The sequence below is a fragment of the Coptis chinensis genome, chromosome 3, assembly GCF_015680905.1.
Source record: "Coptis chinensis isolate HL-2020 chromosome 3, ASM1568090v1, whole genome shotgun sequence".
NCBI lineage: Eukaryota > Viridiplantae > Streptophyta > Magnoliopsida > Ranunculales > Ranunculaceae > Coptis > Coptis chinensis.
The window spans coordinates 53,341,978-53,414,066 of record NC_141458.1 but is presented as its reverse complement, the minus strand read 5'-3'; the positions used below and the strand labels follow the sequence as shown (position 1 = coordinate 53,414,066).

Sequence of the window (72,089 nt, the reverse complement as noted above, 5' to 3'; positions counted from 1 at the left end):
ATAGACCAATCCGCTAATTGCAACATCATTTTAGTAGGTTGCATCTCCTACAGACCTATTTGTTTATATAAATAATATGGGAATAACATTACACCATAACAGGCTATTTGCAACGACAAAAAAGCGTTGCTAATAATTTTCGCAACTCTTTTTAAGTGTTGCAAATATGGTGTGGGTCAAGTGTTGGAAATTTTTGCAATGGTTAATAAGCGTTGCAAACAAAAATTTCCAACGCTTATTAACTGTTGCAATAATGATTTGTAATGCTTTTTATAACTATTTTGTACACAAATTTAAAACCTTTGCAACGGTTTTTAAGCGTTAGTAATTTGTTAAAAAATTACCAACGGTTCTTAAGCGTTGCAAAGTTAGTTAATTTAAAAGAAAATAATTTAAAAGTCGTTTGTAACGGTTATAAACTGTTGCTAATGGGTTGCTGCTGATAAAAAAAATTAATTTATCATATTTTGTTTGTCCTCTACTAACAACCATTGCCTACAGAACTATCAGAGACCACACAACAACAGTAACAATGTTTCAATTTTTTAACACAAGTGATAGTAAAGAACATATGTTTCAGGAACTCCGAATGCTAAAGAAAACAAATAAACAAACAAAAGTCTCAACTTAAGAATTCAACAAGTTTTCCTTTTTTCCTTGTCGCACAAGGATTCACTCAGACGGACATTGCACACTTTTTCTTCTTGTCCTAAACCAAGAGATTTCTGAGCATTTGCAATGCCTTTCTCATCTGCAAAACAACTCACTTATGTTATACAAAACAAAAATGGAAGAGCCTAAAGTAATGTGCTTTCACATGCATTTGTCTGCATCAGCCAGCAAAAATTTATTTGTAACCAAGTTACCTGTTTGTCAGGACGAGTGCCTTTGATAGATAGCTGCGAAATTGAGTAACAACGAGAGATACCACCTAAAGAGAACAAAAGAATAAATACAAAAAAATACGTTGATCCCAAAAAAATATAAAATTTGAATCATTGAAATACTGATTATAACAAGACAAAGCCAACTATTGAATACCAAAAATGAAAAACAAAATAATTCAACCTTAGAAATATAATCTTATCGTATCAACAATCAAGTGCAGTCTCATTAATCAATTAATTACAGGCATTTGAAATGATTGAACACTCTATAGCAATCAATAAGAAAAGATTGGTTTACATTAGATAACAGTCGTGACCAATTTTTTTAATTCCTCTTAGTAAAAGGGTGGATTGACACCAATCGGTTTTACATTCTGAAGCAAGTGATTTTCAAGTCGGCATCAATTCATGGTTCTAGTAACGCTACATGACACACTTTCCCGAGGATCAAATTAATTCAAGATGTTACTGAAGTTGATCTTAGAAGTTGACCAACCAATAGTTTCTAAATAGCGAATGCTTATTAATCTAATTCTAGACATGCGTAGAAGTTTCTAGAAGTTTCCAATCTAATTCTAGACATGAGTTGAAATTATATTATTACCCTATAAACAAGAAATTTTATTCATATTCACTATTCAAGAGTTGGATTCGACCCACTATATCCATGTCATACAACCTTTTCTCTGTGAGGAATATAAGTAAAGTGAACGCTATTCTAAACATAGCAATTGTTTTGTTGTGCTATGAACCAGAAATTTACTCAGAGTCACTATTCAAGAGTTAGATTCGACTCATACTTTATATCTATGTCATACAACAACCTTTTCTCCATGAAGAGTATGTAACACAAGTTGAGTAAACTCTATGCTTCTAATCATATATCAGAAGTATATGGTTCCGTACAATGATTAATAGATTATGCATGATAGACACAAGACTAAATGGTCAATGTACAGTTAATATCAAGGACAAGAGAATCTGTCTACAATATCAAGAAGTTGAACCTCCAGTTGGTTAAATGTCAAATCTAAAACTAAGATTCCAACAAATAATTCCATATATAGTTAGTGAAAGCACACCTTGGAATCATCCGGAGATGGAATAATCACACCAGGCATTGCCATTGGAGTTGGGTTAAGCTGAAACCTAATAACAAACGGATCCATGTAGAATACAACTCCTCACAGACCGAGGTTTCCATTTGTTTCCAAGGCATTTTTATGGTAGAGAGACCAAGAATGAAACGGATTGAGTAGCTACAGATCAGAAGGTTTCCTTGGACTAGGTCTCTATTTAGACCACTGGAGTCTTGACATTCACCCAAGTAAATGTTGTTCACGCCTGTTGTTTCATTGCTCAAAGCATGAGTGGCAGCAACCAGAGTGTACATTGCATAGTACAAAATATCCCGATATATTGTGATATTTGGGGATATCTATCCTTATTTCAGAAAAAGATATATAAATATCACGATATGTTTAGAGATATATACGACTGCAAATATCAGTGATATTTTGATAATATTTGCGATATTTGTGATATTTGGAGATATTTTGTGATATTTAGAGATATTTGGCGATATTTTGTATATATAACAATTTTATTTAATATTTACCATTATATTTCAAGTAAATATAAATAATGTATCATGATATATCAAGAAATATCTACAATATCCACGATATTTGTCGATATTTTGGATATATCTACGATATTTACATGTGAAACAATGTCAAATATCTCCAAAGAGGAGGATATATCCACGATACATATCCAGAAATTGAATATCGATAAATATCCATATCCTGATATTTTGTACTATGGTACATTGTACCATTATCTGTCCCAGCTGCAATTGAGAAAAAATAAGAATCTTCGAATTACCTAAATATATAAACTATCTATGACAACAATTTTACTTTTCTATAGGAAAAAGTTGCAACTTTCTGTGGGCATCAGGTTGAAATGCATAAATGCGGGAGCTATAACCCAAACTGAAGGTACCACATAGAGGCTCTGCCACACAAAAACAGCCAACTTTGATGGCACTGGTGACGTAATCAGATATTTCAAACTTTCCTGAATAAAAAAATAGTCCCCAAGGATGACCATGACCACAAACTTTGTGACCTTTCTCTAGTTTTTCTACTATGTTTTTCATTACCACCAAATTTTCTGACATCTAATTAAAAAGGCCACTGACCCAAACAAAAAAATTAATAACCAAAAGAATGAAATAATATCAAGGATGTTGAATGAATGAGATTTTTGGAATGTCTGCAGGTGCCATGGAACCAAATAGTACACACAACAGCGGAGTCTTACATCTAGGTCTTAGTCACGAGAGCATAACTATATTCTCTCTCCCTCTCTTTTATATTCTTAATTTAAGTTTTCTCATTTAGCGCATTTGCACCCACAATAAGTTAGACATAAGAATAGTCTGGCTTATATCCATGAACAAATTGAAAGATTCAGAGAATTTCAGGGTTTGGCAATCTTCTGGGCTTTTGACGATGAATCATTTGATTCCTCACGTAATCAACAAAGCAACAGACTAGCAGAGTAATCATCTCATTTATAATGCCTTCTTAAATTGTATGAAACTAGAATTAATAAGCTGGTTCCAAACTTACGTGCTAGTCCAGTTCCCAGAATGGTTATATTGTTGCCAAGGATTAAAGAATTACTATAGACTCTGTCATGAGCAGCAGCGCCAACAGTAAAGATCCACGGGCTGAAGGATGACACTCTTGGGTGAGGGGTCAATATTTCCTGCTACTTGTATGACGAAAATGCCAGCTTTTACAGCCGAAAGTAAGTCCATATCAATGGGATTGAAAAATGTCGCAAAACTAGGAGGGCGTCTATTAGGAGTAGGGTTGTCAATGGGTTTCGATAACCTGATAACCGATCCCAACCAAACTGATAAAAAACGTTTTGGATTTGGATAATTTAATTTATTATTTACCGACCCGAAACCGAACCGAACTGATAAGATATTGGTTTGGTTTCGGGTTTGCCCTCCACCAAACCGATATGAACCCGAACCGATAAGATGACATTTTAGTAATATTTATGATTAATTTTGTATATGTTTATCAATTATGTGATTGAAATTAATTGATTTAATTTAAGATTTAATTGATTTTATAGTTTTCGGTTTGGATTGGTTCGGGTTCGGTTTGTAATATTTCTTATCGGTTCGGTTCGGTTTCGAATTCTCAATTTTCTTATCGGTTCGGTTTGGTTTCGGGTTCCTAACTTTCTTATCGGTTCGGGTTCGGATTTTCTAAAACCCGACCCAAACCGATCTATTGACAACTCTAATTAGGAGTAATTGACAAGCTTACTATGTCCACCCTATCTTGGGCAGCCTGGGAATATAATAATGGCAATGAAGAAAAATATAAGATTTTACAAAATGCATATTTATAATATCTAGTTGTGCATGCATGTGTGTCTGTGGGCGTGGAGTATAAGGATTAATTTGCATCGTAGAGAGATGCTACCATTAGGTGATCTCCATATTTATTTATTTATTTATCTTTTTTTTTATACGTAAAAAGGTGGGTCTCCATAGTTATATGTAGATAAAGTTAAGAAAAATTGGACAGCCAGTAATCATTTGCATCTTGGAATGTTGCAGATCATCGTTAGAAACGTGAGTTTATCCCAAGTAATGACAGAGCTACATACAGCGTGTTAGACACCAATATGAGGTGTCCAACATGAAGACTTTACCCAAAACGTTAATGAGGTGCATTGATTTTTTTTTTTTTTTTTGGTGCAAAGGTGCATTGATGTTAAAAGTGATTTCTTATCTGTACTTGGGAAAAAAAGGAAATGCATCAGATGCACTTGCAGAGAAACTGCACCTAGTGATTATAGCTGACCGATAGTACTCACTCAATAGTCTTTGGTGAATGTACAACTCGGACACAAATAGAAGCATCAACATGTTATTGAAATTTGAAAGTACTCAGAACAGCTATAAACAATTAATATCTAAATAGGATAAGCAAACTACTAGCAGGTAACTAAGTTGTCTTTATGTTTCTCTTGTTGATAAGGAACGAGATAACTTCATGTTGATAACTAGAAATAATAACAAATGAACTAGTTTTCCCACATGAAATAGAACCATTTAATGAACACATAAAACGACAAAATGATATTAACTAATTAGAAGTCCTTGGGACATATTTTCATATGAAGAACTAAAAATCGATTTACAAAAGAAAGAATTACACAAGCACCTAGGCAACAACAGAAAGTCATTTTCAGTGTTGTATTTTATAGAGCAAGGTATGCGCAACAGCCCCATGACACTACTCATGTGTAAGTCAAAGCCAATCCACGCTAAATTATTGTCAACATAAGTTCAACAAAGAGTCTCAATGTAAACAAGTTGACGTAAGCTCTATCGCAAAGACAACTACTAAATCATCATATGCAAGACAAATACAACTCTCACTCTCACTACAACATCACAAGCAAAACACATAGCACATGAACTATAAACTACACATCATTTGCATTACTCATAAACAACATCGAACCTTTTTAAAAAGCAGAATATATTGTTTTTCAAAATTACCGCGATGATATTTGCACCAACACTATATATCCGGTGATACAAACCTGCGCCGACAAACACATCTAACTCTCAATAATCAATCACCATCATCATTCCCAAAACAAAAAAAAAAAAAAAAAAAAATATATATATATATATATATATATATATATATATATATATATATATATATATATTTATTTACTCTAACAAATCCATATCCACACGAGAAATGAAATAAAACCGAAAGCAAATAAGTTTAAAAAACGGTAAAAATGAAAGATTATACCTAGGCATGATACCATTGGGTTGGATTCCATGTTCGAGACAATAGAGTTCCCAACATGAGTTACCAACTTGAATCCCTGCCTGACCAATATGAATACTAATTATTTCTCTCATTTTCTGCTTTTCAGATCTACATTCTTTTTTGCAAAGAAGGAAACTAGATCTGGAAAAATAAGTAGAAAATAAAACCCTAAAAAATCGATTTTCTAGTTATAAACAAATTTGAAGGCAAAGGAAAAAAAATGACCTGGGTACTTTGTTCCTTTGGTTTCCAACAAGATCCACCGAAAATTAGTTTTGTACGGATTCAAGGATTTGAAGAGACAGAAGTAAAAATTTGAGGAGTGCGAGATCTATTTTAGGGATCTTGAAATGCGGCGGTGAGAGAGAGAGAGGAGAGAAGGAAAGTTATGTTTTATACTTAGACCGAAATAATAGAGCGCGATTTTTTTTTGTTTCCCTCTTTCACGAAATTTTAATTTGTAACACTTATCGAACGATTTTTAAGCGTTAGCAATTAATTTATGAAATTCACCCAAATAAACCAATGGTTTACAACATTGCCAACGCTTATTTAACGTTGACAACTTGCTAACGGTAAATAACCGGTGCAAAGCAAAAAAAGTGCATGTTGCAAATATCTTATTATGGTGTAGTGTAAGTTAACACTTGCCCCCAGGTCTAATAAAGCGGTCGTCGTGTGGGAATCTCCTAAGGTGCATTGTACAGTAGGACAACCAGGGTCCTTATACTTAACGATTCCGTTATGTTCTGATAAAGTTGGAAACTGTTCAGTTAAAAAGACGTTTTTGGGAATATTTGTCTCACGCCTAGTAGTTAAAAAGACATGGTGAGATAACTTTTTAATCGCTTCAAGAAAGAGTAGGTTTATCATTAGATTTTTGAAAACTTCCCTCATCTCGTCAAAGTTTGTATCCTTGTTTAACATTGCTAATCTCTGGGGAAATAGTGGTTTCTCTCTATATTTAGCATATGGATCAATAGGATGTCTAACCTTGGCTTTCTATTTCTTAGGTTGTGGTTTAACTAGTACCTCTACAGGGGTAGGATCTTTAGTTTCTATTTCGATATCTAGTTCAATATATGGTGTAGGGACTACTGGTGGGGTAACTACAGGCATAGTTATGGCGTTATCAACCACTCTGCCAAAATAGAGAGTGGTGGTGTCATTTAGTTCACCTACGTTTCCATTTTCATTACTACTGTTATAGTTTAGCTCAAAGGCTGTGTTTGTTATTTTAGGATTAGGTATTGCTTGACCTGGAAACACACCTTTGGGTTGTACTTTCTCTTGGGCTAACTTCTGTAAGGAAAGTTGGATGGACTGTAAAATTTGTTGCTGGATGGACTATAAAATCTGTGGAGGAGTGTTTGTTACAGGTTGTGTGACAGAAACTATGTCATGTTGATTATTAACATGTGGGTTGTTATAGTTATGATTAACCAGAACGATACCTCTATTAGCATTATAATTATTATTGTTATAATTATTATAATTCCCTTGTCCTTGTCCTTGTCGTGGTGGAGCGTGGTTGTAATTGTTTGCTGGCCTAACATTTTGATTATTAAACCCTAAAGGTGTAACTTGTTGATTATTTTTCCAACTGAAGTTGGGATGTTGTCTCCAAGGGGCATTAGGAATAGGATAGCTATTAATAGAGCAAACATTATCTTGTTGTGATGTTTGTTGTTCATATGCGAGAGGACAATAGGAGTCGGGATGCTCAGGACTCAAACAGAAATTACATGGATTAGAGTTGACATTTATAACGGGGATAGACTTTTGTTGAACAAAAATAACTTCTACCTTTCTAGTGAGAGATTCGATTAAAGTTTTAAGCTCAGGATCGGGTTTAATCTCAAACATACCGGCATCCTTAACTGTTGAAGAAGAACTAGGGGAGCGGGGAATATCGTCACTACCCCCCCAGTTATTATTACGCTTTGTTTGATCTTCTAAAAACTTATAAGCCTTTGAGGCTCCTTTACTGAGGAAACTACCCTCATTCATTATATCTAGGACCTCTTTATGGTGGTGTAAAAGTCCCTTGAAAAAGGCACGAACTAACGTGTCTTTCGCAAAGTTATGATGTGGACACTCTATAAGAAGGTCAGTGAAATGATTCCAAGCCTCTGAAAAGGATTCATGAGGATTCTGTCAAAAAAATGGAATCTTGGAAAGCATTTCATCTGTCTTCAGTGGTGGGTAAAAATGTTCCATAAATAGTTGAACAAGTTTGGCCTATGAGTCGATAGAATTAGGCGCTTGGGCAGTTAACCAAGACACCGCCTTGTCGGCTAGGGTGAAAGAAAACACCCTTAGTTTAATTTGTTCCGCACCAACCGTAGGATGATGGAATGTGGTAAGACTTGTTCAATCCTACGCATATGCTGATAAGGTTTTTCATGGTCTAACCCATGAAAAACGGGTAACAAATTAAATATATTTGGGGGGATTCGGAAATCCCCCACTGGGTCTGCAAGAACGATGCAAGATTTTGGGCTATCGTTCAAGGGTTTGTAAAAGTCAGAGAGAGAAGATTATCTTTCTTTAGCCATTATTTCAGGTGTAGTGTGTGGTATACTAGATAGGTTTGTGTGTTGACGGTCACGATAGATTACATTAATCATTTTTTCTCTACCTGACCTTAATCTCATGCAAGGCTAAGTCCAATATTAAATAAACACGACAACAATCAAAACAACCCTGATATGCTAGTATAAATCCTCTAACAGGAGATGCGAGGAGTGGAAGAAAGAAGTACCTGAATGCCTCCTTGGTTCACTTATGAATAACGTCTTGTATACGCGAGCTCAGTGTATTTAACAAGTTAGAAACATTGAATAACTTGAAGAAATGGAAATTTGAACTGACCTGTGAAAATTGGGCTGCTCCAGAAGAGTGCATGGGTTGAGCTAAAAAATAGCCTAGATAGGGTGCAAGTCGCGCTCCTTGTGTAACTCGAGTTCCAGGCGCTTCAGTGCTAGGCGCGCTTAAAATTTGCTATGGTAAGGCGCGGGTCACGCTCGTGTCGTAGACTGGGTTCCAGGTGCTTCAGCGCTAGGTGCACTCTGAAGTAGCCTATATAGGGCGCGGGGTGCGCTCAGTCTATTTCTGTGAAATCTTTTTAGTTTATGAACCAAACGATCACAGTTAGAACCAAACAAGGGTGGGTGGGTTTAATGGGACTTTGGGAAGACTAATAATACAAACGAAAACAAATCTAAATATAACTAAGATGGCAGCAGCGCCATTTGATAAAAGGTAAAAATGATAGTTTTACCTACGAATACAATTACGACAACGTAAGTAAAACTAAAACTGATTCCTATTATATATATCAAAGTTCTACACTTTCGATGCTATTGCAATAAGTGGAGTAGAGAATTCGTTCCACTCCTAGTTCTTTAGAATTTAATGTTAACTACGATAATCAGTCTATCAAAGTCAATGACAATAACGATGAAAATTATACTACGATGGTAATTCAACTAATCAAAATACGATAATTCAACTACGGAAATACTAAATTTACTATATGATAATGAATTAGGGGAATTTGATTCCACCTTGATTCGACATAATAAACTAACAAAGAAATGTTGTAATCTGAATTGAAATGCTTTCGCATAATGATAAACGTAAAAATGATAGTTTACCTACGAAATGAACGATAAAACTCAAAACGTAAGTAAAACTAAACGAGATTACGAGCCTAATTTATCAAAATTGTTCTACTCTCTATCTATTGAACATATATAGAGGAGTAGATGATTCGTTCCACTCTTAGTTCTTTCACATAGTAATGTTCTCTAAGTATAAATAATCTTAACTAAAGTCTAATGAGAGATTTACGAATTATAAACTACGATGCAACTACCCACAAGATACGACTAATTAACTACGGAATGCTGCGATGATTGTATGATAAGGAATTAGGGGGATTGATTCCACCTTAACTCAACTTAACTTACTATCGACGAATCGTCGCAATCCGAATTGAACTACTACGCTGAACAATTGGTTCTTCCTAATCCCTAATTACACATGACACTTCTACCAATTCATAACTAGCATGTGAATGATTAAACCCATTCTCATGGTGAATTAATCGTTTCTAGAGTGGAATAGAAATTACGACGACTCTACGATAATCGGAATCAAGCTTTCATCAAGGCTTCTCAACCCCTTCTAATGGAGGTTTAGCCGAGAATCATTCCGCAATCATTTCCATATGAATCTAGACTAAATATAATATCGAGATTCCAACTATACTAATTTGACAAACAATAATTGAAATCTAATTAATAATTAAGAAATGATATCAACAAGAATTTAAACTAGATCTATAAATGTAATGACAAAAAACGAATTGAATAATAATAAACTATTTTATTAATCTAATCAAATGAATAACAATACTTTTAAAGGTTTAATCTAAAACAAGAAATGAAAATGAACTAAACTTAATTAAAAAACAATTAAAAACTAGATCTAGAAGCTATTCTAATGGCTACTTTCTATCCTAAGCTACTAGATATCTTAAGAGTTAAGTCTTCTTTGTTGATAAGGAGGAAATCAGATCCAAAATCGTGCATGGGCTTGGAGCCATGTTTTGGGCGAAAAATCGAGCCCAAAACCCAATTTCTTCACTCCAAAAAAGGCTCTTCAGCTAGATTCACTTTCAACAGACTTTTAGTCTACTTTTGCTCCTCTGATTGGGCCTAGGCTTAGACCATTGGAAAGCTCTTTCCGAGCCGGTCATTTTGACATAAGGTAGGCCCAAATCCAAGGTCTAAGTCCAAATATACGGTCTTCAGAAGTTCTGCTAACTTTGTGCACTATTTCTGCCCGCACGGACTTTGACTTTTCACCTTTTGACCGGGCTTTACAAAGGCTTTGTCTTCTTGAATCTTGGCCTTTAATCACATAACTCCTTAGCAACCAACCATTGCTCCTTTATATCATCAAAGTGGCACATTTCTACACATAATTGACTTTGAAGCCTGAAACGCATAAAAACACGTAATCAGTATTAACTCTTAATTATTACTCACATAATTGGTCTAAAAGTATGATTATTAAGGGGTTAAAACTACAGTTTTGGGCTCTTATCAAACCACCCCCAAACAGCATTTTGCTTGTCCTCAAGCAAATATGAGAAATTAGAATAAGTGACCAAAAATGGAGTTCTAACTACTCTCGTTTCGTTGAGTGCGATTGCATTGACCATATGCAACAAGGCCTTAAACTACTAGGAATTCCCTAGTGGACGAGTTATAGCCTCATGGAAGTTTTCCAGTGAAGGTACTCACAAACTTCATCTATACTACAACGACTAAGAAATAAAATTATTGTTTCCTTATTCATGCTCTAAATTAACTATACATCTCACTAGCAATGAATATAGAATAATCAAGTCGAAACCTAAGTTAATATATACATAATAATCGATCATCTACGAATAAACATATATACAATAAGTAATACTATGAAATGCATTAACAGGTCCGTTTCTGAAACTCAAAATAGCGTCCTTAAGTAGGTTCTCACAATAATAGTTAAGATACAACACTCTAATTTTTCCTCTCAAGTTTCGCTACTCCAGTGCGCAGTGGGCACACTTTACCTTACAATCTCAATGACACACAAGGAAGCTGGAGTCGATCAACACATCTGCCACTTACTATCACACTAACCTATTCCTAATTGAGCTAGATGTCTTTATTAGGTGTTGCAGGGATTAGGAGATGGTTTAAGAAGGAAGGAAATGGATATTCAAAAGGACAAGTCTGAGATAATAGAGTCTTCATATTATGTAACTTAGAGAAAACCTTGTTATTTTCTTTTTCTTCTATACTTTGTTTCCATCCTTAGCCATATTTTTCTTTTTATTTTCTTTGGCTTTTGACTCCCTTTTATTCTATTTTTGGAGTTTTTATTTATTTCTATTTTTCTTTTTCTTTTCCTTGGATGGAAACTTCTTTTCTTTTTTCAAGCAACTAACTAATTTTTGTTTACACGTGTTTTTTCTCTTTTTTTCTTCTTCATTCTATTCAGAGACTTATTCTAGATTGGGGGTAGGTTTTTTTTTTTTTTTTATTATTTTGTTTTGTTTTTTGTAACAGGGTAAAGGATTTGTGGTTTATGAAAGGCTAAAGAAAGGCTCAGAGGGGCGACTAGCGGAAAATAATTCATAAGTTTGAATTTTTGGCTATATCGATCCAAAGAGGGCCTAAATTCTCGCTTATGATATGGTTTAGTGATCAAGCAAGTGGACGTGTGATTTCTCTATCCGGATTTTACTTCTCCCTTGTGTCATTTCTCAAATGTTTATCTTATATAAGGCTTTAGGCTATATTCTTACAGGATTTGTAGAATAAGTACTCTAGCCTAGATTTCAGAAACTTACTGCTAACAATCATAGATACTGATGTAATATATTTATAGATAGATGCAAAGATTATTACCTACATATTAACCTAAGTTTCTAACAATTATTAAAATGCAAAAGCTACATGAGACTTCTAGATTGTTAAAAGCGTAGAGAAAGAAAACAATACCAATATTCCTAAGTGTATAGCATAAACTTATTTATATATATTTTTGAAATTTTTAACTTGAAAACAAATGCATATTATACATATCTATATCCTAACAGATGTCTTAATTACACGTGTTTCTATACCCCCCCCCCCCCCCAAACAAGAAGCATGCTTTGTCCTCAAAGCATTTAAATAAATAGGGTAGGAAAAATACCATGGAAACGCGTGAAATTTTGGAACATCTGCAAAACAAGGTTAGAACATACTAATATAGAAAATAAAAAAGACTGACGCAACTCTATAAAAACCTAACGCAACATTATAGGGTAGTAAGAAATTACTTGCTTGGGACATAAACAGACACTAACTGGAAATAAATAAATAAATAAATAAAAAACTTACATGCACTCTCGCTTATTCGGTATTCTCTTCATCATCTTCTTCTATAAAGAAGTATGGTTCCTTCGCATCCTGCCATGCCATGATAATTTGCCAGGCTTCCCGCCATTTATCATCTATTATTGCTAACCTATTAAGCGCCACTCGGTCTGACGGGGTGTAGGGTGCAACCTGATGAGGTTGTATCCTCCACCCTTGCCAAGTCATTGCATGGAAAGATCGAATAATACTATTGGTGGGTCGCACAGTGTCGACCGTAATCCAATCCGTGAAACGTGTACAAAAAATAGGAAAGAAACATAGCATAATACGGGAAATTAGAACAGGCATAAGAAGGTACTTATGCCTCATGCTCTGGGCTCGAGCTAAACTAGACATCAAGGTTCTGGGAAGGTCATGGCACATACGTCCCGTGGCTAAAGCAAGGAAGATGCTACAAGTGTCATCATTCACAGAAGAAAAACGACATTCTCCTAAAATGTTTAGCATGATCCAAAACATAACAGTTCCTATGTTCATAGACAGGCTACCAAAGGCGACGTTATATTCCCCTTGGTCCTCGATACGGAAAATGCCTGCCCCATACGACTCATGCAAAAACTCATAAGTGTAGACATGCATATTATCTACCCAATAACACCATGGGTCTTGTATTTCAGCGGGCATAGCAAGTCCAAGAACAAATGGTAGCAAGAACCTGGTAATTTCCATTGGTTCATCATTAATGTTGATGGAGAACTCTCCATCCGGTCTCTCAAAGAAAATACAGTTATCATAAAAATAAGATGCAAGTCTTTGGAGAATAAAGTTCATCGTCTTACCATAAGCGGTTCCCAAAATTTACGTATGTGATCGCCTCATAAAACCAAGCACCATAAGTAGTGCTTTGGAACAAATCTTCGAAAGACTATTCCGGTATTATTGTAGGAGATGCCATCTCAAAACGACCCTCTGGAGCAGTTGCAACTGATCCGGGAACAACCCGCAGAAAACTGGAAATTTATGGTCTACGGAGGTCAGGGCGCAGGTGCGCTCAGTGTAAAATTTCTGAAAATGGCTTAGGGTGCAGGTGCGCTCCACTGGGGCGCAGGTGCGCTCCGAGGTGCTGATTTATGAAAATGGTGAAGAACAGCGGGAAACGTGGGAGTGAAAGGTGAGAGATGGAAGTTAGGTGTAGTGTGGGTTGTGAGTGTAGAATGAATGAAGTTTTTATAGGTTTTAAGTTGCTAAAATGAATCGGGAAGTTGCCAAAAAGATTTTACGGCAATTTCCGGAAATACTAAAATTTTCAAACACGAAACGGAAACAACTCATATTCTTGATTCTAAAACAACCCTAGTATATTTTAGGTTGAATTTAGGATAAAACTACCTAACTTATCGAGATTTCATCCTAACCAATATTTATTCATAGATATGCCCATATCGGCAATATTCTCACCCTAACTCCGAAATAACTTCGAAAAATGAGGGTCATATATAAAAATCATGCTGGAATAAATAATACCATCCCCAAACAATTTGGGAAGGTGGGATCAATATTAAGCAACCACGCACAATGAACATAACCACATTATATTAAATTTTTATTCAAAGTACATTTCACTACAAAATTCAAATTACCGAATTAAAACTTATATTAAAATAACTAATGATAATAAAACTACAAATAAAAATCATCCAGCTATACTATCCCTAACCACGTCGGTACTGGTAGCGGAGGGCACACGCTCAGGAGATGGCTCCCTGAGCTCCCGATGGGCCAGCACCATTCGTCTTTCGGCGACGACACTCGTGCCTCGATGATGTATCCTCAGAAGGAGAATCCCCGTGAGGTGGAAAGCGTGCAAGCATATCGGCCCGAAACTGGCGCTGAGCTTCTAGGTCAGCCCTCATATGTTCCCACCACTCATCCCTCGCTGAGTGCTTAATCTCGGTTATGGTGGATAGTAGCCCTGCCGAGTCCGAGAGGTCTTCGCAGATAGTATTGAGTGAACGCGATGCCATGATGAATCACAGCCATGGGGTTACGCATCGACCAACACCTCTCCAAGGCATCGATCAAAACATGTCAAGTCCTCCCTCATCCTCCGAGTCATTCTCATTTCCGACGTCCTCCTCGTCGACTACCCTATCCTCTGGCAACCTCCAAACTCGTTGGATACACTCGGTATAAATACGAGGATTTCGGTGTCGGGTGAGGCAAATCCTATCAGACATCGGAGTCGCTCTCAACTTCAGCATGATCTTGGTTATTAAAACAGGGAGAGGTGCAATAGATTTCCCCACTCCCCTAATCATGTTAAGCAAAAACTCCAAAATACATAACTCATACTTCTGCTCCTGGAGTATCCATAGAACGTGAATGGAGTTCAGACCGATGTCGCTTACCTTCTCCTTCCCTATGACATTCCTACCAATCCACTGAGCTACAGCCAGCTGGTTGGTTCTGAGGGATGCCTGGCAAACACAATGCGAACTCGCATTGTAGTTCCCTTCAGTAACGGTCGCGTTCATCAACGGCTCGACCCCAGTATATTGGGACTCCTGTAACGTGGCATCAAGATGGATTCTAGGCGGAATGCCTAGAATCTCAGCCAACAACCCAACAGATACTTCTTTCCTCCTATTTGCCACCGTAACAAAAATTTGATTCTCCTCCAACTCCCTCGTGTTGTAAAACCGTCGGACTAACTCTTCATGGTAAAAGTCATCATTCGAGTACCACGAGCTATTCCAATCTCTACTAACCATTTCGTCACCGTAAAACGGCACGAAGTGGTCGCCAGTAAATGCTTGCTCTGACAAAATTCGGCATTGTTGAGCCATTGGAAGTTTTGATAAGATTTGGGGGTTTGAATAAGGTAGGGGGAATCAATGAGAAACAACCTCACTAGAAAAACGATGGTGGTGGTGGTGTGGTGGCACGGCAGCTCCAATGTATTGGTTTTTGGGTGGTTTTTGGTGATTGAACTTGATTTAAATTGGTGTGGGAAGGGTTTGGAGAAGATTTTAACTTGATTTGAACTGTGGGCGTAGGTGTATTTAGCTTTCTTTTTATTTTTATTTTTTATTTTAGGGTTTAAGCTGTGTTTGTTTGTTAATAGCGGTGGTGAAGATGAAAAACGTGAACTGATGGTTTGAAGGTAAAGTCTTGAAGTTGAAGCCCAATCCCAAATTTAATTTTTCGACTTTTGTCGATTTTTAGTGCGACTTCAAACTAACATTGCCGTTTCGTTACCGGTCCGATTTTTTCGAATGAGATATGGAAATGATCAGGAGAGAATTTCCAATCCAATGATCTATAAAACACTCTATTCCAACCGTAGATGACATATAAGATAGTGGAAAATACCACAAAGTGCGTGCATGATGTAAGTTATGCAAACGAATGAACTCTAAATTCATAGATTATGTCAACCCGAATCGAAATACAATTAAATGGCCTAAGCAACTCTAATGGGACATAAAACATTCTAGGACGGAAACACGAACACCCCACCCCCAAACAAAAATTTTTACAACAGAGTTTAGAAAATTTGTTTTTTAAAAGTGGGTCTTTTAAAGTCAGATTCCCAAGACTTCCTAGATTACTATGTTTATTATTTAATATTTTTTTACTTTTATAAGGAAAAAAATAAGCAATAAGGACATAATTCACCCCTTAGAGAAACATGACTCAAAAAATCTGAGAAAACATGCAAGAGTGGAAAACGTGAATTATGTTAAACGTGGACTTAGGATCCGGTACTTACAGCCACACACTCCATAGGGAGGGGCCGGTTACTTGAATGGTGCACTCACCAATATATGGAAATGAAAGGAAATGCACCAAACAAAAAAATTGAGTCGTTTATAGTCAGATACTCGAGACTTTATCTAAACAAATGTATGAAAATATAGTTTATTATATATCAACAACCAAAATAGTTGTGGATCATTCCATAAATAAAAATCACAAAAAACATACCCAAACACAATCAAGCACCAAGATTTCCTATGACGCAACCTAGTGAAATGAAAGCGAAGTCGGATAGACCTATAACGTAACCTAGCATGCACCTTCTTTTTCATCTTTGAACGAGAGGGTGTCCTAGTGAATAAGTGTGGAAAAGTGAATGGTTGTGGAAGATATGGTGGATATGGATAAGTTGTAGAAGGAAAGCATGGAAAAAATGAGGATGTGGGTTTAGCACAAAACTCATTCATTGTGTAGGTAGGGACTGTCTCAATTCTGAAAATGAAGGTGTCAAATGGTTTGTCCTTCTGAAGTATTTGTTTGCTAGGAGGATTTAAAAAATTATGAAACACAGGAGAAACAAAAGGATTGAGTGCAAACTCGAGATTCCTTTGAAAGGGTGGAAGGAGGGGAGTTGAGGCGGATGTTGTGCAAAGTAGTTCTTGATAGGGTGACTCATCACCTGCTCTAAGAAACTCATCGAATTCCTCATCTAGCTTGGTCATATCCACATTACTATGGTATTCTTCTATATCTTTGAGAAAGTCATCTATCTCGTCCACATCCATAATATGTGTATCGACTAGTGTAGGGATGAAAATGTTGGAGTCTGAACTTTCAAAGGAAAGAAATTTGGGCATCTGATTATCAGGGAACGTGTTATTGAAATAATCTCGAGCGCAACTCTCGATCATGCTAACCTCTCCATCCATAGACGAATCGGGTAACTGTGTCTTTGTTTTAAAAACATTTACTTCAACAGAAAGATGGCCAAAAGACGTGGACATTGAACCATCGCGACAATTTATGAGCGCATTGGCAGTTGCCAGGAAAAGACGCCCTAAGATGATCGGGACAGAGTCGTTAGCGACTTTTGTATCAAGGATGACGAAATCAGTCGGATAGTAGAAATCCTGAACCTTTACCAGAACGTTTTTAACCACACCTTTAGGATACTTAATAGACCGATCAGCTAATTGCAATGTCATTTTAGTGGGTTGCATCTCCTCTAGACCTATTTGTCTATACAAATAAAATGGGAGTAAGTTAACACTAGTCCCCAGGTCTAATAACGCGGTCGTCGTATAGGAATCTCCTAAGGTGCATTAGACAAAGATGATATGACCGGGGTCCTTGTACTTAACAATTCCGTTATGTTAGGATAGAGTTGGGAATTGTTCGTTAAAAAGGCGTCTTTTGGTATATTGGTCTTACGCCTAGTAGTACACAACTCCTTAAGAAACTTAGCATGGTGTGGTAGCTTTTTAATAGTTTCGAGGAAGGGAAGGTTTATAGTTAGATTCTTGAAAACGTCCCTAATCTCCCCATAATTTGTATCCCTAGTTAACATGGCTAATTTTTGTGGAAACGGTGGTTTCTCTATATATTTAGCATATGTATCACCTGGATGTTTAACCTTGGCTTTCTGTTTCTTAGGTTGTGTTATAACTGGTACCTCTACAGTGGTAGGCTCTTCAGTTTCTATTTCGGTATCAAGTAAAGTAGCAGGTGTAGGGGCTACTAGTGGGGTAACTATAGGCATAGTTACTTTGTTATCAACCACTCTGCCAGAACGGAGAGTGGTGATGGCATTTTGCTCACCTACGTTTTCATTTTCATTACTAGTATTACCGATTACCTCAAAGGCTGCGTTTGTTGTTTTAGGATTAGGTATCGCGTGACCTGGAAAGACACCTTTGGGTTGGGCTATATTTTAGCCTAACTGTTGGCTTAAATTATTAACGGATTGTAGAATCTGTTGGTTAGATTGAGCCATGGTTTGAAAGAGTTGTTGGCTCACCTGTATGAAGGCGTCAAGACGATCCGGTTGTTTGGGTGTAGTGGTCACGGGTGGTGTGACTGGAAATATCTCGCGTTGATTATTTATGGGCGGATTGTGATAGGTATTATTTACCGGAACGATACCTCTATTAGCATTATAATTATTATAACTACCTTGACCTTGTGCTTGACCTTGTCAAGGTTGCGCTTGGTTGTTATAATTATTATAATTACCCTGACCCTGTCCTTGTCGTGGTGGAGCTTGGTTATAATTGTGCGTTGGCCTAACATATTGATTATTGTACCCTGGAGGTGTGACTTGTTGGTTATTTCTCCAACCGAAGTTGGGATTTTGTCTCCAAGGGGTGTTAGGTTCACTATTAATGGAACAAGCATGTTCATAGGATATAGGACAGTGGGAGTCGGGATGCTCAGGACTCCAACAGAAACTACATGGATTGGAATTTACATTCATGATGGGGATAGGCTTTTGTTGTACAGAAATGGCCTCTACCTTTTTAGTGAGTGATTCGATTAGAGTTTTAAGCTTGGGATCGTGTTTTATCTCAAAGATACCGGGCGGCCTTACCCCCCCGGTTGTTATTAGAAGAACTAAAAATTTATAAGCCTCCGGTGGATTTACTTAGGAAACTACCCCCCCAAAGACTTCTTTATGGTGGTGTAGAAGTCCTTTGAAAAGGCAAGAACTAACGTGTCTTTTCGTTAGGTTATGATGTGGACACTCTATAAGGAAATCGGTGAAACGATTCCAAGCCTCTGAAAATGATTCATGAGGATTTTGTCGAAAGAAATGAATCTTGGAAAGCATCTCATCCATCTTTAGGGGTGGGTAAAAATGCTCCATAAACAGCTGAACAAGTTTAGCCCACGAGTCCACAGAATTAGGCGCTTGGGCAGTTAACCAAGACGCCGCCTTATTGGCCAAAGTGAAGGGAAATACCCTGAGTTTAATTTGTTCAGCACCCACCGTAGGATGGTGGAATGTTGTAAGAACTTGTTCAATCCTACGCATGTGCTGATAAGGTTTTTCATGGTCTAAACCATGAAAAACGGGTAACAAATTAAAAATATTTGGGGGGATTCGGAAATCCCCCACTGGGTCTGCTAGAACGATGCAAGATTTGGGGTTATCGCTCAAGGCTTTATAAAAGTCAGAGAGAGGAGTCTCTCCTTCTTCGGGCATTATGTCAGGTAGAGTATGTGGAATAGTAGCTAGAGGTGCAATGAGTGGTATACTAGATAGGCGTGCTTGTTGACGTTGCCGTGTAATTACGTTAGGTGTTTTTGTTCGACCAGACCTTAATCTCATACAAGGCTAAGACCAAACTTAACTAAACACGACAACACTCCAAACAATCCTGATATACTAGTATAAACCTCTAACAAAATATGCGAGGTGTGGAATACTTGATTGCGTCCTTGCTTCGCTTATGATTAGCATCTTGTTTACGCGTGTTCAGTGTATATAACAAGTTAGAACACTGAAAAACTTGAAAAATAGAAGTTCGAAACAAACCTGTGGAAATCCGGAAAAATTCAGCTGAGGGCGTGGGCGCGCTCTCCTTGGGCGTAGGTGCGCTCAATGTAAATTTCGAGTTCCAGTGATTTGAGCGCGGTCGCGCTCGGTTTGGGCGCGGGTTGCGCTCCTTTTGGGCGCAAGTGCGCTCCGTGTATTTTTTCTGAGGAACTTTCAATTGCTAAAACGGACGACCACAGTTAGAATCAAACAAGGGTGGGTGGGTGAAATGGGACTTTAAGAAGAGTACTTATACTACAAAAACAATGCAAAAGTAAACTAAGATGGCAGCGGCGCCATTTGATAAATGTAAAAATGATAGTTTACCTACAAAATGAACGATAAAACTCAAAACGTAAGTAAAACTAAATGAGATTACGAGCCTAATTTATCAAAGATTGTTCTACTATCTATCTATTGAACAGATATAGTGGAGTAGATGATTCGTTCCACTCCTAGTTCTGTCACATAGTAATGTTCTCTAAGTATAAATAATTTTAACTAAAGTCTAATGAGAGATTTACGAATTATAAACTACGATGCAACTACCCACAAGATACGACTAATTAACTACGGAATGCTGCGATGATTGTATGATAAGGAATTAGGGGGGATTGATTCCACCTTAACTCAACTTAACTTACTAATGGCGAATCGTCGTAATCCGAATTGAACTGCTATGCAGAACAATTGGTTCTTCCTAATCCCTAATTACACATGACACTTCTACCAATTCATAACTAGCATGTGAACGATTAAACCTATTCTCATGATGAATTAATCGTTTCTAGAGTGGAATAGAAATTATGACGACTCTACGATAATCAGAATCAAGCTTTCATCAAGGCTTCTCAACCCCCTTTAATAGAGGTTTAGTCGAGAATCATTCCGCAATCATTTCCATATGAATCTAGACTAAACATAATATCAAGATTCCAACTTTACTAATTTAACAAACAATAATTGAAATCTAATTAATAATTAAGAAATGATATCAACAAGAATTTAAACTAGATCTATAAATGTAATGACAGAAAACGAATTGAATAACAATAAACTATTTTATTAATCTAATCAAATGAATAACAATACTTTTAAAGTTTTAATCTAAAACAAGAAATGAAAATGAACTAAACTTAATTAAAAAACAATTAAAAACTAGATCTAGAAGCTATTCTAATGGCTACTTTCTATCCTAAGGTACTAGATATCTTAAGAGTTAACTCTTCTTTGTTGATAAGGAGGAAATCAGATCCAAAATTGTGCATGGGCTTGGAGCCATGTTTTGGGCCGGAAAATCGGGCCCAAAACCCAATTTCTTCAGTCCAAAAATGGCTCTTCAGCTAGATTCGGCTTCAATAGACTTTTGTCCACTTTTGGTCCTCTGATTGGGCCTAGGCTTGGACCATTGGAAAGCTCTTTCCGAGCCAGTCGTTTTGACATAAGGTAGGCCCAAATCCGAGGTCTGAGTCCAAATATACGGTCTTCAGAAGTTCTGCTGACTTTGTGCACTATTTCTGCCCGCGCGGACTTTGACTTTTCACCTTTTGACCGGGCTTTACAAAGGCTTTGTCTTCTTGAATCTTGGCCTTTAATCACAGAACTCCTTAGCAACCAACCATTGCTCCTTTATATCATCAAAGTGGCACATTTCTGCACATAATTGACTTTGAAGCCTGGAACGCATAAAAACACGTAATCAGTATTAACTCTTAATTATTACTCACATAATTGGTCTAAAAGTATGATTATTAAGGGGTTAAAACTACAGTTTTGGGCTCTTATCATATAACAATTGGGTGTTTCTAATCCCTAATTGTTCATGGTAATCTCTACCAACTAACAACTAGCATGTGAAGCAATCAAACCCATTCTCATGGTGAACTAATTACTTTCTAGAATATAATAGATTTTTACAACCAATTTCTACGCTAACAACAATCAAGTTTCATCAAAGCTTCCTCAAACCCCTATAATGGAGGTTTTAACCTTGAATCATCATACTATCATTTCTAAAACAAGAACAATCAAAACAAGTCATTATTGAATAACTAATTAACTTTCTTAATCTAATTTATCAATAGTCTAAGATTCAAAATGGATTACAACTGAAATTCAAACTAATCTAGAACTAAAATTATGAATACTAATTATCAATTTAAAACAACTAAATCTATGAATGCAAGACTGAATTTGAAATTAAAGATTGAAATATAAACTAAATATTTTATTCTAAGATTCAAAACTTGTTCTAACAACTAATAGAATTGACAACTAATTAGATTAAACATATATAAACTAATTTAATAAATTAAAACTAAGTATTTGGATCATTCACTAATTCAAAGCTAACTAAAAAACTAATTGACTAAGTAAAAACTAAGTTTAAAACCCCCTTTTTTTTTTATCTAGATCTCACTATCCTTAAGAGCTAAGTCTTTGTTTGTTAAATGGAGACCAGATCCACAAAATCGTGCATGGGCTGAGGAGCCTATTTTGGGTAAGAAAATCGAGCCCAAAACCTAAGTACTTCAGTCTACAAAGGGCTTTTCAGCTGGATTTGACTTCAACAACCTTTTTGTTCACTTTTACTCCTTCGATTGGGTCAAGGCAGGGACCATTGGAAAGATCATTCCAAGTCGGTGGTTTTGACATAAGGTAGGCCCAATTCGTGGTCTGAGTCCAAAGATACGACCTTCGGAAGTTCTACTGATTTTTAGGTGTTGTTTCTGCCCGCGTTGACTTTGACTTTTCAGCTTTGACCGAACTTTAAAAAGGCTTTTTCTCCTTGAATCTTGGCCTTTTATCATAGAACTTCTTAGCAACCAACCCTTGCTATTTTATCTCACAAAAGGGGTGCATTTATGCACATATTCGACTCCAATGCCTGAAATGCATAAGAACACGATAACAGTACTAACTCTTACTTATTAATCACATAATTGGTCAAAAGCGATATTGTTAAAGGGGTTAAAATTACATTTTTGGGCTTTTATCATTCATCACTCAATTAATCATTCAGATGAGGTTTTTGGCTAGATTCTCACAGGATATGGAACTTAATTGTTCAAATATTGACTTCGGAAACTCACTGCTATATACAAACAATTGCTGATGCATACCATTTATGAAAATTTGAAGAAACTATAATACGTATATTAATCTAAGTATGAAGAATGAATCATTACTCTATTGCTATAATGAGACTTCTAAACTTTTTATTCATCATAGAAAAATGAAACAAGACTTTTTAATACTAAATGGAAAAATATTTTTTGTCTTTTTAGTTTTTTTTTTAGAAAGGAAGAAATATACTATTATATCTACTATATAGAAAATGCCTAGTTTTTGCAAAATGTTACTATACCACCCCCAAATAGAACTATGCTTTGTCCTCAAAGTCTGAAGAGATAAGAAAAGAGATTACCATAGAAACATGAGCAAAAACGGCGATACACCCATATTCTGTTCTTCATGATGAAAATACACGACCCCAAAATAAGTTTGGGGCATGGGTTGTTTGATATAGAATGAGAAATACATGGTTTATTATACTAGGGATATTTATTATATTATGAAATCTTTTTGGATTTTTGTATTTTTTTGAAAACATATATGGAATGCATAAAAGAAAAATGAAAAATTTTGGCATGATGTATTTGTTTTACCTTCTACTCATATACCAAATTCCACAAGAAAAGCTAAATAAAACAAGAAGATAATTTTAAGCATATAATTAAACTTATACTACATCATACACATAAGAAAGAAAAAGAGAAAAATAAATGTATCCAATTATATGGACACTAGGGAAATGCCTAGTCAGATCCATGCGTGACTCGTCTCGACATTGAGATGATCCTTCTCCTTGATGACGTCAGGTCCTAGCATGTCTATCACTATGCGAAAGCGCGTCTTTGATGCTTTGCAATGTTCTAGTGACACTGTGCTAAAAACGTGGCTGCTCCTGCTGGAAGGACCGCTGCTCCTCTCTGAGGGTGATCTGTTCTTCTATAATGTTCCCCTGAGTTTCCCTGAGTTGGTGGAGATACGAATGTAGAATCCTATGACCACCATAGAGGAAGTGAATTCCATCCATGGGCTGAGTGAACTGTCGAGTGGCATATTCAGCGAAGTAATCCACTTTCTTAATCGAGCATGCTTGATCAGCGGCTTTGGCTTCAGGTGGAAGCCATAACTTCTGGACGTAGTGGGCATATATAGGACATGTGGTAGCGTCCTTGACCTCCACTAAAGCATATGTGGCCTAGAACCCCCAGTGCTGCATGATCATGGTGACCAGCACTAGTAAAGGAGCGGTGGACTTCTTTGGTTTGTAGAGTTGCTTAAAGATAAAGGAGACAATGCAGAAGCTATTTTTCTGTTCTTGAAGAATCCATAAAAGATAAAATATCGCCTTACCTATATTCAAAGGCTTGGCTGAGCCTAGTAGGTTGTAGGCTATCCACTGAGATACTACCAACTAGTTCTTTCGTAGTGAACTCTGAAAAGCGCAGTGAGACTTGGGGTTTTCACCCCCTCGAGAAGTGCCTCTACCATCATCACGTCGATGGTCTTACCGTCTGGGGACTATTCCGTCTGAACATAAGCCTTTAGAGGAATCTCCAGAACTCCACTCACCACCTCCTTGGTGAGCTCCAGCGAGCGTCCATCATTGACAACCATGATGCGGTCATCCTCCCCTCTAAGCATGCAGTTATCAAATGAAAGAGTAAGAGAGGGAGAATACGGTGCACCTTCCAACAAAACCAAGGGTTCCCATCTTCTTCTTCTAATCTTAGCCTTGAAGTGCAGTTCAAATATATCAGAATTGAAAAGGTTTTGAAAATTTTACTCCAGCACAATTTTAAGAACTCGAGCCATTTAAAGTAAGGATTGGTAAAATTGAGGTTTTGAGTTGGAATGAGGGTTTAAATTGGAGCAGGCAATAAAAATTTGGAGTGGTGGTGTTTTGAGGTGAGGTCGAGGTCGCGAGTGTATGAGGGGCGGTCACGAGTTGGTGCGGGCGGCTAGAGTTGGGGTAAAAACAAATGATGGAAATAACTGTAAAGGAACTATAGGAAAACAAATAACAGAAGGAAAATTTAATTAATTTTTTTGGGTTTTTCATAAGTTCGACCAATTTTAAAAAGGTGGGTCATTTTAAGTAAGATCCCCAAGATTCGAAAGTTTTTGAAAATTTGAGTCAATCCCAACCAGATGGTTGGATTACTCTTTTAGACCGAGCATAATGCATTGGAGGATAACACGTGTAAACTTTATAAACAAAATTATTATGAGGTTGAAGACTAGGGCAAGTTGGTGTTTGGCAGTTCAAGTACCAACCGTCTCTCATAGCTCGTCTCTTACGTGCGTATGAACTCTAACCTAAACCAGGAATGATTTTTGCTATATTTGTCCATATCTTAAGCTGCAGTTCTCTAGGAAGTGCTTGCACACGATCATTGAAACTGATCCATCTAGTCATACTAGGTGGAGGGTTTTTGTTTGTTACAGAAGACGTTTTTGAAAAGTTTTTCGGAAAAGATAGGATTGAGAAGGGGAAAAGATTTTTAAGAAAGGAAAATTTTAAAAGTTTTGTACAAGTTTGAGTATTTTAATGTTAGATTCTCAAGACAAAATATAGAGGTGGAGGCAAAAGATAGAATTAAACAGAGGATAATATTACTTTGGGTTACTCTATTTGTTTAATTCTCATTTGGAGACTCTTCAATGGCGGGGATGAGAGAATTGTGAAGTCTTTGTAGAGCGATTTCAGAGCGATTTTTGAGAGTGTAAGGGCATAACCATCTTTGCATGTTTTTTTACTTGTTTTAGAAATATTTTTCCTCTTGTAGTTAAAAATTGAGGATAAGGTGTTGTCTGTGGAGGGAAAACTTTCCATTTCAAATGGGTTGACCGGCGGTTAACCCCAATCCCTTTGATATCTGGGCAATATGGAATCCATGGGAGAGCCTTCTGTAACAATTCTAGAACCCATTTTAACTAACGCTCCAATCTTTTGTCAGTGGGGCTTTATGAATGTTGGTGCAACCCAAAATCAGCATTCTTATCCTATGATGGTAGAGGAACCTACAACGAACAAAGTTGTGAGTGATGAGATGCGTGTCATGAAAAACCAAAAAAAGAAAAAAATCTTATGCTAGAGTAAATAAGATCACTTATGGGAGGGATGTCGATACCACAACTCTCCGAGTACCTGGAAGACAAGGTGAGTACCCCACTATTACAATAGAAGCTGAAGAAGTAGACAAAGGCCTAGACTTTTGCAAATTAGCGTTAGTGGGAAGATTGGACATGCCCAAACTCACTATGACTTTTGTCAACGAGAAAGTGAAACAACTGTGGAAACCTAGCCATGAATGGCAAGCAACACCCTTGGGTAAAGGGTACATTATGTTGATTCAGATTCACAGATGAGACGGACTACCAAAGAATCTATGGTCAGGGAACTTGGGTTTTTGATGACCAAGTCTTGCGATTGCATAAGTGGACTCCAAACTTCTCCACAAGAAAAGAAAATCATTATAATGCTTTAGTATGGCTTCGTTTCCCAGGATTGAGTTTGGAATATTGGGAAATCAAAACTTTGTTTTCTCTGGCAAGAGCTATTGGTAGACCAATCCGTACTGATGAAAACACTGCGAAGATAACTTTAGGGTACTATGCAAGTGTGCTGGTGGATTTGGATCTAAATGAAAAAATTCCTGACAAGATTTGGGTGGAGGTCGCAGGAAAAGATATCAAGTTTTGGCAGAATGTAGAACCTGGTCATCTGCCAAAACTTTGTAATCATTGCAAGAGAGTTGGGCACTTAGTTACTTAATGTCGGATACTCAAGGTAGATCTGAACACAAATAAGGAGAAGGAAAACATAAGCACAACTGATCAAGCCACAACTGGTTTGACTCAGAATCAGAAGAAACGAAATAGACGAAAGAAAAGGCAGGCTGAGAAGGCAAACACAATCACTGGGGATGCTAACCTAGACAAGGATACTCATCAGGAAAATAATGATAGTGCGCCAGTACCACCAACTGGGGCAATACCTGAGCCTACAGTGGAACACCATCAGGATGATAATGATGAAGGGGATGAATATGAGAGTGCAGATGAACCCGAAGCCTTACAAGAAGTGCAAGGTGAAACTGAGGACTTACAAATCGAGGCTGATTTAAGTGAAACTCCAACAGAGGTTCAAACAAAGACTCAAACAGATGGAGTTGTGCAGCAGCAAGAGCAAGAAAGGCATAGACCAATAGAACAAGTAGAAGTTAACCATGCAGTTGAAGTGTCTTATAATGGACTTCCATTACATACTACAATGCCACCACAATCTCCCAAGGATGGTAGGGGTGTTGAACAGGTATTAAAGGATAACTGGAGCCAACCTCTAGAACATGATCAGGTTATTGGGACTGTTACTGAAGCCAATCCCTCCAATATGCCAGCTAGTCCCTTACAGACATGTAACAATTTTACTTTATTGGAGACAGTGGAAGATGTTCCAATGGAGGCACAAAGTAAGATAATGCCAAAGGTAACTAGGAAGAATGGGAGGAAAGATGAAAAGAAAAGGAATACCGAACAGGTGGAAACTTCTGCAGCTCACCGGCCTGGGACTAGAGCTCAAGCTAAGGTGCATGGCAAATATCTCCCTATTTCCAAATGAGGACATTATTTTGGAACATTAGAGGAGTGATGAAGAATAAATCTAGAGATAGACTTGGAGAATTTATCATTTCTTATCATCCTGATCTTGTTTGTTTGGCTGAACCTTTAGTTAGACCACAAGTAACTATGTTGGACTCTTTTGGTATGAATTATTTTGAGAATACTTTGCTTCATAATGACTCTCATAATAGAATTGGAAACCTATTGGTCTTTTGGAAGAAAGGCATCTCTGCCTTAGTGGTTGCGGCTTCTGACCAACAATTAACTATTCTAGTTAATGGATGTGTTGTGTCCTTTGTACATGTAAATTGTTGGCTTGGCAATAGAATAGAGTTATGGAGACATCTGAGCGGGCTGAATCCCACTATGCCATGGCTGGTGATGGGTAACTTTAATGCTGTTTTGAGATATGATGAAAAGAAAGGCGGTAGACAGCCTAACAGACTCGCTATGCTGGAGTTTAATGACTTTGTCAATACAACAGACCTAATAGAAAGTAATTGGGAGGGAAATAAATACACATGGTGCAACAACCAAAGAGGTAATAAAAGGGTTATTTGTAGGTTGGATAGGGCTTTCTTTAATGAAGCTTGGAATCTCAAGTTTGCTGGGTGGAAATGTAAGGTAGGCTCACGACAAGCATCTGATCACTCTCCTTTGTTGGGCATGCACCATAATATTCCTAAGCCTAGGAATATCCCATTTAGGTTCAATAAGATGTGGCATTTACACCCCACTTTTTTGGAAATAATTAATGCAAGTTGGACGCAAGAATTTGAAGGCAGGCCTCTCCCTCCTATACTTAAGGTAATGAGAAAGCTCCAACGCCTTAAAATGGTTATAAAGAAATGGAATTTAGAGGTATTTGGCCACACAAATGCCTCCATTAGGAAAGCTGAAGATGAACTTCTTAGAATGCAACATCATGTTGATCTGGCAGTAGAGGATGAACTCCTCGTGGTAGAAGTGATACAGAAAGAATTTGAACTGGATACAGCTAGAGGAAACAGATCTTCCTACTGAGATAGAAAAGTAGAACCTGTTTTGAAGATGAGGGTGACAGAAACACTTCATATTTTCATAACATATGCAAGATTAGGTATGGAGCCTCCATGTTCACAGAATTGATGACGGAGAGTGGCACTATTCTAGAGGATCAAGAGCAGATTAAAGAGTATGTAACAAGCTATTATGCAAAGAAATACAAGGAGGTTCAGGTGTAAGAAGATCCAGAGCTATTGAGCATTATACCCAGGTTGATCAATGAGAAAGCAAATTATAGTATGACAAGGGTGCCTTCTTATGAGGAAATCTAGAAGACTATCTTCAGCATGAATATTGATAGTTCACCTGGACCCGATGGATTCCAAGGACACTTTTACTTCAAATGTTGGAATATTATACAAAAAGATGTGTGCCGGGGCTATGTCTTTTTTTCATCCAGGGGGTTTGAGGGATTGAACTTAAACTTTATTGCTTTGATCCCGAAGGATAAAAATGCCAAGAAACTCAATCAGTATAGACTCATATGCATGGGTAATTTTCTTTTTAAGATCATTACTAAACTTCTGTAGCTGCGGCTTAATGAGTTGGCTGATGATATTATTACACAGGAGAAAACTAGTTTTGTCCCTACAAGATGTTCTCAAACTAGCATCTCCATGGCATCTGAAATGATGAATGAGTTGAAAGAGGATCGGTTTGGTGGATCTCTAGCTATCAAGTTGGATATAAGTCAGGCATATGATACAATGAGTTAGAGCTTTCTTTTCCAAGTTATGCAGTGATTGGGATTTGTAGACACCTGGATTAAATGGATAAGGACAATTGTGAGCTTAACACAGATTTCAGTGCTAATTAATGGTAGACATGTGGATTTCTTTGGCATGAAGAGAGGACTCAAGCAAGGAGACCCTCTTTCTCCTTTATTATTTGCCTTGGTTGAAGACACATTGAGTAGAGCTTTGCATTTTCTCAGGGAAAAAAACCATCTCAAGCCACTAACTATCATTAAGAAAGTGGCAGCACCTAGCCATCTCATATTTGCAGATGATATTATTATATTTGCAAATGGCGAGATAAGAGGTATTAGAAAGCTCAACCATATCCTTCAAAGGTACCAAAAGGCAGCTGGACAACTCATTAGTCAAGCCAAAAGTAAAGTGTTCTTTAGTACCTTTACTCATCTCAAAAAATAGGATGTATTGATGGAACTGAGTATAGTTGAAGGCTATCTGCTGGAGAAGTATTTGGGGGTCAGTTTACACCAAGGTAGAGTTACCAGGGCATGTGTAACACCAATATTAGACAAGATTAAGAAGAAAATCACAGGGTGGAAGGGAAAGAGGTTGTCTTTTCAAGGGAGAATCACTCTGATAAAATCTGTTCTTTGTAGCATATCAATCTACAACATGTCCATATACAAATGGCCAATATCTATGGTCAAAGAAACTGAGACTATTATGAAGAATTTTCTATGGTCGGGAGATCCTAATATAAGAAAAGGTGTGACTGTAAGCTAGGATAGAGTGTGCAAGCCTACTTGTGAGGTGGACTTGGGATTAGAAGGCTCAAACATGTGAACACTGCTGTTTTGATGAAAATGGCTTGGGAAATTCTAAATGGTGAAACTGTTTTTGCTTTGTTCATGAAAGCAAAATATTTTAACTCAAATGGAGAGATTATTAAATCATGCAAGCCAACCTCTATATGGCCTAGGATCATGAAAGCTATAGAGGAAGTTACACACAGAACTCAATGGGTGATAGCCAATGGGGAAAAGGCAGACATCTAGAGGGATAACTGGTTAGGGACTCAATCTCGAAAACACATGCTCAATGTCAGCTCAATAGATTTGAAGAGATGTAGAGCTCGGGTATGTGACCTGCTTGAATGGGATAGTTGGTGTATTCCTGATGTGCTGCAAAATGTCATGCAACGGGCCCAAAAAAGCATATCATATGTCCTTAAGTGTAGCTCCTTCGAAGACTATGTTATCTAGTGCCCTGATCTGAAGGTCAACTTCTCGACTAGGTCAGCATATGAAGAAATTAGAAAGAGAAAGTCGGTGGTTGAATGGATGAAAAATATATGGAGGAGTTTGATCCACCCTCAGGTATCAGCTTTGGCATGGAAGATCATACAAAGAGGAGTGCCAACTGATGAGAGAGTATGAAAGACAGGCATTTATCTATCCTCTTGCTGTAGATTGTGTGAAAATGATGTTGAATCCAACCATCATCTGTATTGGCAGTGTGAGTTCACTTAGAAGCTTTGGAGATGGATAACACATATTTTTAACATCACCAATGACATTAATAGCTTCCAAGACATAATGAAGATCAACAAGAATTGGAGCCCCCTGATATGAGATATGTGGAAATCGTGTGTTGTCTCATGCCTGGTGAGCATTTGGAAGGAAATGAATAAGGTGTACTTTGATAACAGAAAGCTCAAGCTCTGGGAGTGCAAGTACTACGTGAGATTGCAGCTCAAGATCACGGGTAAACTCTCGAAGGATCACTGTTACAACAACCCATCAGAGTTTGACATTCTCAAATTCTGGAATATTAGTACAAGACTGAAAAAAGTGCCGCAGGTTAAACAATGTACATGGATACCACCTAAACCTGACATAGTGAAGCTTAACACTGATGGTTCAGCAATGGGAAATCCTGGACCTTCTGGGATTGGCATATCTTTTCGAAGGAATATGGGTCAATTCCTGCTCACACTGAGCATGAATATTAGGTTGGGTGACAACTATAGAGCAGAGTGTATAACTATCCTTATCGGAGTTGAGACTGCAATTACTAAAGGATGGCTGAATTTGTGGATTGAAACTGACTCCGACGCAGCTACACGAGCCTTTGAAACTACGAATGTCCCATGGATGATGCAACCACGGTGGTTAACATGTATAGAGAGGTTGACTAGATGGAAAATCTCTACTATATGGAGGGAAGACAATACCACCGTGGACTTGTTGGCTAAATGAGAAATAACATTAGCTGAAGGCGAAGTGAGCACCACGATTGGGTGACCAAACTGGCTGCATAAATGGGAGGCTCCATTTCAAAGCTTTTATAAATTTTTTGTGAGAATTTGCTTTAGCATACTTGTTTAGAATTACAAGCATGTTTTGAATAGTCATGAAATAGGGGGACAACATGTTGCCCACCCTATACCAAAATCTTTTTGTAATCCATTAAAGTTTTAATATATTCAAACTTACCAAGCCAAATAAAAATGGAGACACCCGTCTATTTTTTTTAAGTTGGTTTTATCTCTAACCATATAGAGGTTTTGTCAAGAAGATAAAAGTATACGTTAGTCCGGGGCATATAACTTTCATTTTTATATCCTTCGGTTTTGAAAACTATGGAAAGATATTTTAAGAAACTCGTACTCAAAAGTTGTGATTCTAGGTACTACTATTGAAAACAAACCATAACAAATAATCTTAGGCAACTTTCGTGTCGGCTCTGTGGAGAACCCAATATAGACAGACAGAGCTTCAGCTATGCGAGTTGGGGGATTTACTGTGCAAGACATGGAATCTCCTAACCCGGGAGAATAGCTCGGTGATATAGGCGACCTTTAGTAAGGAAAGCTGATCTCAAACCGCCCCTAGATTGTGTTGTTTTAGGGGTTGGTCTGTGTAAAATCTATTGCCCATTTTGAAAAATCACTTAACTATTGATGTATCGAGAATCTTATCATTAATAGAACAAATAAAACAAACAATTTTATTAAAGAAAGAAAAACATTTGTTTTTGTCTTTTTGGTTTTTATGTTCCTAAATTACAATGACAGAAAAATAAAAACTATAAAACTACTAAAAAAAATCACTATGATGAAAGTGATCCTCCCAATAGAAGGTGCTTGAAATTAAGTGATTCTAATTGTGAACCATCCCATGGTTTGGCCTCCCTAAATCTTTCACCTGTTGTTTTGCAAGTAAGCAAATCTAATGAAGAGGACCAGCTCTATTTTTTGATAATCTAGTCTCTCCTCTCCTACTCTCTAGTTAGCCCTAGTTAAAGCCATTCCAACCAGAGAGAAAGACAAAGCTCGAAACAATTAGAAATCACCCATAGAAAGAAAAAAAAAATTCGAAATCAAGGGCTTCAGCTGCTAACCATCCCACGGTATGGCATGCCTATGGAAGACAAGACATGCTAAACAACCATGAGAGACAACCGTAAGACACCTTCACTCAATCCCTATTGCCCTCTGTTTTGTTTCACATCTCTTTTTTATAGAGGAAAGACTACTCAGTGTCAAAGGTGAGATTGAAAGAAAAATGTTTATGTAAAAATAGAAAACAGGGAAATGAAAATAAAGACATGAATTGTAAATGAAAGGAATAGAAAAGTTATTATAAAAATAAGTGTAAAATAAAGAAAAGAAAATTTGTATACTGCTCCATAGGGGTACATTAATCAAACAACGAGTAAAAGTGCGAACATAGAATGCGCAAGATATAATGTGGGCTCAAGGCTTTGGCACTTACAACCACACTCTCTAAGTGGAGAGGTCCGGTTACCTTATTGATGTATCCCCTTAAAGCAAAAGATGAAATGGAATGGGAAAGGAATACATCGGAAAAGAGAATTCAATCCTCGTAGATGGGATCTTGGAGAAGGGTTTCTTCGACATCCATAGATAGTAACTCATGAAAATGTTTACCTAGCAAAAAAAAGTCATGAAAATGTTTGAGGCACTCACCATTTACTTGAAATGTGTTGTTATCCTTATGGTTTTTTAAAGTAATAACCCCATAAGGGGTGACTTTAGTTATTTTTTAAAGGACTAGTCCATAGAGTATTCAGTTTTCCTGGAAAAAGATGTAATATAGAGTTATATAGCAAAACTTTTTGACCAACTTCGAAATGTTTTCGTAAAATATGCTTGTCACGAATCATTTTCATGTTAGTTTTGTAATCTTTTGAAAGGTCATAAGCATCATTTCGAATCTCTTCGAGCTCGTTTATTTGTAGTTTACACTTTTCACCTTCCGCATTGATCAATCCCCAATTGTGCATTTTATTACCTTTACAATATTTCATATATGCCCTTCTTATGCTTAATGAACAGTCAACTTATAGTTTTTGCTACTGTTTGCAGGATACAGGTCATTTAAGACACATATTCCTAATATGTGCAGTTTAGCACAAAAAGGATGGCTATTTACGCTGCTTGGGAAGATTCCAATTTTGGAGTAAAGTTACCGAAAAGTCAATGTCAAAAGTCAAGGTCAAAAGTCAAGTCAATTGTCAAAGTCAAAGACTCAAGGACTCAAAGTTGAAAGCTACAGACTCAGGGACTTAAAGCTAAAATCAAGACTTTTAATATGTGGGCTTAGGTCAAAAGCCCATAAGCTTGTTTCTAGAAGGAAGGGTATAATTGTAAATGATGTCCTATATAAACCAAAGAGATGTAGAGAATTTCTTATCTAAATTTTAGGGTCCAAACCATTTGGTTTGTTAGGAGTATAAACCCTATATCTAAATCTTTGGCCATTAGGAGTAGATTAAATGTTTTTAAATTAAATTGTTATTTACTTATTTTCCATTTTCATGTTCTTTAAGCTTTAGTGTAAACCAAGTTTTCTTAATCATTTCAATACAAGTTTCTTAATCATTTCAATACAAGTTTAAGATTGAGAGTAATTCCAAATAGCCAAAAGAAACTAGGAGAGAAGACTTACAAAGTTTAGTGTTTCATCCATCAAAAATCTTCCTCTAAACAAAGAATCTAAGATGAACAACAAAACCCTTTCCACCACTACCAATACATATTCTTCATGCATCGAGATTATAATTAAGGGTTTTTATTGCCCATAGGGCACAATGCTCTAATTCAACTGGCAGGTGACAAGGTTTTCCAAAGACAAGCTTATAGGGGGACATCCCTATAGGTGTTTTAAAAGTGGTTATGTATGCCCATAGTGCATCGTTCAGATGGAGAGACCAGTCTTTATTATTTGGATTAAATATTTTCTCCAAGATTCGTTTAATCTCTCGATTAGAAACTTATAATTGACCACTTGTTTGAGGATTGTATGGAGTTGCAACATTGTGGGTTACTAAAGTTTTAGATAGTGGTGATAACTTCAAAAGATTTTGTTTAAGAAGTGAGGTTCATCCTAAATTGTTTAGAGTTTGAGTGTGGGTGTTGTGAAGAAGAAAAGTAGACTCTTGTATAGATTAGATTGGTTTTAAGCTAATGAAAACATGAAAGCTTTAGTTGTTGATATTGAAATGACTTGAAAACATTAAAAGAAAGATTGCTTGAAGATTGAAATAAGAACAAGTAAAATAACAAGTTTTGATTGAAAGGAAATAAAACAAACAATAAAGTAAAAACTTGAATTGAAAAACTAGACAAGAAATTAAACAAACCAAATGGTTTGGATTCTAAGACAATGGATGGTTTCTCTCTCCCTTACTTTTGGGTTATATACCCCTACTTTTGCCTTTTACAGATTTTCCCTTCTCCATTACAAATTAGACACCTCACACTTCACTTTTGCTTTTTGATTTCTTTTTTACCAAGGTAGGTTTTGGGAGAATGTCATATTTTGAGATAAAGGCCTCCATCTCTGGCCTTCTAAATTGAGGGCTTTGACTTTTGACCTTGACCTTTGACTTTAACCGTTGACTTTGATAGTTGACTTTGACTTTTTCAACACTTTTCCATTGTAGCTTATGGTCTTCATAATAAGCGTGATTAAGGTTCCTTTTGGTGTTAAGACATAGCTTTTATGATAAGTAGTCTGAAATACTCCATAACCTGAAAAAGGTAATAAAAGCTATGAGTTGTCTTTTCGTTAAGCGTAAGAAGGATAGTAATGTAGCAATATACGGGTAATAAAATGCATATTTGGGAGTTGATCACTGCCCCCAAATAGCATCTTGCTTGTCCTTAAGCAAGGATGAGAGAAAAAACTAAGCTCACAAATGAGTGATTTACTATAAGTTATACTAATCTCATTTTGCAGAGTGCAATTGCATTGACTATATGTAACAAGGCCTTAAACCACTAGGAATTTCCTAGTGGACGAGCTTTAATCCTTGTGAGAGTTTTCCAGTGAAGGTACTCACAAACTTCTTCTCTTTAGTACAAAGGGTCATAGTTTGTTTCCTTATTTATTCTCAGAAGTTCATACATCTCATTAGCGGTGAATAAGGACAAGCTCCTTTGAACTTAGAATAACATATATACAGTAATTTAATCATCTAAAGATAAATGCGCAAAACATGAGCAATGAAATGTAAAAGCAGAGTCGTTTCTGAGGCTTTTGGAGAGCTTCCTTAAGGTGGGTTCTCACAGGGGTGTGTTGCAATCACAACTCTCTGATAGATTAACTTAAGGTTCATTCTCTCAATTACAGTGGGCACTTATATTCCTCGCATACTCAAATGACGTCCAAAGAAATTGGGGTCAATTGATCACGCTTGCCACTTACTATCACACCATCTTATTCCTAATCGAGCTAGAGGTATTTTATTAGGAGTTACGGGGCTAGGGTGATTGTATAGAAAGAAAAAAGAAAGGAAAAACAAAATATGATAAGTCGAGAAACTGGGACTTCATGATATACTTGTAACCAGAGAAGAACCTCGTTTTGTTCTTTTACTTCCAAATTGTGATACATTTTTTTAGCCCTTTGGCTTTATGACTCCATATGATTTTGACTTTTGGGAGTTCTAACTTTGCTTTTGTTTGTTTGTTTGTTTGTTTGTTTGTTTGTTTTTGTTTTTTTTGTTTTTGTGTTTTTTTTCTTGATATCATCTCCTTTTGATTTTGAACTTTTGGGAGATTCAATTTTTTTGACTCATTTGATTTTTTTGGAGTTTTGGTTTTTGATGGGTCTTTCTTTTCTTCTCTTTCTTTTCTTTTATTTTTGAAGAAAATAACTATTCTGTTTTTGTACAAGGTCTTCTCTTCTTTTTTTTCTGATATCCATCCAGTTCTTAACACATCAGCTGGGTAAGCTTTTTATTGTGTGTTGTAACGGGTTAGGAATTTTTTGTGAAGAATAAAAAAGCTTTTAGAAAGGGTGAAGGCTCAAGAGGGGTAACTAAAGGAAAACTTTTTTTTTTGGGTTTTAACGTTTATTTGACTATATCGATCCAAAATGGGCCTAAATTCTTTCTTAGGATATAGCGTGGTGATCATGCAAGTGGACGTGTGGTCTTTCTATCTAGACATCCTTTGTGTCATCACTTAATTAATCATTCAAATGAGGCTTTTGGCTAGATTCTCACAGGATATGGAACTTAATTGTTCTAACATTGGCTTCGGAGACTCACTATTATATACAAGTAAATGCTGATGCATGCCATTTATGAAAATATGCAGAAACTATTGTACGTATATTTATCTAAGTATGAAGAACAAGTCCTTACTCTATTGCTATAATGAGACTTCTAAACTTTTTATTCATCCTAGAAAAAGGAAACAAGATTTTTTAATATACTACACGGAAAAATATTTTTGGTCTTTTTCGATAAAGTTTTAGAAAGGAAGAAATATACTATTATATCTACTATATAGAAAATGCCTAGTTTTTGTAAAATGTTACTATACCACCCCCAAATAGAACTATGCTTTGTCCTCAAAGTATGAAGAGATAAGGAAAGAGATTACCATAGAAATATGAGCAAAAATAGCAATACACTTGTATTATGTTCTTCATGATGAATATACGCTATCCCCAAATAAGTTTGGGGCGTGGGTTGTTTGATATAGAACGAGAAATACATGGTTTATTATACTAGGGATATTTATTATACTAAAAAAATCTTTTTGGGTTTTTGTATTTTGAAAACATATGAAATGCAGACAATCTAACATGCATGCATGATTATTATTACACTAAAAAGTTCGAAACATAAAGTATGTAAACAACTATCTATACAGACACATATGAAATGTATGTGTGTGTGGTTTTTTTTTGAATAGTAAATGTTTTTCTCAATATAAAGGTATCTCTAACCATATAGAGATTTTAACAAGAAGATAAAATTATACGTTGATCCGGTATCATTTTGGTTACTTCGGGGCATATAATTTTCATTTTACATCCTCTAGTTTTGAAAACTATGGAGAGATATTTTAAAGAGATTCGTACTCAAAAGTAGTGATTGAAAAGAAATCGTAACAGGTATCTTAGGCAACTTTCGTGTCAGCTTTTTACTGAACCCAATCTAGTCAGATTGTGGCTTCAGTTATGTGTATTGGAGGGTTTACTACGCAAGATATAATGGAAGGGTTTAGCTGATTGGACACTAGTGGGTGGTGAAACTAGATCTCTTTGGTGGATTTTGGTAGATCTGGTTAAAATGGGATGGGAACCAATGCTCTGTTCTGATTGTTGTAGGTACACTGTCCTTGTCTGAATGTATTTGATGGTTGATGTGATGATATGTTGGTGAGCAAGGGACAATTGGTATCTATATGGTTTAAGCTGAGACAGAAAGTGCATGATGATATGGGTGACCCTTATTAACACATAACTGATCCTCAAACCGCCCTTAGAAGAATGGAGATTACATACTTCTAAAGGTTGGTCTATGTGGAATCCATTGCCCATTTTGTTTGTTTGAAAAAATCACATAACTATTGATGTATCAAAAACCTTGCATAATAAGAATAGAGAAAAATAACTATTTCAAAAAAGAAATGTAAAATAAAGAAAAAGAAAATTGTATACTCGCTCCACAAGTTCACACTTACTCAAACGATGAGTAAAAAGTGTTTTACAAAGAATATGCGAGATATACATGGACTAAGGCTCCGGCACTTGCAACCACACTCTCCAAGAGGAAGGCCCGATTACCTTAATGATGCACTCCCATGGAATGCATCGAGAAAACATAACATGAATTTTTTATAGTCATATATGTAAGACTATATGTGGGGTTGTTTTAAGTCGGATTCCCCAAGACTATGCATAAGATGGATGATATGTTTGTTAACTATATACTAATAATCTAAACAGTTGGGGATCTTTATAGAAAAACATATGAAAGCATAAACCCCCAAACAGAATGAGATTATGCATGAGTGTAATATGTAGAATGATAAGATGATGTTTGTGTAACACATCATGGAATTTATGCAATAACTCGTCATAGTTGAATTATCCAAAAGAGTGAGAGGTTGGTAGTAGATGTCCTTCATGAGGCTCAGATGATGGGGAATAGGACACACCAGGTTTCTCAACTTTGAGATCATTCATAATTTTCTAAATCTTCCTAGTAAAGAGACTTTGCCCAATATACAAACACAAGAGTCCATCATTGAAATGGTTTCTTTGAAATGGTTTCTGGGTGCCGTCCTCAGAAATAGGTGGAATTTTTATGAATGGAGGTTGGATTTCAAGCGGTGTTAAATTGGGATGGTGATGGTTGGGTGGTGGTTTTTCACATGATCTTAAGGGCTCAAAGACTTCTTCATTTAGTTTTGGCGCTTCCACAAGATTGTGGTTTATATCTGCAATAGTAAGGATGTCACAAATTTGTTCCATCAATAAGTCTTTAACGGCCAAACTAAATTGGAATCCACTTTCCATTATAGATTTTACTCCCTCTTTTTCAAGCACTTCAATTTCTTTGTCCTCACTGCCTAGATCTTCATAAATTTTTTCAATGCCATTTTCCAAATGTGTCGAGTCTAATACATGTTCTTGAGTTTTTTCTACCGAAGTTTTCTCATTTATGGGTGATGATGCGTTAAGACAAGTGAGAGAAACTGTGACTTCGGACATATAGTCATTGTCATAAAATCTGGAATTCTCACGATAGTCAGGTGGATGGTGATGAAATTTTAATTGGTCATTAATATCAGGATGGGCTTTAACAATGGGCTTTGTTATAGTAACACCTTGTTTCTCTTGTTGGTTGGGTTCTGGACTGGTGGGAAGAATATTAGTCTCAGATGTGGCATCTTTTGGATCGAATTGAAGACAATATAAGGTAGTTGCTATTTGTTGAGTTAGTATTGTTTGCTTGGCCATTTCCTGGTAGAGTTGGTCTGTGATAGATGGTAGAGTGGGATATAAATTTGATATGGATGGTAATGGGCTTTGGGTGAAATCGCAATCTAACTGACCATATGGATAGATGAATGGTGGTTGACTATTTATGATGGAACTCCATGAATTATCGGCATGACTGGAAAACTCTTGAGTGTATGGAATATTAGGGAAGTTTGAAAATTAAGGTTCATAATAGTAGGGATTTCTCATAGTAGACTCGAATTCAGTATATGATGGACAATGAGATAACCAGCAGTGGTAAGGACTACCGCAAAAAGAACAAGGTTCTGAGTTTACATTGTAATTCCATGACGGTTGCGATGCATATTGATTAGACATGAATGCTCAATCAATAATGATGCACAAATAGTAGAAATTCATTTTTTTGGCATTTTGAAAACTTTGCTTTGGTCTATAATTTATTATGCCCTGTTCAGAGGAACAATTGGGCGCGAGACTAGGATGGCTCTACTGCACGTCTTAGAAGAGTACGTAGTCACTTCACCAAGTGGTGTGTTACCAAGAATCTCACTCACGATGAATCTGGGGGGAGGGGAGTGAGGAAGGTAGTTGGTCCACTGGAATCTGGTAATTGATTACTCTAAATCCTCATGGCTATATTTTTTTTCTTTTCTGGAGGAGCGTGACAATTTTGGGCTCTAGTTGATTGATTTTAATTCATTTTTTTTGGTCTAGGGCTTCAAGAATAAAGCAATGTCCAATTTACCTACATTGGATAATGACTTCCTAATGGTTGTTATGTGGCTCGAGTTCAGCCTTATGCGTGAATGTAAATTGTAGTGCAAAAAGTAAATTTCAAACAATCATGTAAGTATGCTTGAACACACAAGTTATCGTCTTACTTAGGCTTCGAGGAGGTCTATAATTTACCTCTCAAGCCATGCTTACATGCCGCTTGAGGAGAAGGCGACATCGGTTGGCGCATGATCTGAGAATCAGACCAAACCTTTTGAGTTTTAGCCTGGTTTAAGTTACAATAAAGGACCACTTAAAAGGCCCACAAATTGGGTTTTTGATAATTTATACAACTTTGCCTTCAAGGGACCAAACTTAAAACTAAACTAATATTATGCTAATCTAATAGATTAACTAGTTTTATATTAATAACCTAGATTAACTAGAGTCAAATGGACTTAGAGTGTTGATTACCAAGTTGATTCATAGTATGTGAGCTATAATCCACAACTTGGCTCACACACTTGAACTTCCCAAGGCAATTAAAACTTTAATCCCTTGATAAGTATATAACTTAAACCAAGTTTAACTCATGTTCATCATAAGGAATCAATCAAAAAACTAATTTTTCATAATTTTTTTTCGTTTTTTTTTTATCTCTAACTATTACAAACAAGTTCCACTGACTTCTCCTACTCTATTACAAAATTCATGCTCAGAGTATAACTATTCATTCAAAACCAACTGAGCTACCAAAAAAATGGACCCACGTCTCTAGAGGTGACTAGGCGGTCGCCCGCCGACACCGGTGAAGATCGGTCATCTTTTGGCTATGTCTTCAGCTCCTCTTCAGCTTTGTTGTCTCGCAACCTAATTTGTAAGAAAGTAGATCAGTATTGAAAAACAATAAAATAAAATGACAAAAAATTGAAAAAAATTGAAATGGAAAAATGAGAATGATGCTCCCTTCTTAGATTCTTAACCAAGCACTCTCACTCCTTCAATCCATGACGGCGACACCATTTGAAGCTTTAGATAGTGGTAGTAACTTCAAAAGAGTTTGTTTTAGAAGTAAGGTTCATCCTAAATTGTTTAGATTTTGAGTGTAGGAGTTGTGAAGAAGAAATGTAGACACTTGTATAGATTAGATTGATTTTAAGCTAATGAAAACATGAAAGATTTAGTTGTTGATATTGTAATGACTTGAAAACGTTGAAAGAAAGATTGCTTGAAGATTGAAATAAGAACAAGTAAAATAACAAGTTTTGATTGAAAGGAAATAAAACAAGTAATAAAGTAAAAACTTGAATTCAAAAACTAGACAAGAAATTAAATAAACCAAATGGTTTGGATCCTAAGACAATGGATGGTTTCTCTCTCCTTTACTTTTGGGTTAAATATCCTTACTTTTGGCTTTTATAGATTTGCCTTTCTCCATTACAAATTAGACACCTCACACTTCACTTTTGCTTTTGCCTTTTGATTTCTTCTTGACCAAGGTAGGTTTTGAGAGAATGTCATATTTTGAGATAAGGGCCTCCATCTCTGGTCTTCTGAATTGAGGGCTTTGACCATTGACTATGACTTTTTCAGCACTTTTCTATAGCAGCTTCTGGTCTTCATAATAAGCGTGATTAAGGCTCCTTTTGGTGTTAAGACTCAACTTTTATGATAAGTGGTCTGAAATACTCTATAACCTAAAAAAACAATAAAAACTATGAGTTGTCTTTTCGTTAAGCGTAAGAAGAGTTGTAATGCTGTAATATACTGGTAATAAAACACACATTTGGGAGCTTATCAATTACTCCATAATTTTTCATGATATGTTCAAAATCTAGGTTGCAAAAATGTGATCCATCATCACTGATGATGGCTTTTGGAACACCAAATCTTGAAAAAATGTTTTCTTTTATAAACCCGATGACTATTTTGTTATCATTGTTACAACATGGTATGGCCTCAATCCATTTAGATACATAGTCTACGGCTACTAGGATATAGATGAAACCATTAAAAGTTGGGAAAGGTCCCATGAAATCGATGCCCCAAACGTCAAAAATCTCAACTATAAGAATGGGATTTAAGGGCATCATGTTACGTGCAAAAATACGACCGAGATATTGGCAACGAGCACATACTTTGCAATGAAGAAATGCATCATGAAAGAGTGTTGATTAGCAGAATCCACATTGTAAGACCTTAGCAGCAGTTTTATTTGCACTAAAATGACCTCCGCAAGCCTGCTCGTGGCAAAAGGAAAGGACTGCAAACTGTTCCTATTATGGAATGCAACGTCGGATGACCTTATCGGGGCAGTATTTGAAAAGATATAGGTCATCCCAATGGTAGTACTTTACTTGAGCTAGGAACTTCTTCCTCTAATTTCTATTCCATAACGGCGGAGTCTCTTCAGTCACCAGATAATTCATAATATCAGCATACCAGGGTACAGAAAGGATCGTGTTAAGGTGCTCATTAGGAAAAGAATCTAAAATGGGTTTGGAATTACTGTCACTATCATTAGTTAACCTAGACAGGTGGTCAGCCACTGCATTTTCAACTCATTTTTTTTTTATCTTTTATCTCCAAGGTGAATTCTTGCAGGAGGAGAATCCATTGGATCAACCTCTGCTTAGCATCCTTATTTGCAAGAAGGTACCTAAGTGCTGGATGATCAGTGTAGATTAAGGTTTTTGAACTTATTAAATAAGGATGAAATTTGTCTAAGGCATTGACAATGGCTAATAATTCCTTTTCAGTGGTCGTATTATTCTTAGAGCCTCATTTAGTGTCTTACTTGCATAGTAAACAACTGTAGGTCCCTTATCATGTTTTTGACCTAGAACAGTGCCAACAGCGTAGTCATTGGCGTCACACATGAGCTCAAACAGTTTTGACTAATTAGGAGGTTGAATTATAGGTGCAATTATTAAGGCAGCTTTCAACTTTTCAAAAGCCTGCATGCATTCCGAGTTAAACTCAAAGGGTGCATCTTTTATAAGATGATTAGTTAATGGCTTAGCAATTTTTGAGAAATCTTGGATGAATCTTCGATAAAATCCAGCATGGCCTAGGAAGGCTCATATGTCACAGATGTTTCATGGAATAGGTAGAGTATAAATTTTGTCTATTTTAGCTTTGTCTACTTCTATACCATTTTTAGACACAATGTGACCTAACACTATTCTTTTTTTTACAATGAAGTAACACTTTTCCTAATTAAGGACCAGATTCTTTTCCTGACAATGCGCCTTTTTTTTTTCTAAGTTAGCAAAATTGTATTAGAATGGGAAAAAGGGGTACAAATTACATTGTAGTAGATGATTTGGGTTTGTACAATCCCTAACCACCTTTAAACAAACTTATAGTAGGTCACCGAGGGAGATTCCCATCTAGAAAGCCAGTCGGGTTTTCCCTCATACAAAACTTGACCTGTGTGATTGAGTGAAAGCGCATGGTTTGTGGCTAAATCAGCTGCAAAGTTTGCTTCCTGCCAAATGTTTGTAATATGACAATGAGACAGACTGCTTTGAACTCTCTTCCACCTTTGTTTTAAGCACCATGGGAGTTGGTCCTCTCCAAAGGCCATGACCGCTGCTATAGAGTCTGATTCCACCCATACTTTATTCCACCCCTTACTTACTGCCTCCTCAATGCCCTCAAGAATACCCGGATTTCAGCTATGTAGCAAGGGATAGAACCAATATTTCTGCACAGTACTTGTAAGATTTCACAATTCGAATTCCTAAAGATTGCACCATAACTTGCTTCGCCGGGATTTCCTTTGGACGCACTATCTGTGTTGATCTTAATGATGTCGAGATCAGGTGGGTACCACTTACAGTTTCTGATTTTTTGGGGTCTCGGATGTCTTGCCTATAAACCCCATTTTTCCAAAATCCTCATATCTGCCGCACCATGCATATTTCCTTTAGAGAGGAAGTAGGCATTATATATAAGGGTTTGGAGCTTTATTTTGCACTACATCAGGTGTGGGCATTTGTTGTCAAAGACTACCATGTTCCTATGCTTCCAAAGGAGAACCATTCCCTCCATTATGGTTGCAGTTCACAAATGTACAATGATTGTACTTCTGTGATTACATCTCAATATTGCCTCCTTTAAATTTGTAAAGCATCGGAATCCAAACTTCCCTGCCACTCCCATATTTCCTTTGCGAAACTGTAGTCACATATGATGTGCTGAAGATTTTCTTCTGCTTGACAACCCAAGTAGCATTTGGACACCATCTGAAGTCCTCTGCGTTGCATGGCAACGTCTGTTGTCGCAAACTTTCGGCAAAGTTTCCAAGCAGTCCCTGCAGTTCGAGGATGCACATACTCATTCAACACTTGTTGTTACCAATCCACTGTCGTGTTTTTTCTTCGGATGACTTGAAATGCTGAAGAGACTGAAAAGTTTCCCTTAAGGTCCTCCTTCCAAACACTACAATCCCTTTCATCTTGCCTTATGATCAGAAGGTTCTTTGTGTCCACTCCCATATGTTGCAACAACACCAAAAGTGGAGGAGGTATGTTCCATACACCATTATGAATTATCGAACTGAATTTTGCCCTGCAATTCTTCAGCTGGGTTGTGGAAAGCGGTAATGCTTGTTGGATAGATTGCTCACCAACCCAGGCATCTCTCCATAGGTCCACTTTGTTCCCATCACCTATAAGCCACTGAGATCTTGAAGTAACTTCGTGTAGAGCCCATCTGATGCTTGGCCATAGAGATGACTTTGTATAGTATTCGATGGGTTCATTGTCTCTAGTAAAGTATTTACTCCGCATAAACACAGCAAAATCATCTTCTTTGTATTTGACATGCCAAGCCAACTTCATCAACAATGCCAGATTGAGCTCCAGTAACCTTCTAATGCCCAGCCCCCCTTCCTCCTTCGGTTTGCAAACTTTATCCCAAGAGACTGTTAGACATTTCTTGATCGCAGGATTGCTCGACCATAGAAAGTTTCTGAGTATTGACTCTGCTTCTTTAATGATGCTAGATGGCCACTTGTAAACACCCATATTGTATACTGGGATGCTAGAAAGAACCGACTGTATAAGCACGCATCTCCCTTAAAAGGAGAGAAGCTTGCCTTTCCACGCGGTAATCTTTTTCCTGATTTTGTCCAGTAAAGGAGTCACTACTGCCCTAGTGATTCTACCTGCTATCAAAGGCACACCCAAGTACTTTTAAGGTAAAGCACCTATTTGAATGTTCAGCATTTAATGGAGATGATCTTGCCTTTCTTGAGTCATACCACCTAGAAACATCTTGCTTTTTGTCTTGTTGATTATCTGTCCTGAAGATACTTGATACCTTTCCAGTAATTCCACTATGTTCGCCACACTTCTGTAATCCCCTCTTGAAAAAATAATGATATCATCTGCATATAGTAAGTGAGTTGGTGCACTCACTCCTTTTGCACTAGTTAGAGGCATAGTTTTCCTTATCTCTTTGAGTTTGTTCAAACCCCGACTTAGTGTATCCTCCGCTAACGCAAACAGGAGTGGGGATAGGGGATCCCCTTGTCTCAATCCCTTACCAACTGGTATATACCCAACTGGCCCACCATTTAGAAGAACGAATAATTTAGCAGTTTTCAACAAAGCCATCACCATCTTTATCCATTTTTCTGAAATCCAAATCTCTCAAGCACGACAACTAAGAACTCCCAGCTCAGAGTATCATAGGCTTGGGATATGTCGACTTTCAAGGCTAAACTCCCACCATAGACTTTCTTGTCTAACACATTCATCATCTCAGAAGCAAAACCAATATTGGATTGTGGCTCTCTCCAATTGATGAAACCACTTTGCTCCTTTGAAACCAAAACCTCAATGAAGTTGTTTAGCCTAATCTGCATAATCTTTGAAAAAAAATTTATGAGGAAGTTACTCATGCATATAGGCCGATATTGGGACAACTTACTTGCATTTTTATCTTTTGAGATGAGGGCAATGAAACTTGCATTCGTGCCCTTTGGTATGATGGCCTCTCTGAAGAAAGACTTGACTGCCATACAAACATCCTTTCTTATGATATCCCAGCAGTGCACATAAAAACAGCCTTGGTAACCATCTGGGCTTGGGGAGCTGTCTACATTACTACTCTTAATGGCTTCGAAGATATCTATCTCGCAAGGGATTGAACATATCATCTCGTTCATATCAGAAGTGACTCTCATAGGAATGAGATTTATTAAGGCATCATCGATCATTACTTCTTTGTATTGGAACTTCTCTGTGTAGTATTGAACAATGTGCTGGGCTATATCCTGCTGGGTGAACAAGACATTTCCATCTTCTATTTTCATCTTTGTTATCATAGATTTAGCTTGCTTGATGTTGCATACCCTATGAAAATAAGTCGAGTCCTTTCACTATCAGAGAGCCAGGAAACTTTACTTTTCAACTTCCAATGAATACTCTTTGTCTTGTAGGCCTGATCTAAAGCTTGTTCCTTACTTCCCATATCATTCAGTATATTCAAATCCATAAGATTATTATCAGTTGCTTCTTGGGCTAGCGCAAAGTTTTCTTTAGCTTTCTTGATGTTATCCTCTATATTCCCAAAAATGGAAGTATTCCAGCCTTAAAAACCTCTTTAAGCATCTTAAGTTTCTTACCTACCCTGAAGATAGGTGTACCTTCTATAAACTCATCTTCATTAGATCCAAAAAAATTTCATGAGTGATCCAAGCCTTGTTAAATCTGAAGGGCACATTACTCGGTCTTGGAATCTTTACCATATCTCCAATTAATGGTGAGTGATCTGACCCTAACCTACTATCCACCCTGTATCTCCACTCTGGGAACTTGTGTATCCATGCTTGGTTAAAGAAAATTTTCTCCAACTTAGACACGATTCTTCCCTGTCCATGCTGATTGTTACACCATGTATACCTCGAACCCACAAAAGAACTTTCCTGAAGGTTTCAAACATTGTACCAATCATAAAATTCCGACATTGCAACTCTTCTTGGAATCAATCCCCCTTTCTTTTCCGCATATTGTAGGACCACATTAAAGTCGCCTACCACAACCCAAGGAGCGGAGGGGTTTAGAGATGATAGTTCCTGCCATAAAGCTCTTCTATTAACCATCAAACAATTGGCGTGAACAGCTGAAATAACACACTCATTTACCATAACTGTGATGTGCTGAGAGGATGCCTGAATCAGAGTTGCATTGATGCCTCTTCTCCATAAGAACCAAATATTTCCTATTCTACTATCAGAGTTGCATTGATGCCTCTTCTCCATAAGAACCAAATATTTCCTGACAATGCGCCAATACTTTGGACAGGTTGGATAAGAAATTGTTGAAAGAATCTCCATAGAGGGAAAAATCATCCATAAAAACTTCCATGAATCTCCACTATATCACTGAAAATGTGTAACATGCAGCGTTGAAATGTGGCATGTGCATTACAGAGACCGAAGGGCATACGTGCATAAGCATATGTTCCAAAAGGGCAAGTGAAGGTAGTTTTTTCTTGATCTGCTTCATCAATTAAAATCTGAAAGTACCCTAAATACCCATCCAAGAAACAGTAATAAGCATGTCCTGCTAAACGTTTAAGCATCTGATTTACAAATGGCAGGGGAAAATGATCTTTCCTTGTGATGGCATTCAGCTTCCGATAATTAATACAAATCCTCCACATGATGGGAACAAGTGCTGGAATTAACTCTCCTTCCTCATTACGGACCATTGTCATCCCAGATTTCTTTGGCACCACATGAATAGGGCTGACCTATACACTGTCAGATATGGGGTAAATGATTCCAACATCCAGTAATCTTAGGATCTCCGCCCTTACTACCGCTTTCATAGCTGGGTTTAACCGGCGCTGTGGCTCTCTAGAAGTCTTAGCATTCTCTACCAGGTCAATTCGGTGGGTGCAAATCTTTGGATCAATTCCTTTTATATCATCAAGAGACCAACCAATGGCAGAATAGTGTTCTTGAATCACTCTAATTAAGCGTTCTTTTTCCTCTTTTGACAACTGGGCTGAAATGATGATGGGATGTGTACCATTGGTATCAAGGTAGATATATTTCAGGTCAAGAGGGAGAGGTTTAAGGGCAGAAGTAGGTGTTATGGGTAACAATGTCTCTACAGGATTTTGTTCTTCCATTGAAAACACTTGGGATGGTGATGTCTCTTCATGCTCAAGTAACTCATCATTTGAAGTGCATAAAGAAACTGATTCCAAAGTTATTAAAGTATCTTCTTTATACTGTATCTCTGAAGGATAAGAACTGATGCACCTCATTTTCTGGGAAAGTCTGATCACAGTACTCTTGCACTACACTGTCTAGCATACTAACTTTGTCATCCAACTCTTCTTCCATCTGCTGATGCATCATCTTGAAGACATTGATTTCTACTAAGAGATTCCTGAAATACATGGTCATAGATCCATTATGGCAATTTATGAGAGCGGTGGCAGTTGCCAAGAATGGGCGCCCTAGAATGATGGGTATAACATCATTAGCTACTTCGGTGTCGAGGATGACAAAATCAACAAGGTAATAAAAATCTTTAACCTTGACAAGCACAATTTTGACCACTCCTTTTTTGTATATGATGGATCGTTCAGCTAATTGAAATGTCATGGTGGTAAGTGTAAGCTCGTGGAAACCGAGTTGTTTAAATAGGTAGTATGGAAGGAGGTTAACACTTGCTCCAAGATCGAGTAAGGCAGTGGTAGTGTACTTGTCTCCTATAGTGCAAGGAATGGTAGGACGACCAGGATCTTTATATTTGACTATTCCGTTGGTCTCTGTGAGGGATGGAAATTGTTCTGTAAGGAAGGCATCTTTTGGAATGTGAGTTTTCCTTTTATTGGTGCACATATCCTTAAGAAACTTGGTATGCTTGGGTAAATGTTTGATGGCATCGAGAAATGGAAGGTTTATGGTTAGACTCTTAAATGTTCTCTGATTTCATCAAAATTTTCATCCTCCTTGGGTGTCATTAGGCGAGTTGGAAAAGGTACCTTTGGTTTGTATTGTCTAACTGGGTTAGGTGGAGGAATTGATGATTTAGGGACTGGAACATTGCTAGGGATATATTGAGGTATTTGGTTTTCAATTTCTAATTCTTGTACGGTTACTTCTACAGGTGTAGGGTCTTCTGGTAAGACTACTTTGTTGTCAACAATTTTGCTAGATTGCAAGGTTGTGACTACCTTAATCTCTTGGGTTTTAAGGTTTTGAACTTTTTGGCTTGGTAATGAAATTTTATGGGGTTTATCTTAGGCTAACAAATTCAGAGATTGTTGCATGGATGCTAGGATTTGGGTTTGTTGTTGTATCATAGATAGCATTATTTTGGTGGGCTTATCTATTTGGATACTAGTTGATGGTGTAATGGGAACTAGGTCTCTTTGGTTGTTGACAGGTGGGTTTTGATAGTTCTGGTTAAACTAGAATGGAACCAATGCTCTGTTCTGATTGTTATAGGTACCTTGCCCTTGTCTTTGTCTGAATGTATTTGTTGGTTTGTTGAAACCTAGAGGTGGTTGGTTTTGTGGAATGTTGGTCCATGAAAAGTTTGGATGTTGTCTCCATGGTGCATTTGGTACATTGAAAGCACATACTTCTTCTAGCTGAAGTGATGATAGGTTTGTGATCAGGGGACAGGTGGCATCTATATTGTAGGGGGGATTTCCCGTCATTGAACAGATGACACGTGTATTGGAAATAACCTAAGACTATTGATGTCCAGAATGAGACGAGGACCATCAGATTAGTTCCGTGAATAAGTGATCTCGTGCTTAGCACGAATGTTTAGTGGACATGTGCTAGGCACGTGGCTGACCGCCTCTAAGTATGTCAATTCTCCAAGTTGTTAGGAACTGATATAGACAGTTCCTGAATAGAAGGAAACTGAAGATGGCGATCTCTGATGATAAGGAAGGAATCGTGATGACATATCTTAGGAGTTACCTTTTAGATATAATCTTCTCATACACGATAGGACATTATGATCAACAAGGAAACTTACCTCTCATAAGATATGGTCTAGATTCAGACTTCCATAAGAAGAGGAATCCTAATAGGAAGGTAGAGTCCAACGATGGAAGGGAACTCACAAGCGGTGAGGACAACCCTAACCCTATGACTCTCGTAGCTCTTCCTTTATAAACCATAAGGATTCGCTCTTAGGAACAATGCAAAAGAGGGTTTGATTCTCCTTAATAGCAAATGAGATATGTAGGCAGCCGTTAGAAGGTTCAACCCTGAACTCACCATCATCTCATACCTTCTCTATTCAGTAAAGGCTTCTAGATCACAAGGCACAGAGGAAGATCATAGGATACTCGGAATCTCCTTTACATCTAGGGTTTGATTCTCTTTAATAACAAAGGAGATACGTAGGCAGCCGTCAGATGGTTCAACCCTGAACTCACCATCATCTAATCCCTTCTCTATTCAGTAAAGGCTTCTAGATCACAAAGCATAGGGGAATATCAAGGGAAACTCGGAATCTCCCCTACATCTTTTGGCGCCGTCTCTTGGGACGAAAGCAGGTAAATATTCATTTCAAACGATTGATTTAGTCTAAAAACTCTTACTGTTGTGATGGCAGGAGCAAAGAAAGCAAAGAATGACGCTACCACGCGTAGTGTTGCCATCAGAGAAGAAGAACACAAGATGCCTGAAAGGGTTGAGAATGTCGGTCACCAAGATGCGAATGATCCCCCAAGGACCTGTGACTAGCCCCGGTGGACCAGTTGTTCCTGGAGTAGGTCCCAGGAATAACACTCAGGAGGAACGTCAAAATGGTGAGAATGCTGTCCTCACCAACCCAGAGTATGTGCAGGCTAGTCAGGCGGTACAGGCTCTGGAACAACAAAGAAGCAACCTTGAGCGAGAATTACAACTGCTAAGGCACTTATATCAGTCTGACACAGGGAAGGAGCCACTCATCGATCTCAATGATGACGACTTTCTGGAAGGTGGTCGTGCTAGGAACCCAACGCGTGGGGATCCAGTGCGATGCGAGCCATATGAGTCATAATACAACAACTCAGATGAGGACTCAGGAACAGCCTCAGAACTGGATTCCACTGACCAGGATCATGATGTCGACCCTCAACACCGAAAAAAACTCAGAACAGGAAACTTTCTACCAAAGAAAGTACATGGGAAACTGAGAAGAATAACCTGATCCGTCAGATGCATCGGATGACCGACAAGGGGAGAAAAATATAAGACTCCCTTATTCAATCTGCCATAATGGGGGCAGGGAGATCTCCTTTTGCATCACGGGTGATGAGGAAGCTGATAAGAGCCCAAAACTGTAGTTTTAACCCTTTAATAGTCATACTTTTGGACCAATTATGTGAGTAATAATTAAGAGTTAACACTGATTACGTGTTTTTATGCATTTCAGGCTTCAAAGTCCATTATGTGCAGAAATGTGCCACTTTAGTGAGATAAAGGAGAAAAGGTCGGTTACTAAGGAGTTCCATGATTAAAGGCCAAGATTCAAGAAGATAAAGCCTTCCTAAAGCCCGGTGAAAAGCTGAAAAGTCGACACGGGCTGAAACAACACACAAGTTAGCAGAACTTCCGAAAGCCGTATCTTTGGATTCAGACCTCGGAATTGGGCCTACCTTATGTCAAAACGACCGTCTCGGAAAGAGCTTTCCAATAGTCTAAGCCTTGACCCAATCAAAGGAGCAGAAGTGGACGAAAAGTCTGTGGAAGCCAACTGCAGCTGAAGAGGCCTTTTTGGACTGAAAGAATTGGGTTTTGGGCCTGATTCTCTGGCCCAAAACATGGCTCCAAGCCCATGCACGATTTTTGGATCTGAAAGTATAAAAACAAAAGTTTAGCTCTTTGTTAATGGTAGCTAGTTAGACCTAAAATATTATAGATAATTCTAGATCTGTTTTCATTAATTAAATTAAGCTTTAGTTCCATTTTCAATTCTTGTTTTAGATTAAGTCTTTGAATCATTGTTCTTGATTGATTAGATAAATAAAATAGTTGTTTTCTCAATTTCGAATTGTGTTATTTCAATTTATAGATCTGATTTTTATTCTTGTTGATTATCATTCCGTAGTTTAAATAGATTGAACCATTGTTAGTTAATTTAGTTAAGTTAGAATTTTAATATGATGTGTAGTTATAATGAAATGGGAAATGATGGTTTGATGACTCAAGGCTAAAACCTCCATTAGAGGGGTTGATGAAGCCTTGATGAAAACTTAGTGGTATAGTGTAGACACATTGTAGAATCTATTCCAATCTAGAAGGTCGTGATTAAGCCATGAGAATGGGTGGACGACCTCACATGCTAGTTAGTACTTTCGGTAGAAATGCCATGAACACTAGGGATTAGAACTCAAATTTCTTGCCGTAAAGAACGTAAGAATCGAGATACAAGAATCTATGTTAGGCTATTAAGTTGGATTCGAGGTGGATTCAATTCCCCTCTAATCATTTATCTAGATTCAAAACAATCATATTTCCATAGCATTAGTAGTTTAAAAGTCAAGTAATCGAATTCAGTAAGTATCGTAGTAATCACCTTCATAAAGCTCTCATTGACTTAAGACCGACTAATTAGATTAGAAAACAATCCATGCTAGAGCACTAGAAGTGGAACGAACTTCTTACTCCACTATATCTCGATAGAATTGAGAGTAGGAAACTTTGATAAATATGAGCATCATAAGATTAGTTTAGTTTACTTACGTTTTGAGTTCATCGTTCATTTCGTAGGTAGACTATTCAATTTTATCTTTTATCAAATGGCGCCGCTCCCATCTTAGTTGCACTTTAGCATTGTTTTCATAGTAGAATTAGTCATTTTTAAGTCCCATTAAACCCACCCACCCTTGTTTGATTCATACTGTGGTTATTCATTTCAGCGTTGAAAAAAAAAAAAATTCCAGAAAAAATTACGGGCGCGATCGCGGCTTATAAGGAGCCAGCGCTGCACTCTATAGTCTGGACTTTGAGCGCGACCCGCCCTCTTCCCCGGCGACCACCCCTAACTTCTTGGACTTCGAGCATGACCAGCCCTCTTACCAAAGCGGCGACCAGCTCCACTTTTTGGACTAAGAGCGACCGCGCCTTCTCTCCGAAAGACTTGCCCTAAGCAAAATTTTGAGGATTTCTACAGGTTTGTTTCGAACTTTGATTTTTTAAGTTTTTCAGTGTTCTAACTTGTTATTTACACTGAACACGCGTAAACAAGACGATATTCATAAGCGAAGCAAGGACGCTTTCAGGTATTCCTTTCTTCCATACCTCGCATCTCCAGTTAGAGGTTCATACTAATATATCAAGATTGTTTGGGTTGTTTTTGTATTTAGACTTTGACTTGCATGAGATTAAGGTCTGGTCGGAGAAAAACACCGAACGTAATTAACCGTCAACAAACAAACATATCGAGTATACCAATCATAACACCTCTAACTACTATTCCACCAACCATACTTGACATAATGGGTGAAGAAAGAGAGACTCCTCTCTCCGACTTCTACAAAGCTTTGAGCGATAGCCCTAAATCTTGCATCGGTCTAGCAGACCGGTGGGGATTTTCAAATCCCCCAAACATATTTAATTTGTTACCCGTTTTCCATGGTTTAGGCCATGAAAAACCTTACCAACACATCGTAGGATTGAACAAGTCCTTACAACATTCCATCATCCTACGGTTGGTGCGGAACAAATTAAACGGGGTATTTTCCTTCACCTTAGCCCGATAAAGCAAACATCTTGGTTAAGCGCCCAAAGCCTAACTCGTGGACTCGTGGGTTAAACTTGTTGACTATTTATGGAACATTTTTACCCACCCCTAAAGACGGATGAAATGCTTTCCAAGATTCATTTCTTCCGGCAGAACCCTCATGAATCATTTTCTCGAGGCTTGGAATCGTTCACCGATCCGCTAATAGAGTGTCCGCACCATAACCTAGCAAAGACCGTTAGTTCGTGCCTTTTCAAAGGACTTCAACATCACCATAAAGAAGTCTTTGACATAATGAATGGGGTAGTTTCCTAAGTAAAGGAGCCTCGAGGAGGCTTATAAATTTTAGAACAAACTAAACGCAATAACAATTGGGAGTGATGATATCCCCGCTCGCTAGTTCTTCTTCAACAGATTAAGGCCGCGGTATGTTTGAGATGAAACCGACCCGAGAACTTAAAAATTTAATCAAATCTCTAACTAAAAAAGTATAGGCTATTTCTATTCAACAAAAGCCTATTCCCGTCATGAATGTCAACTCCAACCCATGTAATTTATGTTTGAGTCCTGAGCACCCTGACTCCTATTGTCCTCTCGCCTATGAACAACAACAATCAGAGCAAGATAATGTTTGCTCCATTAATAACTATCCTATTCCTAATGCCCTATGGAGACAACATCCCAACTTTAGTTGGCGAAACAATCAACAAGTTACAACTCCAGGGTTTAATAACCAAAATGTTAGGCAAACAAACAACTATAATCAAGCTCCACCTAGGCAAGGACAGGGACAAGGTCAGGGAAATTATAATAATTATAACAACCAAGCGCAACCACGACAAGGTGTAGCACAAGGTCAGAATAATTATAATAATTATAATACCAATAGAGGTATCATTCCGGTTAACAATAGTAACTATCAAAACCCACCCATAAATAATCAACGTGAGATAGTTCCAGTCACACCACCTGTGACTACTACACCTACACAACCGGACCGTATCGACGCCTTTATATAGGTTACCCAACAACTTTTCCAATCAATGACTCAATCAAACCAACCGATATTACAATCCATAAATCAGGGCATACAATAGTTAGCCCAAGACAAAGCCCAACCAAAAGGCGTGTTTCCAGGACAAGCGATACCAAACCCTAAAACAACTAACACAGCCTTTGAGGTAAACGGTAATACTAGTACGGAAACGACAATAGTAGGTGACCTGAATGCCATCACCACTCTCCGCTCTGGAAAGGTGGTTGATAACAAAGTAACTATGCCTATAGTTACCCCATCGTGATACTCTACACACGGATATCGAACTAGATCTTGAAATAGAAACTGAAGAACCTACCACTGTAGAGGTACCAGTTAAACCACAACCTAAGAAACAGAAAGCCAAGGTTACACATCAAGTTGAGCCATACGCTAAATATAGAGCGAAACCACCATTCCCTCAAAAATTAGCCATGCTATCCAGGGATACCATCTTGAGGAGATTAGGAACGCGTTTTAAAAATCTAACGATAAACCTTCCTTTTCTCGAAGCTATTAAAAAGCTACCTAATCACGCTAAGTTTCTTAAAGAGTTGTGCACTACTAGGCGTAAGACCAACATACCTAAAGACGCCTTTTTAACTGAACAATTCCCAACTTTATCCGAAAATAATGGAATTGTTAAGTACAAAGGACCACCGGTTAGCCCCTCTTCGTAAAATGCACCTTAGGAGATTCCCACACGACGACCGCTTTATTAGACGGGGCGAGTGTTAACTTACTTCAGATTACTTGTATAAACAAATAGGTCTACAGAAATGCAACCTACAAAAATAAGCGTTGCAATTATCGTGACAGTCTATTAAGTATCCTAAGGGTGTAGTGGAAAAGCGTGCTTGTTAAGGTTCAGATTTCTACTATCCTGCGGATTTTGTTATCCTCGATACAGTGGTTTAATGACTCTGACCGATCATCTTAGGGCCCTTTTTAGCAATGGCCAACGCGCTTATTAATTGCCACGATGGTAAGATGTCCTTATCTTTTGGCCATCTCACGGTTGAGGTAAATGTTTTTAAAATGATGAAACAGATTACGGATTCGTCTATAGATGGGGAGGTTAGCATGATCGAGAGCTTAGCTCAAGATTATTTTAACAACACGTTTCACGAAAACAATATGTACAAATTCCTTTCTTTTTGGAAAGTCAGATTTTGTAAATGACTCCTACTTAGAGGAAGTCAACACCATCCTTGAGTCCACACCAATTGTAGACGCCGGTTGCTCCACATATTGAGTATGAATTCTTGCTACCTAAGCAAGTATTCATTATGCAAAATGAGGACCCCGACCGAAACATCTATTGATTTTCCTCCCACCCGGTGCTTAACCCCTTCCCCGATTTAAACCCCTTCCCCGAGTTAAAATATATACAACTTGATCCGAATGGTAATCATCCGGTAATTATATCTTCTCTGTTATCTAAGGATGAAGAGACACGTTTAATCCGGGTGATTAGGGAACATCGGTCTGCGATTGGTTGGTCCCTAGCTGACATTAAGGGAATTGACCCTAATGTTTGCACTCATCATATCCATTTGGAGGATAACGCGATGACTTCTCGCGAACCTCAGCGTCGCTTGAACCCTGCCATGAAAGAGGTGGTTAGGGAAGAAGTCTTACGATTACTCGATGCGGGTATCATATACCCCATCTCTGATAGCGAATGGGTAAGCCCCATTCATGTAGTTCCTAAAAATCAGGAGTTACCATGGTTAAGTAGCGGAAAAGGTGACTATGTTGTCACAACAAGGTCCTATGAAATGGAGGATCTGTATTGATTCTGAGGCGTTTAAATGCTATGACGAAAGGATCACTTTCCTTTACCCTTTATAGATCAAATGCTTTCGAGCGCCTAGCTGGTCATGCTTTTTATTGTTTTCTGGATGGCTACTCAGGCTATTTTCAGATTATTATTGATATTGATGACCAAGAAAAGACTACCTTCACATGTCCCTTTGGAACGTATGCCTATAAACGAATGCCTTTTGGCCTTTGTAATGCTCCTGGAACCTTCCAGCGGTGTATGCTTCCTATATTTAGTGACATGGTAGAGCGCTTTATGGAAGTTTTCATAGATGATTTTTCTATCTATGGAGACTCCTTCATAGACTGTTTGTCTAACCTGTCTAAGGTTTTGACAAGGTGTGAAGAAAAGAGCCTCGTTTTAAACTGGGAAAAGTGTCATTTCATGGTGAAAAAGGGCATAGTACTAGGTCACATTGTATCTAGTGATGGCATCGAAGTAGATAAGGCCAAACTAGATAAGATAGCGACTCTACCTAAAACCACGACTGTCAAGTGATATTAGAGCCTTTCTAGGCCATGCGAGTTTTATAGGCGATTTATTAAAGACTTCTCGAAAATAGCTAGGCCTTTAACTAATCTGCTTTTGAAAGATGCAATCTTTGATTTTAATTTTAAGCTGTAAGCGGGCTTTTGAAACTTTAAAAGCCGCCCTAACCTCTGCACCAATTATACTGACCTCCGATTGGTCTAAACCTTTCGAACTCATGTGTGATGCTAGTGATTATGCGGTTAGTGCGGTCTTTGGGACAAAAACTAGATAATAAGTCCTTTGTCATTTATTATGCTAGTAAAACATTAAACGATGCTCAGCGAAATTATTCAACTACAGAAAAAAATTCTTAGTCGTCATTTATGCTTTAGATAAGTTTAGATCCTTATTTGGTTGGTTCTAAAACTTTAGTTTACCACGGACCATGCAGCCCTTAAGTACCTTCTTGCAAAGAAGGATGCTAAGCGAGATTAATCCGATGGATCCTTCTCCGCAAGAGTTCACATTAGAAATAAAGGACAAAAAGAGGGTCGAAAACGTAGTTGCCGACCACTTATCTAGACTCACAAACGCGGCGATCGGTGATTTCGAGTCCATCTGGGACTCTTTTCACGATGAGCATCCAGATGCCATTTTTTCAGCACCATGGTATCTTTGACATTGTAAATTATCTAGCGGCTGATGTTATGCCTTATAATTGGTCAAGAAATGAGCGTAAGAAGTTTTTGGCGAGTTAAGTTATACTCTTTGGGATGAGCCCTACCTTTTAAGTATTGTGCGGATCAGATTATTCGTCGTTGTATTCCCCAGTGGGAATACAATGAAGTTCTATCGTTGTGCCATGACAAAGAGTGTGGTAGCCATTTTAGTGGGATGAAAACAGCCGCTAAAGTTCTTCAATGTGGATTTTATTGGCCTACCCTTTTTAAAGATGCCCAAGTGCATTGCAAGACGTGTATTCGTTGCCAACAACTTGGGCGAATTACAAAACGTAATATGATGCCATTAAATCCAATCTTGATCGTAGAAATTTTCGACGTTTGGGGCATTGATTTCATGGGTCCTTTCCCAGTTTCCCACGGTTTCATTTATATTCTAGTTGCCGTGGACTACGTGTCAAAATGGATAGAGGCCCTAGCTTGCCGTAGCAATGACTATAAGACCGCTGTATTTTTTATTAAAGAATATATTTTCTGCCGGTTTGGCATTCCTAAAGCCATTATTAGTGATGGTGGAACACATTTTTGCAACAGAGTTGTTGCATCCCTAGTGAAAAAGTATGGAGTTACACACAAAGTAGCAACTCCTTATCATCCACAAACTAGCGGACAAGTAGAAGTTTCTAATAGGGAAATCAAAAGATTTTAGAAATAATTGTAAACCCCGATAGGGAAAGACTGGTCAAAGCGCCTATCGGATGCTTTATGGGCGATAGAACTGCTTTCAAAACTCCTATAGGTATGTCTCCCTTTAGACTTGTATTTGGGAAACCATGTCATTTGCCGGTTGAATTAGAGCACCGTGCTCGTGGGCTATAAAAAGTCTTAACTTCAATATTGATGAGGCAGGTGTCAAACGCAAGTTGCAATTGAATGAGCTTGAAGAAACCGTGAGCGATTAAATGCGATCTCGCTGAAGGATTATAAAGCTAACATGAAAGCGTGTTCATGATAAGCATATCTTGCAAAAAGAGTTTGTGGTCGGTCAAAAGGTTTTGCTTTACAACTCCCCGCCTACATGTTTTCCGTGCAAACTAAAACCCGTTGGTGCGGCCCTTTTCTAGTTCTTGAAATCACCCCTTTACGGGCAATTACCTTGGTAAATCCAAATGACAACAGTACCTTTCAAGTTAATGGTCAACGGTTAAAACATTTTCATGAACTTCTGTCCCCTGATGTAGAGGAAGTCCTTTTACAAGACCCTGTCTATGAGGACTGAACCTTGACATTTGGTGTACTTACTTTCATTTCCATATACTGATAAGTGCACCATTCAGGTAACCGGGCCCTCCTTATAGAGTGTGTGGCTGTAAGTACCGGATCCTAAGTCCACAGTTCACATAATTCACGTTTTCCACTTTTGCATGTTTTCTCGGTTTTTGAGTCATGTTCCTCTATGGAGTGAATTATGTATTTATTGTTTTTCGTGTTTCTTATAATAAACAAATAAAAATAAAATTAAAATTCTTAAATCATAGAAATAGGAATCCAACAAGTCTTGGGAATCGACTTTAAATCGACGACGTTGTAAACAAATTTTGTGTTTAAAATTTGTTTGGGGGTGGGCGATTGATCTTTCCATCGATTGCTTTCGAACTTTCCATTGGTTTTGTTTAGGCCCATTAGTTCAATTGGGTTGATGTAATCTAAACTTAGATTTCCTTCATTCGCATAACTTACGTCACACACGCACTTCGAAACGTTCTTCCACCCTCTTATACGTCACCCATGGTTGGAATTGAGTGTTTTATGGATCATTGGATTGGAAATTCTCTACTGATCATTTCCATAACTCATTCGCCCAAAATCGGGCCAAGAAGGGTTCCATTCTTTTCCCTTAAAAAGCGGCAAATTGAGTTTGAAATTTAGTATAAAAATCGAAAAATTTTGCAATTCAAATCTTCTCTAAACAATCATGGGCACCCACCAATTATAGGGCAACGCTTTTTTTAAAGTTTTCTTCAAAACTCGCCGCAGTCTACAAACCATTAGTAGTCTAAGAAATTTCTCCTTCCTAAGGCATTTTTTAAAATGTTTAAGGGACATTGGAACGCTCAACCGTGAGGAGTTCTATCACTATGATTTGGTAGAACAGTTTTTATAAAAATGAGAATTGGAAGGGATAGGATTTTCATTTCCCTTTCACCTAGTAACGACAATTCGAACCCCAAAAGATATCGGAGTTCCTTTGATGAAGGATAACCGCCGTGGAGGGTTACATATTTTAAATCAAACTTGGAAAACCAAAATGTTCCCGATTTTTTGCAAACAAAGAAAAAATGATATATATATATACTAGTCGCAAGATCCGCCTATTAAGATCAAATTGCATTCTAATGCAAGTATCTATCTGGATTGCATCCAAGAGACTTGGCCGTTATCCGAAGAAAAAATGGATGAGTGGATGACATGGATGGATGAAGATGCATTAGAGAAGTGTAATTTAATGTAGAAAAAGTGTTTCAAAAAAATTTGGTTGCCTTAGTTTTAGGAATACCAATACCGATCGACGATATCTTGTATAACACACTATGGGCGATGCAGATCGAGATATATGATGCTACGACGCATGCCGATAATGCATATCTTTATGATTATACAAAATATTTCCATGATTCGTTTTATTGGGGAGTTAAATTTAAATAATAATGGTTTATTTAATGTTGTTTGGATTTATATTTTAGCTTTAATATAATTGGTTATTTTCGATGGCTTGTTTATCATTTATCCCACCTTCCGACTTGGTTGGGGTGGAAATATTTAGACCGAGCATAAGTCGTTATATGATCTATACATGTTACGTTGTCTTGGAGGAAAGGTTGATAATTTGACCATGGCATATCTATGACTTGTGTGGTGGTAGCATGAAATCCACCATGTTATTTAAATCCAAAAGATGAATGAATATTTTGGGGAAAATGGCTTGGGTTTTGGAATTTTCCTATTTCCGAAATTGCCTTCAAAACAAATAGTGGAACTTCCGATTCTGTTTTGGAAGCTCATAACCTATTTAAACTCCCTTCTTTCTGACTAATTTTCCACCATCATCCCGCTTTAGCTAAGGGGCATACCATTTAATAATGTCGCATTTATAACCGTATACATTATGAACATCTCACCATTTTCCCGATGAATATAGGATATTTTGGGGAGTTATCACGGATGACATCTCCTATAACTTAATGAATCGTGTTTAAATTCTATCGGGATGAGACCTATGGAAACGGTTGACATTGATCGCATGAGGCATAAGTATCGCCATGGTTAAATCTATGACATTCATTCACCTTTTATGATTAATGATATTTCGAAGTTTTGGTCACTAGTCTTAAGAGAGCCCAAACCATGAGGCATAAGTATCTTATTATGCGTGTTATGGGGGTGGGTATTTTGAATAATGGACCGTCATCGCGTAGTTGTTTACCTTAAACGATACATGTTATTTATGCACAATTCACAGATTGGAAAAGGGTTGAAGTCAAGAGACCCACCAATAGGGTGGTTAAGCTCATTCGCGAATAATGACTTTGGCTGGGATGGCGTGCAGCCTCATTTGAGTAAGCCCATACATCCTATCGGACATAATAACACTTACTGGAGGTTAGCATTAGTAGATGATAAATGGCGGCAAGCTTGGCAAGTTATAATGGACCGGGCGGGGATGCGAAGGAACCTCATATCTTTAATGAGGAGGAGGATGTTTAAAGCGGGGAGATAAGGTAAGTTTTTTAGTTTTTAGTGTCCGCTTATGTCCCAAGCAATTTCATTTTTTGTTAACCCCATAATGGGTGGAACTCATTATAGAGTTCGTCGTCGGTTTATTTCCTATAGTAGTACGTTATAACTTTGTTTTGCAGATGTTCCTGAATTTCACACATTTCAATGGTATTTTTCCTACCCTCTTTATTTACAATACTTTGAGGACAAAGCATGATTCTTGTTTGGGGGGGCATAGAAACACGTGTAATTAAGGCATATGTTAGGATATAGATATGTATAATATGCATTTGTTTTCTAGTTGAAATTTTTAAAAATTCAAAAATATAAATAAATAAGTTATGCTATACACTTAGGAATATTGGTATTGTTTTCTTTCTCTATGCTCTTAAAAATCTAGAAGTCTCACGTAGCTTTTGCATCAGAATAATTGTTAGAAACTTAGGTTAATATGTAGGTAATAATCTTTGCATCTATCAATAAATATATTACATGAGTATCTATGATTGTTAGCAGTAAGTTTCTGAAATCTAGGCTAGAGTACTTATTCTACAAATCTTGTGAGAATATAGCCTAAAAGCCTTATATGAGCGAAATATTTGAGAAATGACGAGAATTTAGGCCCTCTTTGGATCGATATAGCCAGAAATTCAAACCTATGAATTATTTTCCGCTAGTCGCCCCTCTGAGCCTTTCTTTAGCCTTCCATAAACCATAATTCCTTTACCCTGTTACAAAAACAAAATAAAAAAGAAAAAAATAAATCAACCTACCCAATTTAGAATAAGTCTGAGAATAGAATGAGTGAAGAAAGAAGAAGAGAAAAACCTGTGTAACCAAAAATTAGTTAGTTGCTTCAGAAAAAGAAAAGAAGTTTCCATCCAAGGAAAAGAAAAAAAATAATATAGAAATAAATAAAAACTCCAATAAAAGGGAGTCAAAAGCCAAAGAAACGAAAAAGAAAAATATGGCTAAGGATGGAAACAAAGTATAAAAGCAAAAGAAAATAACAAGGTTTTCTCTAAGTTACATAATATGAAGACTCTATTATCTCAGACTTGTCCTTTTGAATATCCATTTCCTTCCTTCTTAAATCATCTCCTAATCCCCGCAACACCTAATAAAGACCTCTAGCTCAATTAGGAATAGGTTAGTGTGATAGTAAGTGGCGGATGTGTTTGATCGACCCCGCTTCCTTGTTGTCATTGAGATTGTAAGGTAAAAGTGTGCTTACTTGCACTGCTTGAGTCGAGTATAAAACTGGAGTGGAAAAATCAGAGTGGTTTTGTCTTGACATTTATGTGAGGACCTACTTAAGGGCGCTATTCGAAGTTTCAGAAAACTGAACACGCTAGGCATTCCATAGTATTACTCATAGTATATATATTTGTATCATAGATGATTGATTATTATGCATATATTAGCTTAGGTTTTTGACTTGGTTATTCTTATTCATTTGCTAGTGAGATGTATAGATAGTTGGGACATGAATGAGGAAACAATAGTTTTATTTCTTAGTCGTTGTAGTATAGTTGAAGTTTGTGAGTATCTTCACTGGAAAACTCTCACGAGGCTATAACTCGTCCACTAGGGAATTCCTAGTGGTTTAAGGCCTTATTGCATAGGGTCAATGCAATCACACTCAGCGAAACTTGAGTAGATAGAACTCCATTTTTGGTCACTTATTTTAATTTCTCATCTTTGCTTGAGGACAAGCAAAATGCTGTTTTGGGGTGATTTGATAAGAGCCCAAAACTGTAGTTTTAACCCTTTAACAGTCATACTTTTGAACCAATTATGTGAGTAATAATTAAGAGTTAACACTGATTACGTGTTTTTATGCATTTCAGGCTTCAAAGTCCATTATGTGCAGAAATGTGCCACTTTAGTGAGATAAAGGAGAAAAGGTTGGTTACTAAGGAGTTCCGTGATTAAAGACCAAGATTCAAGAAGATAAATCCTTCCTAAAGCCCGGTCAAAAGCTGAAAAGTCGACACGGGCTGAAACAGCACACAAGTCAGCAGAACTTCCAAAAGCCGTATCTTTGGACTCAGACCTCGGAATTGGGCCTACCTTATGTCAAAACGACCGGCTCGGAAAGAGCTTTCCAATAGTGTAAGCCTTGACCCAATCAGAGGAGCAGAAGTGGACGAAAAGTCTGTGGAAGCCAACTGCAGCTGAAGAGGCCTTTTTGGACTGAAAGAATTGGGTTTTGGGCCTGATTCTCTGGCCCAAAACATGGCTCCAAGCCCATGCACGATTTTTGGATCTGAAAGTATAAAAACAAAAGTTTAGCTCTTTGTTAATGGTAGTTAGTTAGACCTAAAATATTATAGATAATTCTAGATCTGTTTTCATTAATTAAATTAAGCTTTAGTTCCATTTTCAATTCTTGTTTTAGATTAAGTCTTTGAATCATTGTTCTTGATTGATTAGATAAATAAAATAGTTGTTTTCTCAATTTCGAATTGTGTTATTTCAATTTATAGATCTGATTTTTATTCTTGTTGATTATCATTCCGTAGTTTAAATAGATTGAACCATTGTTAGTTAATTTAGTTAAGTTAGAATTTTAATATGATGTGTAGTTATAATGAAATGGGAAATGATGGTTTGATAACTCAAGGCTAAAACCTCCATTAGAAGGGTTGATGAAGCCTTGATGAAAACTTAGTGGTATAGTGTAGAAACATTGTGTAATCTATTCCAATCTAGAAGGTCGTGATTCGCCATGAGAATGGGTGGGCGACCTCACATGCTAGTTAGTACTCGGTAGAAATGCCATGAACACTAGGGATTAGAACTTCGAATTTTTGCCGTGAAGAACGTAAGAATCGAGATACAAGAATCTATCTTAGGCTATTAAGTTGGATTCGAGGTGGATTCAATTCCCCTCTAATCATTTATCTAGATTCAAAACAATCATATTTCCATAGCATTAGTAGTTTAAAAGTCAAGTAATCAAATTCAGTAAGTATCGTAGTAATCACCTTCGTAAAGCTCTCATTGACTTAAGACCGACTAATTAGATTAGAAAACAATCCATGCTAGAGCACTAGGAGTGGAACGAATTTCTTACTCCACTATATATCGATAGAATTGAGAGTAGGAAACTTTGATAAATATGAGCATCATAAGATTAGTTTAGTTTACTTACGTTTTGAGTTCATCGTTCATTTCGTAGGTAGACTATTCAATTTTATCTTTTATCAAAAGCCATATCCCCGTGGTTACAGACAACCGAAATTTGGTGTCTTTAGTGGCAAGTCAAATCCGGTGGATCACGTATTTAGGTATTGTGCCACTATAGGACAATATGAGAGATATAACCATGTCATGTGTTAGGAGTTCAAAGCTTCCCTGTCTGGATCTACGCTCCAGTGGTACCACAGATTACAAGAGCGTCAGATTAGGACCTCAGAAGAACTATTTAGGACCTTCATAGACCGGTACTCATGCAACAAGCATCAGCCAAAACGAATCAACGCACTGTTCAACATCAAGAAAAAGGATGGAGAGGCATTAAGATCCTACATGCAACGGTTCATGAAAATTTCAATCCAAATAGAGTCTTGTGATGAACACACTGCTATAATAGCTTTCAAACAAGGGTTGAATGAAAACAACGACTTATTCGGATCTCTCTCCAGGAAACCTACCCGTGATTTAGAGGAACTCCTTGACAGGGTTGAAACTCATGTGGGGTGGGAAGAGTCTTGAACAGACATCAGGAAGCGAAAAAAACTAGTCGGACAGTTCTTGGGGTTCCTCGAGAAGGGAATGGAAATTCTTCCTCTCAAAAATCAAAGAGACACCATAATCGTGGTCGCCAAAAGGCCGAATCCCCATCAAAAGGACGAATGCTGAGAGGGCAATACCAAAATGTAGACAGTAGTACAGATGGAAAACCATAGAAGAAGTCGCGTGTGGAAGGAGCTGAAAAAGCTCTTCCTTCAATGGACAGAAACTTCGCCCCTCTAAACAAAGTGCCAAATGAGGTTCTAGACTCGATAAAAAATCAGAGTTACCTCAAATGGCCAGCTCCGCTAAAGCCAGGCTCCCTGGGTACCAGACACCAAAGGGCCTACTGCAAGTTCTATAAGAGTAAGGGTCACAACACCAAAGCCTGCATGACCCTAAAAAATGAACTACAGGATCTTATTGAAAGCTGGTATTTGAAGCAGTTTGTGGCACACGAACAGGCGAACGCACTACAGCCTGAGCAGATCAGCACGTCAGTTCAGGATCCCCCATGTATTGGACCGCTCAATGGCCGACTCTATATAAATATGATTTCTGAAAAAGCAAGTAAACGAAGTGGACAGATCACTGAAAAGGGTGCGCAATATAAAATGTGCATGGCCAAGCAGATGAGGATCATGAACATCGAGCTGACTACAGTAGCTTAGGTTAACGTGGTACCCCACAAAGATCTACTCATCCTTTTCACTGAGGCTGACTATTGTAGCATCCAGAGCCCCCCATAAGGATGTGCTTGTTCTGACACTTCCTTTTAGAGATTATGATTTGCATCACATATTGGTTGATCCAGGTAGCTCAATAGATGTGCTATACTATGACACATTCAAAAAGCTGCAGATCTTTGATTCCGAAATGGTTGCCACCAACTCCAACTTATATGGATTCAGTGCGGACAAAGCTCTGACAGTTAGGGAGATCCAACTACTCGTAGCTACTGGGCCAGTAACTCTCATCAAAAACTTTGTTGTGGTAAAAGCTAACACACCCTATCATATGATCTTGGGCAAGACCTGACTACACAGACTCCAAGCTATTCCTAACACCTATCACCAATGTCTGAAGTTCTCACATAACGGGATAATCGAGATGATCAGAGGGGATCAAGTGGCTGCCAAAGCATGCTACGCGCTGGCGACAAAGCAGTCCCCACTCCTTTCTGAACCAATAGAGGTGGGGCGACTCGCCAAATAGAAATTACAGTTGGATCCACCTCTCTCGGACCTAGTCCCATGAGAGAGGGAGGATCCCCCCTCACTATAGCCATTAGAGGAAGTGGAAATTGTAGGAGGTAGCTCACCAAAAACCACTTTCATCGGCACCTTGTTGAGTTTTGAAGAGCGCCATGCTCTGATACAGTTCCTCCGAGAGCACAGAGATATGTTTGCTTGGTCATTCAAAGAAATGCCAGGAATTGACCCCCACGTGGCATGCCACCAGCTCAATGTTTGCAGTGATATAGTAGTAGTCAAGCGGAAACCAAGAAGGATAGGCGCTAACAGATCCAAAGCGATAAAAGCTGAAGTTGAAAAACTAAAGGCAGCTAATTTTGTTAGGGAAATTAATTTCTCCACCTGGATTTCTAATATTGTCCTAGTGAGAAAGAAGAATGGGTCATGGAGAATCTATATTGACTTCACGGATCTGAATTGTGCATGTCCGAAAGACAGCTACCCTCTGCCAATAATTGACAAGTTGGTGGATGCAACGGCTGGACATGAACTGTTATCTTTCATAGATGGGTTGTCTGGTTACAACCAGATCCTGCTGCATAAGGAGGACCATAATCATGCTAGTTTTACAATCGAGGATGGCCTGTACTGCTATCAGGTAATGCCATTCAGACTGAAAAATGCAAGAGCCACGTACCAGCGTTTGATAAACAAAATGTTTAAAGGATTGATAGGTGACATTATGGAGGTGTATGTAGATGATCTCTTGATCAAGAGTCTGAAATCGGGAGATCATATCTCCCGCTTGAAATGTGTATTTGATGTTCTCTGAAAGTATCGCATGAAACTCAACCCTACGAAATGTGCTTTCGCTGTATCATCAGGGAAGTTTTTAGGGTACCTAGTTACTAAGAGAGGGATTGAGGTGAACCCTGATCAGATCTAGGCACTCATAGAAATGTGATAAATGTAAAATTTGAATAATTTACCTACGAAATGAGCGATGAAACTCAAAACGCAAGTGAAACTAAACTTAATTACGCATTGCTATCAAAGATTTTTATACTCTCAATTCTATCGAAATAGAGTGGAGTAAAAAGTTCGTTCCACTCCTAGTTCTTTAGCATTCAAGTTTTCTACAATTGACTAGTAAATCCAAAGTCTAATGAGCGTAATGGTGGGAATTTATACTACAATGTGAATTAAAACTAGACGTAATATAAAGATTATAACTTTATTCAATTTAACTAAACAATAATTGAAATCTAAATTAATAACTAAGAATTAAATAACAATAATTGAATTTAGATCTAACAAATTTAAATGACAAATCGAAATGAACAAGAAATAACTATTTTATTTATCTAAGCAATGGAGAACTATGATTCGAAGAATTAATCTAAAATAATGTATGAAACTAATTAATTTAACTAATTCAAATTCAAATTTAGATCTACAAGCTAGTTTAATGGCTACTTTTTATTCTAGATTATCTAACTACATAAAACAATGTTATTTCAATCTAAACTAATTAAGAACTAACTAAAAACTAGTTTACTAACAAAAAAACTAAGTTCTAAACTATATTTAATGGAGGCTAACCTAATTTATTTTCTACCCTAGGTCTAACTAATGAGTTGCCTCCTTTCTTCCATTGAAAAGGAGAAAGAGATCCCCAATTTCGTGCATGGGCTGAGGAGCCATGTTTTGGGCCGGAAAATCGAGCCCAAAGCCCAATTTCTTCAGTTCACAGAGCCTATTTCAATTGGCTTTGACCTCAACAGAATTTTTATCTACTTTTGCTCCTCTGATTGGGTCAAGTCTTAGCCCATTGGAAAGCTCTTTCCGAGCCGGTCGTTTTGACGTAAGGTAGGCCCAAATCTGAGGCCTAAGTCTAAAGATATGGTCTTCAGAATTTTGTTGACTTGTGCACTATTTCTGCCCGTGTTGACTTTTCAGCATTTGACCGGCCTTTATAAAGGCTTTTTCTCTTTGAATCTTGGCCTTTATCATAGAACTTCTTAGCAACCAACCCTTTGCTCCTTTATATTGCCAAAGTGGCACATTTATGTACATAATCGAGTTTCATGCCTGAAATACATAAAATCACGTAATTAGCATTAACTCTTATTTATTACTCGCATAATTGGTCTAAAAGTAGTATTATTAACGGGTTAAACTACAGTTTTGGGCTCTTATCAAACCATCCCCAAACAGCATTTTGCTTGTCCTCAAGCAAATATGAGAAATTAGCATAAGTGACCAAAAATGGAGTTCTAACTAATCTCGTTTCGCCGAGTGCGATTGCATTAACCATATGCAACAAGGCCTTAAACCACTAGGAATTCCCTAGTGGACGAGTTATAGCCTCGTGAGAGTTTTCCAGTGAAGGTACTCACAAACTTCATCTATACTACAACGACTCAGAAATAAAACTATTGTTTCCTTATCTATGTCTTAATTATATATACATCTCACTTAGCAAATGAATACAGAATAATCAAGTCGAAACCTAAGCTAATATATGCATAATAATCTATCATCTACGAATAAACATATTTAAAATGAGTAATACTATGAGATGAACTAGCAGGTCCGTTTCTGAAAACTCGGAATAGCATCCTTAAGTAGGTCCTCACATAAATGTAAAGACAAAAACCACTCTGATTTTTCGCTCAAGTTTTGCTACTCCAGTGTGTAGTGGGCACACTTTACCTTACAAACTCAATGACACACAAGGAAGCTGGAGTCGATCAAACACATCTACCACTTACTATCACACTAACCTATTCCTAATTGAGCTAGAGGTCTTTATTAGGTGTTGTAGGGATTAGGTGATGGTTTAAGAAGGAAGGAAATGGATATTCAAAGAGAACAAGTCTGAGATAATAGAGTTTTCATATTATGTAACTAGAGAAAACCTTATTCTTTACTTTTGCTTCTACACTTTGTTTCCATCCTTAGCCATATTTTTTTTTCTTTTTCTTTGGCTTTTGACTACTTGATTCTATTTTTGGAGTTCTAACTCTTTATTTCCTTTTATATATATATATATATATATATATATATATATATATATATATATATATATATATATATATATATATATATTTATATTTTATTTTTTTTTTTTATTTGGATGGAAACTTACTTTTCTCTTCTGAAGCGACTAACAAATTCTTGATTTCAAAGGTTCTTCTCTTCCCTATTCTTCATCTCTATTCTCAAACTTATTCAAAGAATTGGGTAGGTTGATTTTTTATTTTTTTTATTTTGTTTTGTTTTGTAACAGGGTAAAGGATTTGTGGTTTATGAAAGGCTAAAGAAAGGCTCAGAGGGGCGACTAGTGAAAAGTAATTTATTGGTTTGAATTTCTGGCTATATCGATCCAAAGAGGGCCTAAATTCTCGCTTAGGATATGGTATAGTGATCAAGCAAGTGGACGTGTGATTTCTCTATTTGGATTTTACTTCTCCCTTGTGTCATTTCTCAAATGTTCACTCATATAAGGCTTTAGGCTATATTCTCACAGGATTTGTAGAATAAGTACTCTAGCCTAGATTTCATAAACTTACTGCCAACAATCATAGATACTCATGTAACATATTTATAGATGATGCAAGGATTATTATCTACATATTAACCTAAGTTTCTAAAAACTATTCTAATGCAAAAGCTATGTGAGACTTCTAGATTTTTGAGAGCATAGAGAAAGAAAACAATACCAATATTCCTAAGTGTAAAGCATACTTTTTATTTATATTTTTAAATTTTTGAATTTTTTAGTTAGAAAATAAGTGAATATTATACATATCTATATCCTAACAGATGCCTTAATTACACGTGTTTTATGCCCCCTCCCCCCCCCCCCCCCCCAAACAAGAAGCATGCTTTGTCCTCAAAGTATTTTAAATAAAGAGGGTAGGAAAATACCATTGAAACGCGTGAAATTCTGGAACATCTGCAAAACAAAGTTATAACATACTAATATAGAAAAACTTACACAACTCTATAAGAGTTCCACCTGTTACGGGGTTAATGTGAAATAGATTGCTTGGGACATAAGCAGACACTAACTGAAAGAAAACTTACTTGTACTCCCATTTAAACATTTTCTTCCTCATTTCCCTCTTCATCCTTAATAAAGAAATGAGGTTCCTTCACATCCTGCCATGCCATGGTAATTTGCCAGGCTTCACGCCACTAATTGTCTACTATAGCTAACCTGTCAAGCGCCACTTGGCCGGATAGGGTGTAAGGCGCAACCTGATGAGGTTGTATCCTCCACCCTTGCCAAGTTATTGCACGAAACGATCGAATAATACAAATGGTGGGTCTCACAATGTCGACCCCAACCCAATCTGTAAAACGGGCATAAAAAACAGGGAAGAAACATAGCATTGTACGGCAAATTAAAACAAGTATAAGAAGGTACTCACGCCTCTTGCCATGGGCTCGGGCTAAACTAGACATTAAGGTCTAGGGAATATCATAGAGTGTACGTCCCCCAGCTAAAGCAAGGAAAATATCACAAGTTTCGTCATTCACAGAAGAATAACACCATTCGCCTCTAATGTTGAGCATGATCCAAAACATAACACGTTCATGAAAAGGCTACTAAGGGCGACGTTGTATTCCCCTTGGTCCTCAATAAGAAAAATTCCTGCCCCATAAGCTTCATGCAAAAACTCATAGGTGTAGACATACATATTATCTACCCAATAGCCCCATGGGTCTTGTATTTCAGCAGGCATAGCAAGTCCGAGAACAAATGCTAGTAAAAACCTGGTAATTTCCATTGGTTCATCCTCAATGGTGATGGAGAACACTTGTTCTCCATTTGGTCTATCAAAAAACACGCAATTATCATAAAAATTCGATGTAAGTGCAGGAGAATAATGTTCATCAGATCTTACCATTAGCGCTTCCCAGCCGACGTGTACAATCACCTCGTGAAACCAAACACCATAGGCAGTGCTTTGGAATAAGTCTTCGAAAGATTGCTCGGGGATGACTTTAGGAGTTGTCATCTCAAAACTACCTTCTGGAACAGCCGTAACTATCCTGGAACAACCCTCAGAAAATTGGAAATTTTTTGTGCTTACCGGGGTCAGGGTGCGTGGTGCGCTCAGCCTATGCCTAGGATAAGCGCGTGTCGCGCTCTGGTGAATTTCGAGTTCCAGGCACTTGGGTGCAGGGTGCA

The 72,089-nt window shown here is 37.5% G+C and overlaps 2 protein-coding genes and 1 pseudogene across 2 annotated transcripts; 2 read left to right on the top strand and 1 right to left on the bottom strand.

Annotated features, from left to right (window-relative positions):
* The first annotated feature begins 19,187 nt into the window (after positions 1-19,187).
* On the top strand, positions 19,188-19,281 carry LOC147510002 (small nucleolar RNA R71; annotated as a pseudogene).
* Positions 19,282-28,060: 8,779 nt separating this feature from the next.
* Positions 28,061-28,717, top strand: LOC147510001 (uncharacterized). Its single transcript, XM_086597981.1, has one exon. It carries the CDS (start codon positions 28,061-28,063, stop codon positions 28,715-28,717), a length of 657 nt encoding a protein of 218 aa, XP_086454107.1.
* Positions 28,718-48,687: 19,970 nt separating this feature from the next.
* LOC147510000 (uncharacterized) lies at positions 48,688-49,311 on the bottom strand. Its single transcript, XM_086597980.1, has one exon. The coding sequence runs from the start codon at positions 49,309-49,311 to the stop codon at positions 48,688-48,690; it is 624 nt and encodes a 207-aa protein (XP_086454106.1).
* Positions 49,312-72,089: the final 22,778 nt, after the last annotated feature.

What these genes read in the sequence shown, in the direction of transcription:
- LOC147510001 (XM_086597981.1), top strand. Translation starts at nt 28,061, where the DNA reads ATGCCATGGCTGGTGATGGGTAACTTTAATGCTGTTTTGAGATATGAT.
- LOC147510000 (XM_086597980.1), bottom strand. Translation starts at nt 49,311, where the DNA reads ATGTGCACCAATAAAAGGAAAACTCACATTCCAAAAGATGCCTTCCTT.